General features: G+C 38.5%; 2 protein-coding genes across 2 annotated transcripts; both read left to right on the top strand.

Moving 5' to 3' along the window:
- The first annotated feature begins 19,965 nt into the window (after positions 1-19,965).
- LOC148023236 (flavone 3'-O-methyltransferase 1-like) lies at positions 19,966-23,378 on the top strand. Its single transcript, XM_087696257.1, has 4 exons — positions 19,966-20,457; positions 21,138-21,650; positions 21,859-21,923; positions 22,247-23,378. Exons 1-4 carry the CDS (start codon positions 20,130-20,132, stop codon positions 22,532-22,534), a joined length of 1,194 nt encoding a protein of 397 aa, XP_087552383.1. The 5' UTR covers positions 19,966-20,129; the 3' UTR covers positions 22,535-23,378.
- A 158-nt stretch (positions 23,379-23,536) lies between these two features.
- Positions 23,537-49,249, top strand: LOC148023237 (uncharacterized). Its single transcript, XM_087695332.1, has 4 exons — positions 23,537-23,580; positions 23,751-23,787; positions 23,950-24,004; positions 49,071-49,249. Exons 1-4 carry the CDS (start codon positions 23,537-23,539, stop codon positions 49,247-49,249), a joined length of 315 nt encoding a protein of 104 aa, XP_087551458.1.
- Positions 49,250-72,089: the final 22,840 nt, after the last annotated feature.

The raw sequence follows: 72,089 nt of genomic DNA on the forward strand, positions 1-72,089 counted from the left end.
ATGCACTTCACAAACTCCATCTTTCGAGTAGGCGAGATGAAATTTATCCTTTCCCATGACCTATTCTCGTGCAATAGTATGGGGCCTAACGTATCTCATACGAGAATCAAAGCAGGAATCTATCAATTTGAAAATACATTACTTACGACCGAAACCGCAGTTGGATTGACAGTGATGCCTTTGCTCGAAGCCTTGTTGCTGGTTGCAGGATTGTCATCCGTACGCGACATTCTTCGCTTGGAGGTCATCATCCGTAAGTAGACTCAAGAGATTAAGAAGGTGGAATAGATTCAAGATGGGAGAGCGTAAGAGAAGATGGTTAAGTCGAGGATCGAGATAGAGGAAATTGAGCTAATTCTATTCCTTGCAGCCTCTTGAGGTGACTCTTCTCTCTCTCTCTCTCTCTCTCTCTCTCTCTCTCTCTCTCTCTCTCTCTCTCTCTCTCTCTCTCTCTCTCTCTCTCTCTCTCTCTCTCTCTCTCTCTCTCTCAAGCTCTCTTTCAAGCTCTTCCTCACAATCTCTTGGAGGGGTATCCTTCTCTCTACCTCTCTCTTGCAACCTCTCAGGGTCTCCTTATGCTTTTTTATGCCTCTCCCATGCCTCATATTTATAGTGAATTAGAGAAGAGGGCTTGTGGTTGAGAAGTGAAGCTCTTTGTGGAGGGGGATCTTGGAAAGATTAGTGATCTGATGCTCAGATCATAAATCTGATGGTTCCATTGGCTCCGAAAGGGGGGTAAAACTCCAAGACACTTGATTAGAAAGCTCTCAGCTCACGCCTTCTTCTTTTCTCTGTTCGAAGTGCTGTCCACTGCCTGTGTACTGCGATCGCGGCGCGCGCGATTTCGCAAATCCTTTCTTTTTTTTTTCTTTTTATAAAATCTCCAAACTAACTAAAATATCACTTGTCTTTTCTTTTAAATGACATCCAGTTCTAAAAATCTCCATATCTTTTTTTAGGATAATATCTAAAATATCTAAAATATACTAGTTTTGCCCAAATTCTAATATTTTTGGACCATCCAAACTATACACATTGACCTAGTGATTAATATAACTCATGTCTCGTTTACGTTGTAATTTACGTGAATGGTGGCTACTGTCCTTGCCAATCCGAGAAAAATATCAAATTTACGACTCTTGATTTTTTTGAAATAAATTATTTTAAATTAAATAAAAATTATTAATAATTAATGTTAGTTAGTTTTTACCTTAGTTAGTCTTTAGTTAGTAATCTTACTAACTTATTAATTGATTAACTGACTTTCGAACTAACCAACTAACTTTTATTGTGCGGAGATATTGCAGTTCTGGTGCAACATGCGTTTATGCATAGAGAACTATATTTGAAACTTGGAAGTTCAAATCTTCCAATGCATAAATCAAATTGTAAGGATTTAATTCTTAAAGTTTTTTTTTTCCTGAACTTGGTTTAAGATTTTCCATTATATTTGTTCATTTGTCTTGTAGATGTCTATCCCTCTAATCTTGAGGAATGGCAACCGATCGAGTCTATTGTTGATGTGATTGATGTGATGTATGGCTTGATTGGAGAAGAGATGTACAAAGGTAGAAAGAAGATAGAGCTTGCAGAGAATGGAATATTCTTCTATGATCATTCTTATATTGTCCCCATGCAGCACAGCCAATGGGGATCAATATTCCCCATTCCTTTGCCAAACTTTTCAAGCTTTGAGTGGCCTTTAGATGTAAAATATTTTCTGAGATACGGAAAGCATTAAAACCTAGTATCTCAAGTTATCTAAGCAAAGTTACTTTGTTCATGCCTATTAATATATTTATTGACTTCTTTTTTAATGCTGAGATAAGAAAATCAAAGGATATGCTTTCAGTGAAGAGACTAACATATGATCATGTTATACAATTTGTTGATGAGGAATGGGATACTAGGACATAAGGAAAAATAATATGTAAGATAGATCAAGACTCTATAGCTTGTAAATATATGACTGCCACTCAAAATTTCATCCTTAGATTTTATTATAGTAGATGGTATTATGTTGGCGGTAGTCTGGTCACTTTAGACTAAAATCTTGATAACACAGTGAACAAGATGGTAGGTGATCTACGACGATGACATGGAGGAAATCAATTGGCAAATGAGGTATAGGCAAGTGGTATTTAAGGGTCAAGCGACAAGCGGTAGTAGACATGTGGTAGCCAAGAGGCAAGCCAAGAGGCAAGCAATGGTAGACAAGGCAAAGTGCAACAACATCCTGTAGACTGGGTGAGGTACGGACTTGGCCGAGGGAAGAAGAGAGAGATGGTTAGGGGAGATAGGGACATAAAGGTTTTTTTCTAAAAAGGGTTTTTAAATTAATTTTTGTATTATTCTCCTCCTCCTCTTCTTTTATTCCTTATTCTTCTTTCTTTCCTTCCACTTCTTTCCTCCTTGTTTTTCACTTCTTTCTTTTCTTCTTCTTCTTCTTCTTCTCCCCACTTCTTTCTTTTCTTCTTCTTCTTCTTCTCCCCACTTCTTTATTTTCTTCCTCTTCTTCTCCTCCACTATTTATTCCTCTTTTTTAAATTTTATTTTCATTTCTTATTCTTCTTCTTTTCCTCTTTTCCCTCCTTTTATCCTTCTCTTCTTATCTTCTTTTTCCTTCTTTTTTTCCCCTCCTTGTCTTCTTCAACTTAACAACAAACAACACCACAAAATGCCTAATGATGCGAGATCACCCCCTTAAGCAAGATCTATAATTTTTTTGGTGAATAAATAAATTATTTATAAAATAATAATAACAATCAAGTCAATGGTCAAACATAGTCATTAACTTGTTGACATCACCTTTAAACAATAAACCAAAACAAATTCCAATTACAAAATGAAATCTAACTAATCACACGTATTTTGGAGTGGATGTCCCCACACCCCTCCTATTCCATAATGTATGGCATCCGAGCAACTTTGCAGTCAATGTGTCCTTGGTCTCAGCAACAAAACCAAAATGTTGGGCAATACACACTCAACATCTTGGGACTATTGTATACACTTCTATTATTGCAAGAGCTTCAATGCACGAAATCCTTGGGCTAGCTCTCACCTAACCACTTGCACGTGGATTGAAACCTAATTATTGTGAGTTTTACACAGTATACCACCAACCATGATGGATGCACATGTAAGCTCCACAACCCAAGTGAGTGCTCCTTCATCCCACAACCCTCTACAGCTTCCACATGTGAAAGAGTAGCATGGGCATGGTAAGAGAGAGTGTTTGGAGAGAAGAATATGAGAGCTTCGCCCTCTTAGCCCCTCACCCTCACTCTTTCACTCCTTTGCTCTCAATCACTCACTCACCCTCACTCTCTCACACACAAAGAAAGCAAGTGCACAAAGTTTGCACACACATGAATAGCTTGTTCCATTTATTCCCATCCTTTTTACACTTTTTTAGGGTTAAGCTTTCCCCATCCCTCTTGGACATCTAGCCCACTTTTTGAGCCTCAAGGCTAGTCATCTCTTATTGCATGATTTTCATATGGTGAGAATGAACTAGAACCTTTGCGGTTTTTTCCTCGAGAGCCTACTCTAATATTACGAATAGTATGGGGTCAACCCGGCATCTTGTGGATTTACATGATAAATTAATACAATTCTTGTAACCTTTGACAATTCAAATATGCAAGTTCTTCATGAACATTATGTGATGGCTAATAATCTAAAAACTAGGCTCCTTCTTTATGCTTTCTTGCATATTGCAAGCTTCTTACTTCTTGCAGTTAACATGTATACATAGGATGACAAGAAATGGAGGTCATAGGTTTTTGGGATTCCAAGGCATAGAATATTCTGAGATGATGTTTGTAAAATCTTTGTCAATCTTGAGAGAGAGAGAGAGAGAGAGAGAGAGAGAGAGAGAGAGAGAGAGAGAGAGAGAGAGAGAGAGAGAGAGAGAGAGAATGTTGCCCTCCTTTTGAGCTACAGTATTACTGGTCTACATGGTTAAGCCAATAAAATGATGAGTATGATGATGAAATGGTGATTATTGTCATGTTTCTCAACTTTATTAAGTGTTATTTCATTGATATAGACTTGAAGTACATTGTTTATAAAGTAGGATTAAAACATATTCTAATATATTTCTTAGATTACAAGTACAAATCCCTCACATTGTATCCAATGAACATGTGTACAAACACATGCCATTGCATGCAACATAGTTATCCCTTGGCCTTCACAAAAGCTATTTTGGGCTTTGCAAATATTAAGTAGAAAGGAAGGCTTTGAAAAACTCATTTTATCAAATACATGTCACGTCTACATTGATACAAACTATTTGTCAATCAAAGTCTCTTTATTTATTTTCATGGATATGGCAATTGGTGGGAGTAGTAGTAAAGAGAATATTGTCCAAGTAGCACATCCTAAAAGCAAGGACTATAACATCTGGCCTCTTTAGAGGAAGATTAGGGAATTAGGACATGATTTATTCCAATAGTGCCTTAAGAAGGCAACATAGTGTCTCTATCTCAATGTATTTAGAGAGCGATGCATCTCTTCATTCATCATCTCCATCCAACCTTCTTTGCTCAATCTCTTTCATCCTATTAGCACGATAAGGAATGAAAATGGAGCATTTGGCTAATTGTATACATTGGATGACAAGAAATGGAGGTCAAAGGTTTGTGGAATTCCAAGGCATTGAATATTCCCAAAATGATGGTCATACGGGCTTTGTTAATGTTGAGAGAGAGAGAGAGAGAGAGAGAGAGCGAGAGAGAGAGAGAGAGAGAGAGAGAGAGAGAGAGAGAGAGAGAGAGAGAGAGAGAGAGAGAGAGAGAGAGAGAGAGAGAGAGAGAGAGAGAGAGAGAGAGTGTGTGTGTGTGTGTGTGTGTGTGTGTGTGTGTGTGTGTGTGTTGCCATACTTTTGAGCCACATTATTGATGGCCTACATGGTAATGCCAAGAGAATGATGACTATGATGATGAAATGGTGATCATTATCATGTTTCTTGACTTTATTAAGTGTTATTTTATTGGTATAGACTTGAAATGCATTGTTTATAAAGCACGATTAGAACATGCTTTAACATATTGCTTAGAGTACAAGTACGAATCCCTCCGAGTACATCCAATGAATGTGTATACAAACACATGCAATTGCATGGAACTTAGTTATCCATTGGTCTTCACAAAATGTGTTTTGAACTTTTAGATATGAAGAAGAGGGGAGGGCTTGGAAAAACTCTTTTTATCAATACATGTTGCATATGCATTGGTATAAAATATATGTCAACCAAATTCTATTTATTGGTTTTCATGGGTATGATAGTTGAAATAATTCAAAATGTACAAGCTACCTCTACCAAGCCTAATGTACTATAATATTTTAAATAAGAGGAAGATAGAACTACCATATCATTTTATCCTACCTTCTTTTAAAATTGTAATGAATAACCCCCTTAAGCATGTGTGTACAAGTGTGCATGTGTGTGTGTCTATATACATATTATACATACACACATATAGTGTACACAAAAAAGATGCAATGTTCTTCTCTCTGTGTGTGTGTGTGTGTGTGTGTGTGTGTGTGTGTGTGTGTGTGTGTGTGTGTGTGTGTGTGTGTGTGTGTGTGTGTGTGTGTGTGTGTGTGTGTGTGTGTGTGTGTGTGTGTGTGTGTGTGTGTGTGTGTGTGTGTGTGTGTGTGTGTGTGTGTGTGTGTGTGTGTGTGTGTGTGTGTGTGTGTGTGTGTGTGTGTGTTGTCACCCCTAAAACTCTTACATGTCTTAATGTCCCCCTTTCCCTAGTGACCAAAGTCTTAAGGATTCCCAAAACCTATGTTGTAACCCTTGGGATCCCCAAGGCACTAATGTCATTTTGCAATGCTTAACAATACTCCTATTAATATTAAACTCCTCCAAACTAAGCCCCCCACCCAACAAACAGTAGAACTCCCTCTCCCAAGAAGCCTTAATTGTCTCTTTTTGAACATCCTAATCAACCTCCATTTCCAAACCCAAACCTCAGTTGTGCCCAAGATTATGATTAGCTTATCACCACAAGTACACTAATCTTGCATCACCCCTTAAGTCCTAACCAACCATTGTCACCCAACACTTTGAAACCTGAAAGAATTGAAAGACCCCTCCAAAAGCTTAACTTGCCCCCTTGAGGGCCCAAAACCTTAATGGGATCACCATCCCAAACACCATAATCCTACAACCCTAAATGATTGCCCCCAATATCAAAATGCTACCCCTGCCCCCTTGCTTGCACCCCAAAAACCTCCACCCACTTGGCCCCCTCAAAATGTGTATATTATAGCCATTTGATATGAGGCTACATTTGAAATTGTTATATATTCACATGTGTTGAAAATTATATTAGCAAGGATCCTTGGCTATTGTGGTAGTATGGTCAATAAGGCATGGGTTTTATGATGTTTCTACATGAAATTGTGTCTTTCGAAATAAGCAAGCTTGAATCATGTGTGCTCATTAACAATTGTCTTCTGTAATTATAAGTATTAAGAATTACATATTTTATAATATAATTGTTTTACTTTGAAAGTGAGATTAACACGAGCCAATACAGTCACTACAAGGGCATTGTGGGTGAGATCTTACTCATGGAGTGAAAAAGTATATTGACATATGATTAACTTCAAGCCACCTCTTCAATAGCCATATCAAGTTTTGTATCTATGATTCTAAATATGATGCTCTCTCTCTCTCTCTCTCTCTCTCTCTCTCTCTCTCTCTCTCTCTCTCTCTCTCTCTCTCTCTCTCTCTCTCTCTCTCTCTCTCTCTCTCTCTTGTGGGTAGAGGAGGGATGTGCTCGATCATCTTTGGTAGGGTGTGCAATAGCTTTTAGTCATGCATGTGTGAGGTTGTAGCTAAGATGTGTGGAGGGTGGCAATGATGGGCTCCATGGAGATCCATCCTCTCACTATCTCATTATATTATTGGATCGCAACAACAATAGTAGTATTTGTGGCACCACTCTCTCTATCAAACAATAATTACTTTTAAGGACTAGGTGCAATGGCTAAGCATTTAGGGGGGTGTGTGTGTGTGTGTGTGTGTGTGTGTGTGTGTGTGTGTGTGTGTGCGTGCGTGCGTGCGTGCGTGCGTGCGTGCGTGCGTGCGTGTGTGTGTGTGTGTGTGTGTGTGTGTGTGTGTGTGTGTGTGTGTGTGTGTGTGTGTGTGTGGAAGGCTACTCTAACTAAGAGCTAATCTATAATTGATTGTTCCTAAAAAATAGGAAATCGCACAAGGAAATGTCAGCCAAGTCATGGATAATGTTTCATTAATCCTCTATAGCACCATGTAGCTATATTTGCTTTAAGAAAATACATGGAAAGAGAATGCTAGTACTAAGTTCAGCTAGAAACTTTGTATTTGTCCAATGATCAAAAGGTGTTTCACATGTTACACCTCCAACCTTTTATGCGACCTCCTATCCTATCCTTTTACTTTATTACAAGGTCAAAATTTCCTCCATTACAATCCATCCCTATTGGACAAGTTTTGTTCGCAACTAAAAATTACAAAGGGTACAAGGATGAGTCATATGGAGAATATCTCAATAAAGAAGTGATAATGTTTAAGGTACTTCACAAGGCTCAAAAGAAGGTTCTTCATGTAAGGAATCTCATCTTAATCTGGAAAGTGCGATAAACTTGCATGCCATTCTATGTAGGGTAGTTGTAGAAAACCATAACTTTGGATGGAGATGTTCAATTGAGGCATACAAGGTATACAAATAAAGTAGACAGTTATAAGCTATCAATCATGACATAAAAGTCAAATTGTGATGAAGATATGCCAATTACTTTTAGCACATAAAATTATTTTAAGTTATACCCTATGCCATGATGCCATGAATCATCCAAAAGATCCACTTAGATTGAAAGGGATGTCATCATAAAAGCCATCACTCATCCAAGGATTGCCATCCTCACCTAGATTGAAATGTATCCCAACCTACTAATAGCTATCAAAGATGAGAAAACAATTACCAATCATATCCTCCTAGCCACTCGAATCAAACATGTATAAGGAATTATCCCCATAATCCCCCAAACAAAAAGAAACACAATGCCACCATCATCTTCATATGCATCCACATCATATGCATCCCCATAATCATAATACCCATGGTCATAAAACTCATGATCATATGCATCCGAGGAAGTGTAAAGTTCTTGTCTTGGTTGAACATAAATTTATGCATATCCTCAATAAGCTCATCATGTGAATGCCCAAAGTCTTCAAGGCCTTCATGATCAACATAACCATCTACAATCATAAGTGACTCATGTGGTTCTTCACCTATTATGTCATCCTCTTAGTTATTGGTTCCTCATCTTCTTCTTCCTTTTGTTCAACATCCTCTTTTTTTTTTCATATCACCCTTCTATATGTTTCTCTTCTTCATCTTCCTCATCTTCACTACCCACATCAACAAGTACAGTGTTCACCATTGCATTTTTTTGTCCCATATAAACATGTTCAAACTCATTGGGGTGTGGCTCAAAGAAATTTGCATGATCACCATTGAGATACGACTGTCCATAGCAACAAGCATAATTAGTCTCTTGATGCTTGTCAAAAGTAAATGAAATCTCATAAGCATAATCAATATCATGCTATCCATCGGATGTAGCACTATGTGGTTGCTGCACATAATAGTGATGCTCGATGGATAGCACTATGTGGTTGTTGCACATAATAGTGATGTTGGTAGTCATGGGTTGAGAATTTAATGGGGGTTGGATTAGAGGCATGAGGAACTAATGTACGAATATATTTTCACTAAATACGGCAGTTAATTTGTCAATCTTAGACTCCATCATATGTCCAAACTAAACAATGCCAATTAATTTGTCAAACTTGGACTCCATGTATGACCAAACTGATCAATCCCTTCCTTTAGTTGCATTTAAAAAACCCCTTACATTCTTGTCAACCATGTTGTTTCAAAGATCCATAATCACTTTAAGTTTTCTTCTCCTATCTAGAGCCATAGTTTATACTAAGTGAAGCCAAGCAATAATCTTATCTTGGTGCAATCTTCAATTTTCAAGAGGGTACAATTGGTACTATCTTATAGCAATATTAGAGGATGGTCTTGCAAAGTTATTTATGCATTTTTTTGAGAAGGATGGGCTATGCTGGTGGTTGTTTGATTTTGAGACAAAGGATCAAATATGTGTTCTTGGAATAGAATAGCTAAGTCTGGTACTGAATCATCAATCTCAAAGATGTCAAGTCCAAGTGCATTTGCAATACATTGACTTACTAGCAACCAATTCCACTTCAAAATTAACACTAGGAGCACCTTCCTATTTCTTAGCTTCTAATATGCTTGTCAGGAATCAAAGGAGACATACCTTTACAATAGGCTTAACACTTTAATAGAAGGTTTCAAATCATTGTTGCTACTTCAGATACTTGATCATCATATTAATTGTTTTGACTTTCATCCATCATGTCAATCACAATTCACAACTCACCCAATCTACGAAAAACACCATCAAGCTTGTGATTTGCAAGTTTCAATATCTTATAAACCACAAAGCTTGTGATAGAGACAAGGTCATGCTCTCTAAAATCCTTTACTTATTGAACTATGGTACACGCATTTGATTAGGTCCAAGGACAAATTCAAGCTCAAACTTGCCAAAAATAACTCTACGCTTCTATGACCAATATTGAGGTGGTACTAACTTCAAAACATCTAGAGTTGTGTACAACAGCTACATCATCAAATCAATTTCAATTAAGATTCATCAAAGTTTGCCATCTATAGACCAAGAACATTGACAATGCACATGGATGTGCCAGAACCATGGCTTGTAGAGCTTGTTCTAGTAGTCTATGATCTTGGTAACATTGTGCTTGAGAAACTTGAGGAACCCAATGACATGCATTCAATGTTTGAGCTAGAAGTTGATTACAATTCTTATGTTGGAGCAAATGCGCACAGTGCTACTTGCTTATGAGGACACAAATGACTTTAGGTAGCATAGTGGTTTGTTTGCAAACTACATGCAAGGTTTGTGCCATCGATGTCACGTTATATTTGACTTAAGATATATACCATCAATGGAAAACATGGAGTCCTCAACAATTCATTGCCCCAAGAGTCCTATGAAGAGATGTGGCTCAATATGCAAAGGTTGCATAGATTGTTGGATGTCTTTGTCCTATTCAAGTGGGGCCTTCCTTTACAACTTCAAGTTGCCATAGTCTATATCCCTTTGTACAAATAATGTGCCAATATCTGTGGTATTTTGTTTTCTCAATGACTTAGAGGTCAATTTGTAGAGGCTGCTCTAAAACTATAAGAAGGTATGCATATATTTTGTGACAAGATTTCAAGAGTTTGAGCAATAGGACAATGTAACGAGCACAATACATGGGAACTAGGGGTTAAATACCCAGTCACACTAATCAGGGTATATAAGGTGTAAGAGACCTAGTTTAGGACATCCAGATATTACCAAGAACTGACTCTTCACCTTCATCTCTAGCTTCCATGACTTCCTCCTTTCTCCTCTCTTCCCTATCTTTCTCTCTTCTCTTCTAGTCTTTTTTCTTACTCTTCTTTCTCTCTTTCTCTCTCTTCAAGTCACTCTCCTCTCTCCTCTCAACTCCATTCATTCAAGTGGTATCAAAGCATTATGATTTGGTCCTTTTCTCCTTTCCTCTTTCTCTATCTAGTTCCCTTTTCAAATCTGAAACCCTAGTTACTTAGGTCATAGGTACATGTATAGCAAAGCACTACATTTAATTTCAATTTTCTTGGAGTAAGCGAGGAGTAAGCAAGAGCTATGGTTGGAACTCCTGACATATCTGGAGGTAAAATGGTTAACTTAGTAGGTTGTCACTCCTTTTCATGCAACTTTTAGATGTTCCATGACCAAAGTTGAAGACTCAGGAGTTAGAAGAGGGCAAAAATCTCAGTTACTTTTTGTTCCATCCCCCCTTCTCTCTCTTCTCTTTGCAAGCTTCCATGGCTGCCAACCCAAGAAGCTCCAAGATCTTGCTCCAGCTTGTCCCAAGTCATTAACCAGCACTGAAACTTTACTCCTTGCACCCTGGGCTTGAGATTAAGCGATGCATTGGCTAGTGGCTACCCCTTGTGGCCTGCAGGACAACCCCTACAAATTGCAGTGCAATTTGCACTGGCTGCTCCTACTCCCTTCAGCTCTCCTACTACTCTTCTACTACTCACCCAAGCTCTGCCAAACCCTAGGCACTCATTCAACACTCCTTTCCCCCTTTTGGCACTTCTAACCCTTGAGCAAACCATCAAAGGATAGTAGCTACACAGTTTGGGCAACCATGGATTCTTCATCTAAAGATATCTCAAACATTAAAGCTTAGCTCAAGCTTTCCCACCTCTGAAATCTCAACCTTTAGGAGCTCCTTCAGCCATTCTTGACCTCACTTACCTAAATTGAAGACATGGAGCTCAACATGCAAGGATTTCTTATGGGCAGCCATGAAAGCTCCATTTGAAGCTTTCCATTCTTAAAGATAAAGCTCGGGAACAAGCGCAAGAGTCCCTACCATCAGAGGAAGCATCAAATCTTTGAAGGATTCATCCATTGGAGTGCTCTAATCAATTGAGCTTACTTGATGGAGAAATTCACATCATGGTGGATCATGCTTCATCCATCTACTCCAAACACTGAAGAAATATATCAATCTAATCTTAATCTCTCATTTTAATCCACTTTGTGAGCTCAATCCCTTTTGTTGGAGAGATTACAATTGCATATGCCCTCTTAGTTGAATCTTTCATTGTATGCATGTTATCCACCCGAAATCAATGACCCATTTGCCTTCCAATGCATAGTGATTAACTCTCCATCATTTGTTCTTGCTGGCATTAACTCTTATTTGATCATGTATGTCTAGGATTAATCCCGAGTTAGTAGCCGCCAATGAGTCACTGGACTATCAAGGTAAAAGGGTTAGTAGCCGCCAATGAGTCACTGGATTATCAAGGTAAACCCTACCCAAGCTCTTGTTTAATTTATGTATCTCATGAAAAGATCCAATGCTTACTTTCCAATGCACCTCATGCTAGTTGCTTGATTAAAAATGTCTTCCATGTATACTCCGGCTAAGGAAAAAGGCCGATGCTAGTAGGCGAGGTGGCAAGCCAAAAGAGAGATGACTCTCCCTTACCACTTTAAGACCCTGAAGGGGTGCACAACATAGCCCAAGGGGAACTTTGCTCAGCTTTCGGTGATCCAAAGCCCAATACTTGTATGTAGGTGCAAGTACACTCCATGGTCATCCCATTTCAAATGAAATATTCCATTTGGACACCCCTTCAATGATCATGGTACCCATGTATGACACTTGACATGTATGCGGTCAGAGATATATGACACTAAGATCCACTTATGTAGTGATGGTAGAGCAAATGGATATATAAATGTACTTGGGATTATGCCTAGGATGTTGCTTATGATGATGCTCATGCTCCTTAGCTCACAAGACATTCATATAATGCAATTTGGAATTGGGAGAAATAGTGTTTGTCACGGTCACTTAGGGACACTCACAGAAATCCAATTACAGAAAATTCTATATTACACAAATGAGTAAACCCCATAGCTCCTCTCCACGAGGGATTTGTCACCTCCAATTTGAATAAAAAATCTCCCCAATTGAGGCTACAGTCTTAAAGTTATGGCCATTCTTGTGCAGTGAGGTCATAGTGGATAGGGTGCAAACCACTCCAGAACATGCGCAGAAATCCATTTGCAAAATTCTCTGATCATTTTATGTCACAAAGCTCAATACCTCATCTTGAAGAGGAATTCCTCCTCTTCTATTTGAATAAAAACTCTCACCAATCAGAGTCTCCTACTAAAAGTTATGCCTCATTTACTAATAGTGGGTCCTATAAGTGGACTGCATCTAAGTGACTGGTCAAAAAGGCAAAAGTAAGGCCCATGAGGAGGTCCAGAGGGAGATTAGGGACTCCAAGACCTCAATGAATGGTGAACCTAGCTCAACACAAGATTCTCATGGTGATATGCATAAGAAAGTGCCCAATATGGATCCATATAGTCTACTCAATCACACTCTATGTTGGCATAAGTTTCGTCACATGGAGAGGGATACTGACATAGTTGCCCACCATCACTAGATGCTTGTCTAAAATTGATGTGGCAATTGAGCAAATGGCCCTCTTAAACTCTTGGACTCTACAAACCTCAGAGCAACTCACCACTCTTATAACCCAATTAGCTACCACTCCCGCCACCCAAGAAAAGGTGAACGAGTCCAAGCGCGAGTCTTGAAGTAGATAGCACAAACTCATGGAGGAGAAACTTTTACAAGAAGCTCCAAGATATCCATGGTTTGAAGAAGAGAAACATGTTTAGTCACAGTTAATTATAGAAGTCTTATGTCACAATAACCAAGAATTGTAAATCTAGTTACTCTGCACAAACTAATGTAGCCATATCTAACCTTGAAAATGATAGGACAGTTGGATCTAAACTTGCTATGATACCAATGTAATAAAGGCTACTCTTATAAAGAATTAATCTAATTGATTATTCCTAGAAAATAGAAAATTGCACAAGGAAATGGAAAATCATGGCCTAATCTTTTATTAATCCAATGCACTAGGTAGCCATAGCTACTACAAGAAAATACATAGAAGTGAATGCTAGCCCTGAGCTAAGCTAGGCTTGAAACTTTGAATTTGTCCTACGATCAAAAGGTACTTCACATGTCACATCTCCAACCTTTTATACTTCCTCCTATCCTATGATTTTACTTTATTACAAGGTCAAAATACACACACACACACACACACAAACTCTCTCTCTCTCTCTCTCTCTCTCTCTCTCTCTCTCTCTCTCTCTCTCTCTCTTGCAGAGATCATGAAGAACATTGTTCCTTGATAGCATATATGAGAGGGCAGAGGTGGGACAAAGGCAAAGATAAAGGTATCAAGATACCTAAGGAGTGGTGTAACGTGTGAGGAGTTGAAATGCCATTTTTGTGAGCAAGCAACAAGCAACTTGACTAAGATGGAAACAATAGGACATTGATGCATACTTGCACGCATGCACATGCACGTGCATGTAGATAAAAAAGTTTGAGTGAGAAATTCACAAGAAAAGGTAAGAAAGAGAGAGATGGGAGATTAAAAGAAGAGATGGAGAGACAAGTGATGGGGGAGAGAAAATTTTAATGTTCCCTGGCTTCAATGCATGGGGGAAGAAGTGAGGGAAACAATCATATGACACCTTTTCCCTTGCAATGTTTCTGCATAGCAACATTGTGTGATAAGAGGCCTAGCATTCCTTGTGCGCTTCAAGGAACTCTAGTTGAGGGATGCATCCACCTTGTTAGGGGAGGTGATGTGTTTGTGAGCTTACCTTTCAAGTTAATGAATGCCCTAATTGAGATGTGACTAGTCATTTAAAAATACCTTGGAATAGAATATGTGGGTGATGCTCATATTACATCTTGTAATGTAGTCATCATGTTCATATTTATGATTAACTATATATATTGTAGCTGTAAGTTATATGCACAAGAAACATCGATTAATGTAAAGTTGAAAAGCATGCCATGCACTTTAGTAATCTTTGTCATGTACTTATACTGGTTATAATGTAGTTTTTAAGTGGATCAAACGTTTGTAATCTATTCCATAGAGCGTCATTTGGACTCCTCATAGTCCCATATATCAGCCCAAGTGGCTAGGCCTTTTTCATGGATAGATCTAGCAAGCTCAAGATTTCTATGAATTGGAGGGTGCTCCGGATCAAAAGCATAAGGAGAGAACCAGATGTTATGGCTCAAAGATGAATCCCCTTGCCTTGCACCTCTGGAGGACCAGGAAGAAGATGAGAGTATTTTCTGCCAATTTGTGACCAAGGCCTGCACAAATTTCGAATGCAAAAATTTAATGGTAAGATACAGGCAAGTGATGACATCTTGCCAGTTGAGATTATTCCATTGCATCCCCTTGACTTTGGTGGTGGAGGTCCAATGCCGAAGGATAATCATCCATGGTTGTTTACCTTCCAACCTTTTAAGCAAGGCCATGCTCAATCCAAAAACAGCCTTAACTGACAGGCTTTCCAAACCAGCACCACCAAAATTCCTATCTTCAGAAATGACCTCCTATCTAACTTGAACAAAACTCTTCTTATCCTTGCAGCTCCAAAGGAAATCCCTGAGTGCCTCTTCCAGAGATTTCCATGCTATTAGGCTGAATGGCAGTAAAGAGCCCACATGTACTATGGCTAAAGCAAGAAAGGTCTTGATAATCGCGAGCTTTCCAGCAAACGAAATGGGGGCAGCAATCCACGACTTCATTTTCTCCTGAAATTTGTTAAGAAACCATTTAAACCTTTTGGCTAGGGTTATCCCCACACCAATTGGAACACCTAAATGCCTTACCAATCCACCAGGTTTAACGACCTTAAAGTCAAGCTGTATTGGCCACTAGTTGGGCTCTCCCCAAGAGAGAAAGAGCAGTTCTGACTTAGATTGATTGACTTTGGATGCTGATAGCTCTGAAAATTCGCTGTAAACCTGTAAAAGGTTGGCCACTGTTTCCTTCTCAGCTTGGATTCCTGAATATGCTTATCAATCCTTCGAAGAAAGGGATTAGAGATTACGGTAAAAGGCAAGGGAGCCTAAGGGTACCCCTGACTTATTGAATTTTCAAGGCAAAGGGATATGTGAAAGATCCATTTATGTTGATGGCAGCAAAAGCATCTTTGAACAGTACAGAAACCATGTTTACAAAAGTTGGGCCAGATTTCATTGCTGAGAGCACAACCATAATGAATCCCCAACTTATTCTAACAAAGGCCTTGTCCCAATCCATATTGATGAGGATGAGGTTGGCGTGTAAGCTCAAGGCATAATCCATAGAGAGGATGATATTTAAGATAGCATCATGGATGCGCCGGACCATGAACAGATCCAAATTGACTCTTGTGGATGAGCTTGGAAAATAGGAGTTTGACTCTCTCGGCCAGGGCCTTGGCAAGTACCTTGTAGGCAAAATTTAGCATAGTAAGAGGTATCCAATTGGGGGCCTTTGAGCGATCCTGGGTCTTGGGAACCAGCTTAATGATCCCCTGGTTCATGTAGGGGGGGGGGGGCATGAAACCTGTCCGTCTGATGTAGTTTACGAATGAGACTCTGTAGCATCCACAGTAACCTTATTTGGACAATTATGGGCAAAGGGTCCATTCCCCTTGCAATGGTAACAGGCATCAGGGAATGTGGAGAATCGAATGCTGAGGAAGATCTCCATTCCCCTGGGGTCAAGGAGTTGCAGGAGCTCAGGCGGCTCATTGCGCATACCCCACAATATACAGGCCTAGCTGCCAAGATCTAATCGCCCTCTACCTTGGAACCAAGAAAAGCCAAGTAGAAGCCCTTGCCAATAAAGTTAAATTGAACCAGATCGGCCTTACCTTGATACGTTGATTCGAACCATCTGCAAAAGTAATCCTCAAGCGGTGGATGCCCCAAGAAATATAGGTAGACCCCTGTTGTGGGCAATGAAGCATCTCGTTGTCGAACACGATCCACAGACAGAGCAACAGGAGCTTTACAGACACTTGCACCTTCTTGGGCTTTTGTTCTGCATGCAGCATTGTATTGTTCTTCAAGGACTTGTCGACGTCTGCCATATCCACTGCATTGTTTGTGGACTTGCGAAGGAGACGATTGCTCAGAGAGCATCTCAAAGGTGGACTGCCGTTGGCCTGAGAACTAGACCAGTCACCACATGCATCCCGTATCACCACGCAGCGCAGGTAAGGATCCTGAGTGCTCTGCAGGCGCCACATCAGGCCATGAATGGGTTGGCTGGGTGGGTGGGTGGGTGATCAGTGAATCAAAGCCACGCTTCAGGAAACATTAGAAACAGAGATAAAAGGGTGTCCCGCAGCCCGCTCCTTGCTTGGTCTCGAGAGGGTCTGTCTCAATACCACTCTCCATAGAATAACGATGTTGTGTGCTAAGGTTTATGGCTTTGCCTTTTCCAAGCTCATGCCCTTATTACATATTCTAAGGTAGTCGTCATCTTTGCATTATTGTTATCTAGATATTTTATAGTTGCAACTTGCCCACACAAGAAACATTGATTATTGTCAAAATGAAAAAGATTTCCCACATCTCTTTGTCATGTACTTCAATGGGTTATAACATAGCTTCTAAGTGGATCACATGCAAAGGTTTTCTCAAGCTTTAATCCCTTTGTCATGCATGTACTTCAATAGGTCACAACATAGCTTCTAAGTGGATCACATGCAAAGGTTTTCTCAAGCTTTAATCTCTGTGTGCGCATGTGCATGCATTTTGTGACATAAGAGAAAGGGTCCCAAACACTCCACGCATGCGTGGTCCAAAATGCTACAAAAGATTCAAACTACATGAACTATGTATAATTGGATACTTAAAACATAAGATAGTGTGCAAGTGCTATGGTTTTGAAGTTTGTCATACTTGTTTCAAATTATCCAATGAGTAGGAGAGAATTCGATAGATGCATCCACCTAATTAAGGAAGGTGGCATGTTTTTTTTTTTTAAAGTTGACCTTTGAAGTCAATGAAGGGCTTAATTGAGATGTCATTAGCCAATTTTAAAAATATCTTATTTATGGAATAGAATATGTGGGTGATGCTCTTATTACATCTTAGAATGTAGACGTCATGTTTATAGTAATATTTTATAGTTGCAAGTTATAAGCACAAGAAACCTTGATTGATGTAAAGAAAAAAAAAACATGCCACACACATTAGTGGTCTCTTTGTCATGTATTTTTACAAGTTATAATGTAGCTTCTAAGTGGATCAAATGCAAAGGTTTTCAAAGTGTGGAAGTGTGCATTTAATTTGCAACATGAGAGAGAGGATCTCAAATGTATTAGGTGATAGCCCCAAAAGAGCTAATCAAAAAATTATTGAGCCCTCTTACATAGTAAGTATGTAGGCTATGTGGAACTTAAAAGACATTGGCTATTCTTTCCTTAGTTGGAAAGCTTCTTGCTGCCACTCTCCATTGAATGAAACTAGCGTTCCTTGCAGGCTTTGCACTTGCAGAATGCTATGCCAAAAAATTTAGATTAGCAAATGATGTTGTGTGCTGAAGGTCCATACCTTGCCTTTTCCAAGTTGATGCCCTTATTACATATTGTAATGTAGTCACCATGTCTGCATCTATTATTATCCAGATATTTTCTAGTCACAACTTGCACACATTAGAAACGTTGATTATTGTAAACATGAAAAGGATGTCACACATCTTTTTGTCATGTACTTCAATAGGTTATAATTGCACTTGTACATGCGTCCCATGCAAATCTCTTCTCACGCTTTAATATCTGTGTGCGCATGTGCATGTATTTGTGACATAAGAGAAAGGGTCCCTTGTTCAATTTACACCAACTATGCATTATTGGATACTTAAAATATAAGATAGTGTGCAACATGCTATTGTTTTGAAGTTTGCCATAATTGTTTCAAAGTATCCAATGAGAGAGAGAGAGAGAGAGAGAGAGAGAGAGAGAGAGAGAGAGAGAGAGAGAGAGAGAGAGAGAGAGAGAGAGAGAGAGAGAGAGAGAGAGAGAGAGAGAGAAGCAAATTTTCATCTCTTTAGCATAATCCTTTTGTTTCAACTTTTGATTCATGTTCAAGTAAGTTCCTCAATAGGCATGCTACATTAGTGCTAATGGTTTAATTTCCTTTTAGTTTGCCATGCTCTCCATTTTGCACTTGTATTAGTAAAATAAAGCAATAGAATTTACCCAAGTAGTTACATCACCATGTCTTAGCATGGGCACTAAACCTTCTTGAGGGCTATAACAAAACTTCAAAGATTTGGGAGCATTGCATCGCCCTTTAAAGGCACTAAACCATGAATGTGAAAAAGTATAAAAGTATCACGTAAAAGATTACAAAAAAGCACGGAGTTTAAAAAGAGAGGCTTTTTTAGATGCATTTAAGAAAGGATTATAGTATAGATAAGAGAGGTTCTTTTATCCAAAAATTAGTCAAAAAGGTTAAATAGAAGACATTAGAATCTAGAAATGAGTTAAATTAGCTCTTAACAAGCCTAAAGCCAGGCTACTTTACCCAAGGTAAGCAAGGGCAAATTTTCAAAGAAGCATCTCCTTATCACTATATCATTGCAACATCATACGCCCTTCAATTCAACTAAAGATTAAGGAAAGGCTACAAAAGAGAGATTCTTATATCTAGAAACCCGAAATTAGTCAAAAGATTCGGGTAAGGGGGTAAATTGTAAGGGGGCAATTTGTGAAACCAATGCCACAAATGAAACACCTTGGGGCTAGTCATGTAACAAAAAACGGAATATGTGGAGAATCTTACTTAAGTGTCACTCATTGATTTGCTAAAAAGTGTCGTAGTACTAGTTCACAAGTTTCAAAGATTCTAAAAGTTAAAAATTTAGTAAATGACTCACTCAGTTCCTCTTGATGTCACATACAACCTCGTTTATTCGAATCTCTATAATAGTGCAAAATGTGAAAAGATTCTAAAAGAATTTTTTTTGGGTAAACAACGTATTCGATTCCTCTTGATGTCACATACAGTCTCATTTCTTCGAGTCTCTATAATAGTGCAAAGTGTGAAATCCTCCCCAAAAATATAGCATTTTAATTCTAAAGATGCAATCTTAGAATCTTTCTAAAAAGGCGCAATTTAAAACTATATTCAATTCAAAAAAAAAGAAAAAGAAAAAAAACAAGAAAGAAAGAGAGGAAAGGCTAAAAAGGTATTTGCAATGGGGACCATTAGCTGGTATATGTTGAGAATCGAAACCGCTACTACTTGCAAATTGTCGACTGCACTGATAACAAGAGGCAAAGTATGAAATCGATGGCTTTGGCAACAAGAGCCGGAAATCGATGGCCTGGTATTGTTGGGGTGGGAGGGCATATAAACAAAAGCATGAAGTGGGGGCATAATCTGTGGGCTGAGGGCCTATTAAGGGAAGAGAGGTTCTTGGAGGGATGCCAAAACATCCAGATTGTATCCCAAAAGAAATCTGACAAAAAGATCAAAAGAAAGGGTTAGAGTCTAGTCAAGAGCCTAGTTAGAGACTTTTATAAGGGTAGTAGTAGCCATGGGTTCCTCATTACATAACCAGAGTCACCCTCACCTTGCATGCTCAGACGACCAGGCATGGCTGGGTCTCCTCAGATATTGCAGCTTCCTGGCCCTCCCCATCGCCCTCGACGCCGCCCTGAAGCTCGACGTCTTCGAGATCCTCTCCGCCGCTCACAAGGACGGCCATGGCTCCCTCTCCGCTCACGACATCGTTACGCTCCTTCCTGCAAAAGTCACCAACCCAGACGCCGCTGCCATTCTCGAACGCGTCCTGTTCCTCCTGTCCACAGACGCAGAATCCCCCTCCCACGCTCTGTTACAGGCAACAACATTGGATGATGATGGTAATCTTGATGCCTTTATGGCCGTTTGTTTGAGAATGATCATGATTTAGATCAGAGGAAGATGATTTGATGCTAAGAATGATGCAGATCAGAAGTGGTAAGGAAAAAAGAAGACGATATGATGGCGTTTTGTTCGATGTGAGAATGATGATGCGGATAACAACCGCCTGCTGCGCTCAAGACAGAAGATTGTATGATGGTGTTGTTGTGAATGATGAGAATGATAATGCAGATACGGACAAGAATGATGATGGTGCAGAATAAGACGATGATGTGATTCTGTGAAACGGATGTTGAGACGATTTTATTGATGTTAGAATGATGATGCAGATAAGAAGAGCAGCACGATTTTATCAGAAAAGAGGATTATATGATGGTGTTCTTGTGGAAGATGATAAAGATAAGGAAAAAAGCATGATGCAATGAAAAAATTATGTGGTTGATGAAATGTGAGGATTATGCTGACAAAAGGAACTGATGATGTTGTTGTTGATGACAATGCAGATCAGAACATGATGCTGATAATGAAACCTTTAAGTCAATACTGCTGTTATTTTAGTTTATTCTCTATGGTGTAGTAGGGATTGATGAAAACACTAAGCGGCACGATGAAAACAATAAGAGGATTATGCTGATGATAGAAAAAATTGATGGTGTTGTTGGTGTTAATGTTACTGCAGATCAGAAGAACTTGATGCTGAAAAAGAAAGGAAAAGAGGATGACCATGATGCTGCAGAGGGTCAAGAAAGCCCTGACACCAAGGGCAAAGCACGCAAGTACTCTCTCCTTCCCGCTGCCAAGTACCTTCTCCGCGATGCCTCGGGGGTCTCTGTCGGCCAGTGGTTCATGACATCAACCATCAACAGGATTCCTGCTTTCACCCTTCTTGACAAGGTCATTCTAGAAGGGGGCTGTGGATATGAGAGATCCGTTGGCAAGAAGGTATCTGAGCATGTTGCCCTGCGCGCTCATGAGCTCAGCCCTGCCATGGCCAGCCTCACCACCATGTTTATGTCACAGTTCTTGGAAGTATATCAGGGCTTTAAGGATTTGGATAATGATGGGGCATGCATGGTGGATGTGGGTGGCTGTTTAGGGGATTCCTTGAAGCACATTCTTGACAAGTATCCGCACATCCATGGCATAAATTATGATCAGCCCCATATTGTGGCCTTAGCTCCACCCCATCCAAGTAAGTTACCTGACTTACAAATATGATTTGTGTGTTTTGAGAGAGAGAGAGAGAGAGAGATCATTTACCAAATTATTGAAAATTAACCATGAAGGGCTCATGAATGTTGCATTTGTGTTGTAGCTTATAGGTATAGATGATCGAAAAGTTATTTTGGAGAGAATTTGGAATTTTATGTATAACACTTACTATATGATGATTGTGGTAGGAATTCAACATATTGGAGGAGACATGTTGGAGGATGTTCCATTAGGTGATGCAATTTTTATAAAGGTATGCTTTCATAATTTTGCAAGTCTTAGGAATAACTTTATGCACATACTATGGTGGTTCACATTTGTAAAAATAGTGTGCAACGGATTCATTTGTTTAGTGTTGTAGTCAAAATGTTAGTGAAAGGTCTAGTCCAAATGTCCATAAGGAGCTTAAAATTATCATATTAAACTCAAATGAGATTGATGAAAACAATAGTATCAAGCAATAAACATAAAGGTAGAAGGGATTTTGTTGTCTTGTAGAAACTTTGAAGTCATTATTGGTGGTATTTGGGTTTATTTTATCGAGTAGCATCAACAAACTTTTTTTGTAAACTGCAGCTTGTATTGCATGATTGGGAGGATGATGATTGCATAAAGATTCTAAGGAATTGCCATAAATCACTCAAGTCCGAGCATGGGAAAGTCATAGCAGCAGAGCGTCCAATAGTAGATACTTTGAGAGATCATGCATTGGCTCATCCATTCGATCTCTTGATGATTAGCTCACATGGAAGTAAGGCACGTACTGTTGACGACTATAAGCGATTAGGAATAGCTTCTGGTTTCAAGAAGGTGCAAGTTGCATGTTTGATAAATGAATATGTTGTGTTTGAGTTTCTTAAATAGTTTGATGTAACCTTGACATATGCCCATGTGCCTTCATATGGGGTTTTGTAAAAGCTTTTAAGCTCTAATAACCTCATACTAGCTTTGACCATGGAACGAATGAATCGTTCGTAGGGTTTACTAAGTAAAATATCTCCTTTACTTAATCTTTGTATGGAATGTTTCTTGATAATGTTCATACTGACATTGTAATGGGATTGGAAATTAGATGTTGCAAGGAATGCCTTGTGTGTAATTTTTTGTGGATGTTACAACAAATCATGTGAAGTTAAAATGTGCAATAACAAAATATTTATTCTCTTTGATTGTTGTTCATCTTTTGAAAGTTTGAATAATGTCAACCACTTTTGAAAGATATCTTTAATTGTCATCTAGCTTTTGGAAGCTTGAATAGCATTAACCACTTCAAAAGGAATTCTTGTGAATCCTCTAAACTTTTGTTGCTTCAACGACACAATGAGAGAACTTGAACGATATTAAGTTTTGGTTCTTAAATTTTGAAAAAGGTTATAATGTATTTATAACTTAAGATTAGTAATTAGGATTTCCTAAAAAGGGCATTAACTATATATGGATGAAAGGTATTCTTGAAATTTATGGTACATTATTAAACATTGTGAAAGATACTTGTACAAGGTGTGTCATGCACAAATGCAAAAAGAGATCCCCTTTGGCTTCAAGTTATATATTATTTTAAGTGATAAATGAAATGTGCTTTCAAACAAGCTCAATAGATACCTTTTTGTTTTAAATTGAAGAAGTGCCATGTTGGCACATGTATAAATTTACGAATGAAGAATCATTTATTGTGTATGCTTTCATATTATTTTTAATTTTCTAGTTACGAATACTTGCATGATGTCTAGACATAATCATACCAACTAGATATGTTGTATATATAAATGGTTTTATATCCTATACTTCATTATTGATTGTGATGCCATTGAAAGGGGGGGGAGTTGAAGTTGGAGGGGGAAGGTCGTATATACAAAAGACTTCAACATGGCCTTGATTGACTTCATTGTTTATATTTATAGTTGTAAGAGGTATAAGAAGGTAGACCAATCAAAATATTTGTATTTCTTTTTGTTAAAAAAATATTTTTAAATTACGTATAAATGGCAAAATGAACACACTACACAAGCACTCAAGAAGTTGGCAAAAGTTGATTACAGAAAGTGACTGCCAACAAGACATCTATGAGGCTAATATAAAGCAAAAGTTCCTTTGGACCACCATCACCAGATTCAAGGGTAAGCCAATGCAATATGCTCTCTCTCTCTCTCTCTCTCTCTCTCTCTCTCTCTCTCTCTCTCCCCCCCCAAAACAAAAGTTTGTAGACATGCTTTTGGTTGAGCTTGAATAGATGTTGATTATGGAGATGGCTACTACTAATACTTGGATTGAAAATAAAGGACAAAAATAGTGCAACATGTGGAAATCAAACAAGGGATGGAGATCATAAACAAGGTACAAACACCATTTTTTGACCTTCATAGTGAGTAGCATGTCAAAATAAGTAGTGAAAACCAAGGTAAAAGTATAAAATTTTATAAATGGTTTTTAGTGTTACTTCAGAATCTATTGTTGGTAAAAATGAGTTTTATAATTAATAATTATGTTTTATGAACTCTACCTACAACTCAAAGAATCATGTGGTATATAGATAATATTCAATGCAAAATTAGAGCACCAAGCTCACTCACATGCAATTTGGATAAATATTTAGATAAAAATTACTCTCATGTGCAAATAGAGGTCATGTAGGGTAAGTTTATAAACATGGATCTAGTCATATTATTTATATCTAAGTCTTAGGGATAAGCTACAAAAACCTATGGGTGTTGTAAAGAGAGGACTAAGGATGCTCATCACATAAACCTATGTAGTTAAAGCTAAAAAATGAATTAAGAGCTTATTCTTGGTTGTGTAAACTTTGTAAGCTTCTAATTGCTTATCTTTTTCTCCTTCTTCCTCCTCCATAGAGAGAGAGAGAGAGAGAGAGAGAGAGAGAGAGAGAGAGAGAGTTTTATTCTAGCTTTCCTCTTATTTTTCTTGTGCTTTTACTAGTGAGAGAATAGAAGAATAGATAATAGCAAGATAAGATTCCATGTATTGCCTTCCTTGAATCAAGTGAGCATTTAGGCTTCACCTTGGGAATCCAAACATGGATTGAATATTTTACATGATCATTAAAGAATTTTGCATGATCACACAACATTTATTAATGTTAACAACTATTGAAACTTGATTCTTCTAAAAATGTTATCTACCAATGTTTTTTATAAGTTAAAATGAATTAAATTTTATATATTAACAAGAATTCTACATTATCAATAAAATGTTCTCTTTGATCTCATTTTGTGTGATTACAGGACTTTCTTGTGAATCCAAACCACAACAAAGAAGAAGCATGAGCATTTCCTATGTTCTTTTATTTCCTTTACTTGTTTGCTTGTATTCATGTGAGTATAACTATGCAAGAGGTAGAGCATAAAAGAAAACCCTTACACACAATCATGAATGCATACATCCCTACTTCTTAATCAACCAAAACAGAAACTCAAACAAACCCATGAGATCTAGAATTTGATGACCTATCATACACATCCATTATGACCATATGATTGGGCTTAAAATTTAAATAAAAACAACAACAATAAAACCCCATCCATTCCCATTATGGTTGTTTTGTTTTCTTTGTACATTTTTCTTAGCTATTGGTATTTTTCCTCTTATCCAGGTTGTCGACTTTCTATTAGTTGATAGGTTGTCCTTCTATTCGTGGTGTTTTTATTCTTGCCAAGGATCCCTCGGATTCGTGCTTTATTTTTTGAATTTTCCAACAGAATGCACCATAACACACATGGTAATGGTATATAAAATCAATATGACTATTGCACACACCAAATTAACAGAATGCACCCCATTAAAATTTCAATTATAATTAACCGATTGTTAATTCATAAAAAGAATCCCACTATTGCACATGCACCTTGCACAATTACCCACTTATTTTTGTAAATTAAAATTAACCCCAGTTGTTCATAGTGCACACACACATGCTACAGTAGACACATTTAAATTGTAACTAAAAACGAACCCCCACTATCACTCATACATGCGCTTTGCACCAAATACCATCTAATTTGTAACTAGGAAGTGGATTTGTAGAGACCATCATCTAGTCGAGTCTAGTCTACATGGGTTTTGGGTTGCAAAATACGACTCATTGTGCATTAAGGGCATAACTTAACAATGAATTATTACTAATATCATCTTCTAAAAGGAATCCATGCAGTTTTCATTTGTCCACATCACCACACTATAGGTTGACGAATTGCGTGGGGATGGGATTTATCCATCATACGTTGATCTTATCAGTTCTTGTTAGTTCTAGGTATTAATCAGTAGTTCTATTATGAGTTCATTTCGATATGTTTGGTCTAGTTAGTGTCAAGGATGTGGCATGATTGTGCTTATATTTGATCCGATTGCTTGATACAGGGGATTAGGGTGCCTGTTTGTTTGCATATCACCAAGCTATCAGTCATATGTGCACATAGGTTGTGTTGAGATTTTTTCATAGGCTGTGGTATGCTTAGGGAAGTCTAGTCCAGTTCCATCTATCCTCTATTTTTTTAAACGATATTCATCTTAGTGGTGGTCTATTTGATTTGTGTAGGAATTTTTCATTTTTCCTGGTTTTCATGTGTGTATTTTATCCCATGTGGTCTGAATGGCATCCTCTCCCAAACCACCGATAGTAATTCAACATGTCCCACTACTCCCTCTTGTTGGATGCTGATTATATCCATCAAGTTGGCCTTCATTAGTTTGTTTCCCTCAAGTTCATGCCCGTTGATGAGAAGATTTGCTATCCTTTCCTACCATCCTATAAAAACCATTCTAGCTTGGTGTATGACCACAATTTCTGCTTATCTTTCACCAATGTTAGTGAGGCGTTGTTATTACCCCTTTCAGCGTCCTTTGTGCCTAGTGGCAATCAAGTGTTAACAACATACAAGTTCATTGCCCTTCTACAGAAAGAGACTTCTTTCCCCTTGGTACCAACTAAAGTTATCAGCAGTTCAAGAGTGTCAGTGCCTCACATTTCTTCTCTTGCTTGGAAGCACTTATGTCAATTCCTACAGGATCATTTCATGTCGAATAAGCCTACATCCAAGTGCTTGTCCAAGGGACTATTCACTACATCTATCAAAATCCTTGAGGGGGTTAAGTTTAATTGGGCAATATTTCTGTTGGCTAAAATGAATCAACACTTTCAACGTGTTAGGAAGGGTCACCTTATCAATGTGTCATATGGAGCTTTTCTTTAAAAGATTATTACTCTTCCACCTCCTCAAGAGGTGGAGTACCAATACTTGATCCTGCTTCTCTTCCAAAACAACCTCCACCTCTGTCTCCCTCTCCACCTCCTATGTAAGCCAACTCTGATGATGATGATGATGAGCATCCTACTCGGTTCCATCCAAAGAGACGTTTATATACAAAGCATTCTTCCAATCCTCCTTCTATTTTAGATCCTCTTGCACAGACATCTACTCCTGTTGTTTTTGGTAGCTCCCTTTCCTCATCATTTTCTGCACGAATCTATTTGTATCCCAAAGGGAAGGTCAGTTGGATTCGCAGATTCCTTCCTCCTTACAGACCATGTTAACTAGACCCATGCTTTCCCAGTTGATTTTTAGTGTCCAACCTACTATGGAAACCTTGATTACCTCTTGTCTTCAAACCATCTATAAAGGACTTTACACTTCTTTGCAAGATAAGGTGGACTCTTTAACCAATTAGCTTAGCAAGGCTTTGGAGGAATTAGCCTTTGAGAAGTCTACATTGAGTGACATCTAGAAATAGATGACTGCAATTATAGCCTCAATGGATTCACAAAAAGCCACAATTAAAGAGCTTGAGACCAAGATCACTACTTTAGAAGAGGAGAATGCGTTAGTGATAAAGACAAAAACTCTGCTCTCTTGAGGAGATGGTAACATTAGTCGGTAAGCTTGTTGGTAAATGTGAGGGTTAGTTACAATACTCTTAGGAAACTGTAGAGTCACAAAAGAAGCTAATTGCAGAACTCTACAATAAAGTAGTTATCCTTTTTGTTTCTAATGTAGCTCTTATGGTATCTTCTTTGCTGTCTTCTAAAGAGGAGCTTGACCACTTGTGATAGAAGGCTAAATTATGTGATGGTTTTTCTACTAAGGTAGAATGCCTTCAATAGTGTATGACTTGTATCTAAGAAGATTTTGCTTGCTATGCTAAATTGGTGTCTCCTTCGCTCTCTTTCTAGATTAAGTATAATCAACAACACTTTGCTTTGCATATTTCCTTGAGTAATGTGGTTTAGAACCTCCAAAAGATGGGTGGATGAACCTATGGTCTATAGATTTGCTAAAAACCATATTTGATAGATTTGTGGATGAGCTGAATTCTCATGCGGCCCAGTTACTTTCTTTCATGTATCTCAAAGAAGATTTGCGTATTCTTGATAAAGGACATGAATCTCTATGTGGGTGATGTGATCTTATAGACTGTCATATATATATATATATATATATATATATATATATATATATGCATACATTTAGTTGAGATGCTTTTAGCAGATGGCCTAAAAAATTATCATCAGTAGTCTTCTTGGTGTAGAGGACATGCTTGGCATCCTCCTTTGGAGGATCGTATCATGGACTCATGCCATTGACAGAGTGTTTTTCATAAGTCTGATATCTAGTCGTTACATTCTCCGTAACCCATGTGGCAGATAATCCCTTGTTCACAACTGAATTCTTCCAAAATTTCAAATTGTGTTGTTTACTTGCCCATATGATCTCAACTATTCCCTGATTTCTTATCACCTACCTTTGTACATTTCTATTCTCACTTCTAACCTAGTTACCATTTCCATCTTATCCTTCACTCCTACTAACTCCCCTCAAATTTCTATTTTCATGAGTTATCCATTCATTGTTGATCCTATTTTTTGTAATTTTTTGAATTTTAATGGAAATTTTATGGTTTTTTAATTTTGTATTTGTATTTTTGTATTTTTGTTGTGTTTTTTGTTTTTTATTTGGGATTTTCAAAAAATGTTTTGAATGTTTTTAGCAATTGAAAAATTGCAGGGATGTATGTACCCAGGGTTTGGTGTGTATTGAGCTAATGTGTGTAAATAACAACATGTGAACAACAACAAGTCCACCATAGGAGAAGACTACACATACGTCCTTGCACGGAAACAGGGGCATAGATGGCACACAAGCACGAACACGACAAACCATGAAGGCATAGCACATGAGCAACCACTAAAAAAAACATGTAGGAAATTCGTGGCAAGACTTGCATGCGAATGACAACAGCTAGTGAGGGGGCAGGGTGTGCTTAGGAGGGGTTGAAGGGAAAGGGGGGAAACCAAGAGGGTGGGGTTGGGGGTGTGAGGGGGATCGGTTGGTGTAAGGGGGGGTTTGGGGGGGATCTAGTTGGGAGGGAATCGGGGGTGGGTGGTTAGAAGGGTATGGGTAGGATAGGGGGAGAAAGGTGGGTGGGAAGGGTATGGGTAGGATAGGGGGAGAAAGGTGGGTGGGTATGGGTAGGATAGGGGGAGAAAGGTGGGAAGGGGGGTCCAAGGGGGAGGGTCGGGTAGGGGAGTAATGAATGAGGTTGATGGGGGGGGGGGGGGGGGGGGGGGGGGGGGGGAGAGCGGACCAAGACAACGATGGTGTGAGGGTAGCCATTGGCGAGGGGACCGGGGACAATGGTGGTAGGTTTGTGGGGGTGAGGAGGACCTGAGGCTGTAAGGGGGTAGTTAGGCAAGGTAGTGTTTGGGACGACGGCCGTAGGGGGTGGCCAGGTGAGGTGGCATGTGGGATAGTGGCTAGGTGAGGGTGGCCAAGCACAGAGGGAGAGGATGGGCGGCAGGGAGAGAGGGAGGGGGGAAGGACAAAGAAGAAAGAGAGAAAAAAAGACAGAGAGAGAGAGAGAGAGAGAGAGAGAGAGAGAGAGAGAGAGAGAGAGAGAGAGAGGTTTGGAAAGGGGTGAGGGGAGGGATCACACATAGACACACGCACATGCACGCATGCGCGCACGCACACACACCACCACACACACACACAGGGGCTACTCCCCTCGTCCGCCACTGCACCATCATAGGGTGGAGATAAAAAATTTGCTACGAGAGGGACACCGGTGGCATGGTAGGAGAATGGGCAAGTTATTAATGATGTAGTAGCCGGATGACACACAATACAAGATGAAAACCAAGCACGCACGTGGACGTGTAGACGTAATAATACCAAAATTCACAGAAAAATTGTTTCTCATAGATCTAGGCCTCGGAATGACATGCAATGAAACGGAAAAATGGGCAGGGCAATAGAGGAAACAACATGGAAGATATGCATGCGATTTTCAGCAAGAAAAGTAGATGTTCACATGGAAAAAATGAAAAAAATGCATAAAAAATGAAATTAAAAAATAATAATGGAAAATCCATTGATTGAAACGGAGTGCAACAAAAAGGAAAAATGTGTGGGTGGGGAAAACGAATAGGGCCATCAAGTCAGAACATGGATCCGATGAGAAACATGGATGTTCACATGGAAAAAAAGATAAAAATACACACAAAAATCAAAACATAAATTAATTCGAGGAAATCCATTAGGTGAAATAAGGGGCAACAAAAAGAAAAAATGTTAGGGGAGTAGTGGTTGATAGGGCTATTAGGTCAAACCATGGTTCTAATGGAAGAAAGGCATGTGCACATGGAAAACAATAAAAAATGTGTAGAAAAACACTATGAAAAATTAATAATACAAAATTTGTGGGTGCTTCTTCATAATTAGTGGTCCAAGTAAACTCTACATCTTTTCTTAGGAGCTTATGCACAGGGGATGCCTTTGTTGTAAAATGTGTGGGAAACCTCCTATAGTAGCCCACATGGCCAAGGAATCCCCTCAACTATTTGAGCTTGGTTGGTGCTGTTGATGGAGGATCATAGTGTGAGCAAACCTGGAGCGAGTAACTTAAGAAACTGAGCATGAATTGACCAATCATGCACATGAATTATTGCAAGATAAACTATCCTTACATCACACTTTTTCAAGAACAACACACTTACTTTTCTATACATGCCAAAAGCATACATGTCTGCCAAAAGAAGATTTATAGCTCTATATATTTTCATTAATAAGAATGCATTCTTAACCTCACATAAGTGAACATGTAAGCCTACGATAACCAATATATGTATGGGCTAAACACAATAAGGCACAAAAAAATTTAGTGTATGCCTTCCCTTCTAAGAAGTTTAGTGTATGCTTTACCTCCAAAACCCATCAACAAGCCCAACTAGACCAAAATGTGGAATACATTGCATTCTTACTACATTTCTCTTACAATCAGTAAGCCCAACTAGAAGGACATTGTGATGCCCCGATATAGTGCTTAAGTGATCTCCAGCTTTGTCAGGTTGCTTGATGCATAAATTTATAAACTAAGGGATCTAGTCCAAGAACCCTAATGAGCACAAAATATAGATGCACACAAGGCATGTAGGGCTTCTTCTTTGACTCTTGTAGAGAAAATTCAGGACATGAGCATCTTGGAAAACTCACATAGGGTCACAACATAGGAAATCCTTGTCTTCTTTGATTCCACTATTGAAACCTAGAAAATGTGGGACTCATCAAGGACAATTGTAGTCGTGTGGATAATCTCCCCTTGCAATAGAAGAGCATGGTTAATGCACTCATTATTATCGTTTCTCAATTTCTCTCTGCATCTAATTCCACCTCTTCCATAATGAAAAAAGGCTACACATCAGTTTGTTTTGCCTTGCAACACACCCTAGCATGTAGATTGACAATTTGCTGGTGTTCAATGAATCTCCCACTCTTTCACATCCACATCAGTTTCTTTAGGAATGCCTCCAATGAGTGTTGGCCCTTCCCTTGTTCTTGGAAGATAAATAGTGACATTCTCATACTCTGGCCTATGACTGCCAATGTCCAATACAATGCTTGCATGGACATTTCTTCTCTTTTGCATAAGAAATCGCAGCTCAACACCACTTTGCAGATTAGTTGTAGCTTGCTGCTCCTCCAACACAATTGATGTTAGATCACCAAATTCTTTCTTGGTAGCATTCCTTCTTCCCCTACCATAAATGTATTATGTATATTTCTAAGGCGTGGTCCAAAGGTCCTTTGTATCCTATGAAGACACAAAATGTTAGATTGACATTTAATTCCATGATGAATGACAATGCCTACAAAAAATGCTCACCTTTTATGTTAGACAAGAGGAGTGACTCTCTCCAATAGAATCTCAACACCATGTTCACCCTCAACCTCATTGTCCCCCCCCTCCCCCCTTAAAAAAAAAAACATTTCCATCACCAAGTCCCTTGCAACAAATTTCTCCACCTTTTTTCACTTTGCATCAAGATCTAGAATGGCTTTGTCATTCACCAAGGCTTCCACAATTGCTATATTCTTAATATAAACCCCATTAGAGATGAGGTGATTATGATATCCCATGTGTATGGCACACCTAGTCGTATTGCCTCTATTGGTAGGATAGTAGTAGTATATGCAACATTCACAAACATCAAGACACTCTGGGGTGGTGGAACAGTGACGGCATGCTAGTATCCCATTCAATTGTGTCTAAATAACAATAGAGGGCACTTAGTGTAACTTGACCTTCCATTGTGTTTGATTGTATTTCTTAGTGCATCCATAATATGGGCATTGTAAATTAAAACATCTCAAGTGTCCTGTATAGGAGCTACATCGAAACATATCTTCAAAACTATATTTGGTGCAAGTTTTATGCTCCACCCAAACATGACCATCATGTCTTTGCTCCATTCCTAACATTGGCTTGCCCTTTAGGGATGCATGTAGCTCAAAGACAATGTCTTCATCATATTGAGAAGGGAATTCATCAACTTGCATAATAGCCAAGGCATTCATCACTACAACAAGAAACGAGTCATTCAAAGGCAACCTTTTGAGGAGACAAAATATACTATTCTACTTGCCCTCCATAGAGGATGGCATGGTGGGTCTCACAAATGAAAGTTGGGAGGTAGACATGTGCAACACTATCCACATCTATGGATCAGTAGGGATGGAGAGAATACAATCCCTTTCCACGGAAGCAATTAATTGAAATGCAAACTCATCGAAACTTAGGGACTGTTTCACAATAGGATTGTAAAGACAAGTGTTTAGCACTGAGCTCAAAATATTCATGGAGCTGCTTCTCTGTTAACATTATCTTAGTTGACTTAAACAGAAAGGAGAACTTGAACAGACGTATCACTCCCAATGTCTATTTTTGCACCATTTCTAGTATTTGGATATGGCTCACAAGGTATGAGATGACAAGAACATATATAGCAAAACAATCCTATGTGGTATAAGAGGACCCAATATATTGAACTAGAGAACAACAAATTTCTTCAACAAAAACGTAAATTTGAAAGTATCCAAGCAATCATGCACCAATAAATGTGTACACGTTTTACACACTGCAACATGCATAATTGCCAATAAAGAGGAATAATGTCTCCACCCTCTACTAACCATTTTGAAGTTATGAGCCTAGACACACTTTTACCATGTGCACACACCCTCTACCCATTAATAGAGCTCAGAGAAGATGTTGGGCTAGATCTCAACATGTGCGAGGACTCCCCAAAGGCTCGCTTTTCTCATTTTCCCCTCTTGAACCGCTTTTGCACACTTTCTCCTTCACCACTCTCCCAACTTGTACTTGCATTGCCCATCATCCATCTCACCAGTATGCAAAGGCAAGGTCAACCACCATTAGATAGAATGCTCGGTATTTGTTGACTAGTCTCTAACATTATATTGGCACACTCTGTCCCACATAGCATTGACAGAGTTCTTCTTGCCAAGACAGAAAATCTTCTAGAGTATCTCGAAATAATGTGTGGATTGGAGAGTGTGTGGGTGCAGTAGAGTGTGCAGCTAAATTATGCCAATGATGTATGTGTGTGTGTGGTGTTTAGTGCATGCATGGGAATGATGTCTGTGTGTGTGTGCATATGCATGGTTTATGTGCATGTGTATGGTGATCAACATGAGCATGGGAATAGTGTTGCTATGTTGTGTGTAGTATTTACTCTGCGCATGGCTCTAGTTCAGGAAGCTTGCCTACACGTGCATGAATGGTCAGATGACCGCTTGCAATGCCCAAGCACCAGTGCATGGCCTCAAAATGCTCATGCACTAGCGCTTGGACTCATCGAAGGGAAGCCAATCAAGCTTAGATCATTGCTTCAATTCTGATGCATGGCATTGGCGCTTGGGTCTGAATGGCTATTCCCATCGCTTGACTGCTTACACCACTGATGAGGACCTTGCTAGATACCTCGCAAAGTATGCGTGCACGTTCAGGACTTGAGGCTTAGGTGTGCCCTATGGAATTGCCCAAGTGTCACCGTGTGTTCTATAGAACTCTGCTAGAGTTCTCTCCTTGTTGTCAAGAGATTTGTGTTGTGCAAAGTAGGCCATGGTTGTCATATGGAGTGCATAAGATGCATGCTACAAGCCCCAACATAGTAGCATGGATTACATGAGCATAAGATAGGTCACAGACTCACAAGCCAGGTCATGGATAAGACATGTCTCTTGAATGAATTCAAGAAAGTGAAGGCAACATCTAGTTGATTTTCACATGTGGTGCAAACATGCATGAAGGAATGTTTTTTAAAAATGAGGTTTTAAAAAAACCCGAGAGGCAGGGTGGCCTATTCTATTGGTTCAAGAGAGGCTAAATAGGGACTAGAAGTTGATAGTGGGTGGCAGGAGGAGATGTAGACAAAATCTTAGAAGGATTAATACCAGTACTCGAAACAACCATCCTAGGCAAGTTCTTTCAGTTGTCTCACCATAGGATGGAAGCAACAGGAACTTCCAAAGGTAGCATGCAAGATCTTGATCTCCTTTTCACGTGGTAAAATGGTGGACTTACAAGGATCCTATAACCAACATGTCACTATGCAACTCCAACAGCCTCATCACAAGAAGGAAGTGGACTAAACATCATAGGACCTCGAGTTTTCAAGAAGAAAGGAATGATGGCACATGGGTCAACATAGTAGGGGTGACCTAGGCAAGCTAGTTGATGGTTTGAGAGAGACCCAAGCCTATGATGTTGTTGAGACTTCAAGCTTCATTATCTTGTGTGTGACCGACAGTATCTTAGTTGTGTCCAATTGTACATGTGTGGGACATTTAATAAGTTGGGTTAGTCGGTGTGACCTAACCAAAGTTAGTCATGGTTAGTGAAACCTAGTGTATGACTTACTCTTTAGTAAGTGCAGAATAACAATGGAATAATGGAATAAGAATAAGAGCATGACTTAGCTCTGTGTTGCTCTCCTCTATATGTGTCTCATTTTGAACATGGTATCAGAGCCTCATCCATGAGGCTATGGGAGATGGAGAATGACTATTTCGCACAATGAAAAGGAAAAAGCCTGACCTGAAGAAGAAGATGATGACGTGCAAGTGAAGTCACATCTCTTCATTTGGTCTTTGTAGAGTGTTGAGCCTATTGAGGCTTGGTCCTTGGTTTATTTAGCATATGAAGAAGCTTCTAAGGTTGAAGCATTGACACAAAATTGTGAGTTACTTGAGGACGTGTTGACAGATGGATTACTCTTGTTTCTTTCGCTATTGAAAATGAGGGAATAATGGTGATTTTCATGAGCTATATTTGAAGCTCATTGGGTGAATTTGCATTTAGTGTGAATGCTCATGTATGAGCTATGAAGACTAGCAGCATGAAAAAGCATGAGACAGGAAGAAAACATCAAATAAAATGCGCTTGTTTGCAGCCTTTGTGATGCTTGATAAGAAGCATATTGCCTATGCCAATAAAATACCATATGATGAAGCATATAATCAGTAACATCTAGGCCTGAATGTACATAAGCATCTTCATCATTACCTTCAGCATCAATACTACAGAGTGGCCTGTTCAAAAACCTTGAGAATTGCAAATGTTGCCTGATTGACAGGCTGAATGCCTGGTTGAAATCTTGGGGTTGGATGACTACTATGTGGTTTAATGCTTGATAAAGCATCCTTGGAATGCTATTGAAGACCCTGGAGCTCTAATGCTTGCCTGGGAGCTCAGTTATGAATTGTGGGATAGTTGTACAGAACTGAAATAAGGTCAAATCTGTTGTTAATACTAATAGGGCAACATGTATTTGGACATGCTTGAAGCATTGAGGGTATATGACATGCATTCTTGGCTCCATTGAAGCATACATAAGTCCTAGAAGACATGTGCATTAACTTTCATGCCTTTGAGTTGAGATTTTGTAATCCAAATATTCAGATTTGGAAGTTCTTAATAGGATGGTTACAAACAATAAATGCACTTTGTGACATTGGCTCTTGAAGATAGAGTATCTATGGATGTCGGAATTGTCATGTATTGACCCCTACACATAGTAGTATATGTATGAAGTGGTTTGAGGACCTTTTGAGCTGGAAGAAACCTTAGTTGATCTGTGCATTGGTTGATTGCAACCTGCAAGTAGGACATTTGACACTTGTACTTGTTGTACATGAACTGAACTGTGCCCATATGATTATGTATGGACTCCTGCATGTAATAGTAGATGTCTTGGATGTTTTGGAGCATGTATGACATGTATACATCTTTGTTTTGGTTGTGAAAGAGCTATTGGTCATTTACAGCTTGCAGATTTCAGACTGCATGTATATCTATTGGCAGTGAGGTTGAATGTCATAGAGTTTACAATAGCTACATGATCTATGTATTGAATGATGTACCTATATCCTATGTCGCTTGTTTGTGGATCTCCTTGACATGTTTATGGATTGAAATACATTGATTTGAACAGAGGGTTGCTGCTAAAAATTGTCATTAAATTGGAAGGCTAAAATTGATCAGTTAAGAGACCTTGGTTTGCAGGAAGTCAGGCAGTGTTCGCAACATGGCAAATGCAAACAGAACACATGACATAACCTAGATAGTGGGTGAGAAACTTGACACCAACAACTTGTTGAGATATCGAGCTCCACTCGTGATATGCCAGGGTGACCCTTGTGCATTTATGTCACCGACTTGTCAGTTGCAGATGCGGTTGGTACACCGCCCATGAATAATAGCTAGATGACAGCTGTCCTTATCTACTCTAGTTCGTGGCTCAGTTAGTATGCCACCTTAGTTAGTTGAGTTTGGTTTGAGACCCATATATAGGGTTCTTCTATTTCTATGTACTAGAGTTCTTTTTGGCTTACACAACTAAGAAGAGGAAAACTATTTTCAGCCTCCACCTTTGTGTGTATTCCCCCATTATGCAAGCAAGAAAGCTACGAGTGAGACTCCTTCCTTCTCTCCCACAATCTTGACGTGGTATCAGAGCTTTATTCGTGGTAAGGAGCTCAAGAAAGCAAACCAAGTTCGCGGTGTTTTGGTAAGAGGACCAATGTTACTTTCATTTTTCTGTTTTGGGAGCAAGTCTCTGCAGCAGGTAGCATAGTCGGAAAGTGCAAGAGTGCATTGTCTCAGATTGAGACGCCCTTCGCGGTGTAGCAAGAGGGCAGTATATGCTGCGGGAGAGGCCTTTAGCCCTTGGTTGCTCTGTTTTTTTTATTTGAGGCCATTTTGAGGCCTATTTTGGAGGGGGAAGTTTTTTGCACGCACTCAAGAAAAGGCCCTGTTTTATGCTGTGCGACCATTGTTCTACAGGTCGGTGAAAAGTTACTGTAGAAATTGCATCGTATGCTTGTGCGCAGAGACATTGGGAGTTACAGAATCATCCTTGTTGCCTATTGATGCAAAATCATCACTAGGAAGTGACTGTGTGGTCAAATACCACTTTCGTCAGTTTTGCAGATTTGCCCTTGTGAGGCTGAAGATGTGTTCTTTGCAGTGACAGAATTTTTTGCAATGTTTTGTAATGGCATCTGATTCTCTTTCACAGATTGTCACTGAAAAGCTTGACAAGAACAACTTCCAAGCATGGAAGTTTAGAATGATGAATTTCCTTATGGGAAAAGGATATTGGGAATTCGTTGTAGGAAATGAAGAAGAACCAGTTCTTCCTGATGTTCCCAATCAACTGCCAGGCATTTAAAGCATGGCATGAGAGAGCCAGGAAAGTTATGTACTGGCTGTCTATCAACATTTCAGACTCTATGATTGTGCATATTCAAGATGCAAGTACGCCAAAGGAGGCATGGGATACTTTGTCAAAAATGTATAGCATAAATACGCAAGCCAGGAAAATGCAGCTCAAGCAAGAGTTGCACAATGTGCAAAGAGAAAGTATGAGCATCAATGACTACCACATGAAGGTGAAGAAGATTGCAGATGCACTTGCTTCCATTGGGTCGCCAGTGGAAGATGATGATTTAGTTTCTGTGACCTTGAATGGTCTAGGAAAGGATTATGCACAGTTTCGAACATCCATTTCCGTCCGTGAAAGATTTCCTGATTTTGAGGAGTTGATTGCTCTTCTAATTTCTGAGGAGCAGAGAAATGTTGGTGCATCTTCTTCAGGAGGAACTTCAAAAGAAGCTGTCTTCTACTCAAATGTCGGAAGAGGTAGAGGCAGAGGTAGAGGAGGCCGATCTAGAGGCCGTGGTAGAAATCAGAATATGCAGCAAACTCAAGAAAATTAGTCCTATGGAGGAGGACGTGGTAACTCTAGAGGCAGGGGGAGCCAAAGAGGTCATGGTGGATGGCAAAGAGGCCAAAATGCAAACAGCAATGTTGAATGCTACTACTGTGGTAAAATGGGTCATATGGCTAAAGACTGCTATAAAAAGCAGAATGACATCATGAATGAAAAATTGCAACAAGGGAACTATGCATCTTCTAGTAGATAGGGTGATGACAGAAATGAGCATTTGTTTATGGTGCAGCACATGACCAATTCTGTGACAAGTGTAGAAGAAAGCAACGATGTGTGGTATGTTGACTCAGGTGCATCAAACCACTTGACAGGTCATGCAGAATGGATGCAGGATGCAAGAAAAATGGAAAAACCAGGATTTGTGGAGACTGGTGATGATACTGCATATTCTATTGTGCAGATTGGAAAAATTCCTTTGTCTATGCAGGATGGGAAAAAGAAATACTTGTCGGATGTATTTCATGTCCCAAATATCACCAAGAACTTGGTTTCTATCGGTCAAATGGTTGAGCAGGGCTTGGAGGTCAGATTTAATTCTCATGGATGCTTTGTTGAGGATGTGAAAAATAAAGGTCGCTTGATAGCAAAAGGAAAGAAGAAGGGCAGAATGTTTACGTTGGATCCAGACATGCCTGAATTGAGTACATCAATGTTCGCACATGGGACCGGTGTAGTTGCAGATATTGATATCTGGCATAAATGCATTGGTCATGTTAATGTACAGCGACTTAAATCAATGCAAGCCCAAAATATTGTTGCAGGGTTGCCTAAATTCAAGGTTGCAGAAATGCATAAGGTATGTGAAGCCTGTCAATTTGGAAAATAGGCAAGGAAACCATTTCCTAGACATGTTCAAGAGAGTAAGAAGCCATTGGAATTAATCCACTCTGATGTGTGGACTACTAAAGCTGCATCTCTTGGAGGCTGTCATTATTTTGTCACTTTTATTGATGACTATAGCAGAAAAGTTTGGGTGTATTTTATAAAAAAGAAAAGTGAAGTTTTTGGGCATTTCAAAACTCTTAAAGCTATGGTTGAAAAAGAAACAGGCCTGCAAATAAAATGCCTAAGGTCAGATGGAGGGGGAGAGTACCTCTCAAATGAATTTGCAAGGTTCCTGCAGGAGCATGGCATAAAGCAACAATATTCATGCAGTCATATCCCACAACAAAATGGAATTGCAGAAAGGAAAAACATGCATATTGGAGAGGTATCTTGTGCCATGCTCAACGAAAAAGACTTGCCAGATTTTTGCTGGGCTGAAGCAGTTGCTACAGCAGTCTACATAATGAACAGGACTCCCACTACAGCAATACATGGGATGACTCTAGAGGAGAGGTATATTGGTAGGAAACCAGATATTTCTCATTTGAAGATTTTTGGTTGCATTGCCTATGTTCATGTGCCAGATGAGTTGAGATCCAAGTTGGATCCAAAAGCTGAGAAGTGCATCTTTATTGGTTACTCTCTACAGCAAAAAGGGTATAGATGCTATAACCCTTCTACTCGTAAGTTTACAGTGAGCAGAGATGTTGTTTTTTATGAGATGAGTAGCTGGTATAAACTAGTAAATGTGATTGATAATGTAGATGCACAAAATGGTAATGCTGCACAGATTTCACAGCAGCAGTCACAAGATATTAGTGAACTTGGAGCGTCCTCTAGCAGTGGTTCAAATTCTTCGCCATGGACAGGCAGATTGAGATAAGGAGAATCTTCTCAAAGCAATGCAGATAGTGGTATGCAGGTATCACGAAAAGGAAAAGAGAAGGTAGATGAGCCCATGTTTGATGTGAATGCAGGTCACTCTTATGTGGATGGTGAATCCAGTGGCTCAGAACAGAGCATTGATGATGAGTTGGGTATTCCTTATATTGTTACACTTGGAGTAAGAAAGACTAGGGATGTTTTGAGAGCACCTTGGAGTGAACCTACTTTGCGCAGGTCTACCAGAGCTAGGTATCCTGTGGATAGGCTGAAATATGATGGATTTACAGAGCCATTCACTATGCCTATATGGTCAAAGTGACACAAGAACCAGAACCCACTTCTTTTGAGCAAGCCATGGGAAAAGAAAAATGGGAGAAAGCCATGGATGAAGAAATGGATGCCTTGGAAGCAAATGCTACATGGGAATTGGTACCTTTGCCTAAAGATAAGAATGCAATTGGTTGTAAGTGGGTTTATAAGGTGAAGCACAATGCAGATGGTTCTGTGAACAGATACAAGGCAAGATTAGTAGTCAAGGGGTATGCACAAACATATGGCATTGATTATGAGGAAACATTCAGTCTGGTTGCAAGGATGGAAACCGTAAGAGCAGTCATTGCTATGGCTACATCAAAGGAATGGTCTTTACATCAGATGGATGTAAAGAATGCCTTCTTGCATGGTGATTTGCAAGAAGAGGTATATATGGAGCAACCACCAGGTTATGTACATGCTGTTCATCTTGAGTTTGTTTGCAGGTTGAAGAAAGCCTTGTATGGTTTGAAGCAAGCACCTAGAGCATGGTATGACAAGATAGGACAGTATCTTGTCACTATTGGCTTTCAGTTTTCCAAGGCAGATTTCTCATTTTATGTGAGAAAAACAGAGAAAGGTATTATGCTACTTGTCATTTATGTTGATGATTTGATTATGACAGGTGACAATGATGAAGATATCCTTCATGTCAAAATACTATTGAAGCAGAAGTTTGAGATGAAGGATTTGGGAGAGCTGCGTTATTTCTTGGGCATTGAGGTGATTAGATCACCAAGTGGGATACGGCTCTTGCAAAGGTAGTATGGATTGGACATGCTGTCCAAATATGGGATGACAGGCTGTAAGCCTATTTCAGTTCCTTTGGAGCAGAATGTGAAGCTGAGCGCAGATGCAGGTGAGCTTCTGGAAGACCCTACTATGTACAGACGCATAGTAGGAAGTTTGATTTATATGACTATTACCAAGCCAGATTTGAGCTATGCTGTTGGATTGGTAAGTTAGTTTATGCAGGCTCCAAGGAAATCGCATTTGGATGTGGCTAGACGCATACTCATGTATGTGAAGTCCACATTGTAGTATGGACTACTTTATGAGACTAGGGTTCAGATACAGTTGTATGGATACACTGATGCTGATTGGGTGGTAGTATTTCTAATAGACGATCTACCAATGGATATGTGTTGTCTTTTGGGACTGCTGCAGTCACTTAGAGCAGCAAGAAACAGCCTATAGTTTCCTTGTCGAGCACAGAGGCTGAGTACAGGGGCGCAGCAATGGCAGCATGTGAGGTAGCTTGGTTGGATAAGCTACTTTATGATATGCATCAGCCTACAGATGGGCCAGTTGTCATTTATTGTGACAACATAAGTAGTATACACTTGGCAAATAACCTAGTCTATCATGCTAGAACAAAGCACATTGAGGTGCATTATCACTATGTGTGGGAGAGGGTTTTACTAGGTCTTATTGATCTAGTTTATGTTAGCACAGAGGATCAGGTAGCTGACATATTCACGAAGGCATTGGGCGTAGATAAGTTGCGCAAGTTCAGAGACTTGCTTGGTGTGCAGGAATTGGGATTGAGCTCGAGGGGGAGTATTGAGATATCGAGCTCCACTCGTGATATGCCAGGGTGACCGTTGTGCATTTATGTCACCGACTTGTCAGTTGTTTGCAGATGCTGTTGGTACACCGCCCATGAATAATAGCTAGATGACAGCAGCTGTCCTTATCTACTCTAGTTCATGGCTCAGTTAGTATACCACCTTAGTTAGTTGAGTTTGGTTTGAGACCCATATATAGGGTTCTTCTATTTCTATGTACTAGAGTTCTTTTTGGCTTACACAACTAAGAAGAGGAAAATTGTTTTCAGCTTCCACCTTTGTGTGTATTCCCCCATTGTGCAAGCAAGAAAGCTACAAGTGAGACTCCTTCCTTCTCTCCCACAATCTTGACACAACTATACCATATGGAAGTTCTACATGGAGAATTTCCTGATAGGAAAAGGATATTGGGATTTGGTAACGGGTATTGAAGCTGAACCCGAGCTCCCAGAGGGGAATTCTACAACTGATCAGAGATGGGCACACTGAGCTTGGATGGAAAGAGCTCAAAGGGTGTTACATTGGTTATCTTTGTGTATCTTAGATGCAATGATGATGCAGATAATGAACTCAAGTCACCAACAGATGTTTGGAACATTTTGGTGTGCTATTATGGTATGACGACTAGTGCTCATAAGATACAACTAAAGCAGAAATTCAATAATATGGACAAAAAGGGTAGGTCTATTCAAGACTATATCACTGAAATCAAGACCATTACGGACCAAATAGCGTCCATTGGCACACATGTGGAGGATGAAGATATGGTTGCAATTGCATTAAATGGCTTGGGTCCTGAAAGGGCAATCAAAAGGGCAAGTAGCATGGACATTATGCATCGTCCAACCATACAGAGGATGATTCCACGGATTGGTTGTTTGCCATGACTTACATGCAGAACAGGGCTGCTAAGAAGATGAATGTAGTTGATGTTTGGTATATTGATTCGGGAGCATCGAATCATATGACACATCATGGTGATTGGTTCACAGATATGGTGCATGATAAGAATGGCTATGTATGCATAGGCGATGATACGCAACATAGCATTGAGAATAAAGGCATAGTACCTCTGGTGATTCATGATGGAAAGAAGAAAAAATCTACATGATGTGTTGCATGTTTCATCTATTACAAAGAATTTGCTGTTTGTGGGTCAAATGATCGAGTAGAATTTGCAGGTCCGTTTTAACAAGCATGGTTACTTCATTGAAGAGTTCTTGATAATGGCTGCAAATTGATTGCTCGTGGTCATAGACATGGCAAAATGTTTACATTAGATGCCACTTTACCATAGCTGAAATGAGTAATTCTTGCTCATGCTTCAGGCATAATCAAGGACCTAGAAATATGGCATAAGAGAGTGGGGCATGTAACTATTTAGTGGTGGCTACAATTGATGCAGAAGAGACAGCTTGTTATTGGCTTATTGAAGTTTACCTACATTGATCTTGTTCATGTATGTGGTGCTTGTCAATTTGGTAAATGGTCACGATTGCCTTTTGTCACAGGCATGTACACAACAACACAAGACCCTTGCAGTTGATCCATTCTGATGTGTGGGGGCTAGCCCATAATGCATCCATGGAAGGATTTAAATACTGTTCGACCTTCATAGATGACTTTAGCCACTATACTTGGGTTTATATACTGAAAGAAAAGGATGAGGTGTTTGTTGTTTTTCAGTAGTTCAAGAAGCCAAGGGCTTAATGCCATTGAAGCTTGGAAAAAGTCAAGGCCTTGGTCATTATATTGGTAGCTTAAATAATCAAATAGTTGCAATTTATCATAGCAAATTGTTAAGCTCTCCAAGCTTACCAATAATGGATTTGAAAGTTATTTCCAAAGTGATTGGATCCCAAGCTTTCAATAGAGGTATAGACAAGATAATTTTGGTGGAGAAGGAAGAAGCTGTAAGAGTTTTTGGCTTCATGCCTGGATACAGTGGATCTAGGGCAGGATAGTTTGGAGTTCTCACCTCTTATTTGCTCTCCCATGTAGGAGATGCCAAGAATTTGAAGCTCCTTTCAGGCTATAGAAAACAAGAGTTCCTAAAATGTAGAGGTCTCATCGAGTTAGACGAAACAAAACATTTCCTTAGAGGACCCAGTGAATTTTCAGAAACTAAAGACTCTTCTGCAAAACAAAGTCAGACTAAAAGATGTTAAGGGTTTCTTGAAACCCAACTTTTTCCATCTCTTTGTCTAGTTTGTAACCATTTAGAATATATTTGCTTTGCACAAGAGTTTAAATATCCCTCTTTTTTTCTTTGGGTAATAGTGGATATAGTCCTTGCCAAAGATGATGTATTACATTATGCGATTGTGCCTTTGAGCTTGAATTTGTGACAAATTTGTTTGTAGAACCATTGAAAGACCTCTAATAAATTGTTTGCTTTGTATCTTCCACCTCCATGTCTTGTGTGTCTAAAGTATTTTGTTCTTGCTTGATAATGTGATTTTTTCATACCTTTGGGTTGGCCAAATAGATAGAGATCCATATTTCTTGATAAATATGGAGCATGATTGTATAAAGTATGCTGCATAGTTAACAAATAAAGAAATTCAATTAGAAAACCCTATATGAGTCAGACAATAAAGAGACATACATATGTAAAATTCTTACCATATAATGAGTGAAGTGTTGATTATCCCAAGCTTCTGTCATTGCCTTTTTAAAAAGGTTCAATTGGTTTTTGAAGTCTTTGAGATCATCATCATTTCACTCTATTTTATCACAATAAAAGAATAATTTTTCTAGTGTTTCCCAAACATTGACTTGTCTATTCCGAGCTTGTCCATTATCAGCATGATCCTTAACTGCATCATGTAGGCACTTCCATTGATTGTATCTAATAGTTGAGCCACCATTCCTAGAGTTTATCTTACCAAGTCTCCCATGAAAGTCTATGAAACTTCTAGTCTTCACTCCACCAATAGATGACTTTTTGGGGACACAATTGCCATCCTTAAACTTTTGAAGATTTGGTTCAATAATAACATTACCACCATACAAACCAATTGCATATAAGACTTTTTCAATCTTTGTTATAGCATTTTTTCTAGCTGATAATGGCTTCAGCTTCCATGCGAATCTTATATTAAAATGAACAAGCTTTTCAATTATCCTACAAAGCGCATGAAGTGTACATATATAGGCATTTACTAAAGGAATATCTAGGACTGGCTTAAACTATGGATCCTTGTTGTGCCTAGAGGAAGCTCTATTGTAATTGCTGGAGTTCAACTCGTTGGCTGGGGACATGCAATATAGGTAAGGAGATCTAGATTTGGCTGGGGACATGCAATATAGGTAAGGAGTTCAACTCTTTAGCTGGGGACACGCAATATAGGTAAGGAGATCTAGATTTGGCTTCCTTTGATACATTGTATATACATTTAAGTGTCTTTAAATCACCAGCTATGTGCCACTCAATCTTATAGTTCCCAAATCCTTCAACAAATAGCTCTTCTTCTGCTTGTTGTCTCTTAATAACATCAGGTATTGGTGTTCGATGAAAAACCGAATACAATATATCAGAATCCTTTATATCTACTTCGAATGCTCCTAGCCACCAGATGTTGTATTCTGATTATTGAACACTCAATGACATTGAGTGATTGTAATGATCTGATAAAAGTGCTCTATTCATCAAGGTAATAGAGACCCTCTCTAGTTTCGTACATTTTAGAATCTCACTTTCATCAAGTTTAACCACAAATCTAGCCACTCCTTGTGCATCTTCTAGTGACAAGTCATAGAATCTAATCATTAAGCATTGTAGGGTGGGCAAGTCAAGGAAAATATTATTAAATTTATTAAATACAACTTCTTTTTTCTTGCCCTTGAAACTAGCCTTGATATGGAAAGGCTCACCCAAAATCTCCATTACCTTGTTATTCACTCTCTGTCTAATAGTTCTAATCACATATGGCCTTGGAAGTATGCAATTACGTACTTGTCCTTGCTTCATATTTGATTGTAAAAGTTGTGTATAAGCATCTCGACTGATACCAATATTATCTAGTGTCTTCTGCACAAACTCAGTATCCAAAGAGAGATCCTTTATAAAAGACTCCAAGCATTGTTTCTTTGCCTTTTTAAATTTCTTCTTCTCCAAAATATCTTTTGAAACTATTGAAGGAAGAAGATGATAATAAAACTGAGATGCTTTGAAAGAATCTCTTTCACTTGCATTCATTAGGATGAGTAAGATCTTGGTTATGACAATCGTTGTCACCTTTATGGTGACCTAGATTTCTAGGTTTGATGTGACCACAAGAATATCACGACAATGACTTGTTAACAATTTTTGATATATTTACTTATCAAAATATAAAAGTTTTTAAAAATAAAAAATAATTTTCTTTTCCAAAATATTTTCTCTCTCTAGGATCACTTACATGGTATTTTCGAGACCTCAAAACTCCCCTAATGACTCACTTAGGTCATGGAGTATGCACATGCATTCATCATGGTTGGTGGTATGCTACATAATGCTCACTACAATCAACTTTCAATCCATGTGTAAGTGGCTAGGTAAGACTTCATGTATTGAAGCTCTTGAAATAATAGGAGTGCATCCAATGGTCCCAAGATGTTGAGTGAGTGTTGCCCAACAATACAATTTGCCAAATGTTCTATTTTTATACATTTTCATTCTAATAGAACAAAAGGGACTCATTTAAAAAGGGATGGGTAGAGATTAGGAATGAAGAGTTGCATCATGATAAATACATTCAGGTAGAGACATGTTATAGTTTAAAGACAATATAATGGATTCTAAAGGTATTTTTTAGAATAAAGCATATCCTAATACCCTAATTTATCTCTAAAGACGCCAAATGTTATAATTCTCACTTATAGGATGTGCTACTTGGATGACATCCCCTTTGCTACTACTCCAATCAATTGTCATATCCATGGAAATGAATAAAGAGAATTTGGTTGGCAAATAGTTTGTACCAATGCACATATAACATGCATTTGAAAAAAAAAGTATTTTCAAGGAAAATATCCACACACGTTACACGGTAGGTGGCAGGCGCCCATCATTGTCACTTCCTTCTTTATTATTTCAATGATATTTGAATAAATGAAAGGTCGATCACACATTGTGATTGTTGGAGTTCCCACATCTTGTGTCTTTCTCTATCTTACTATTGCTCCTTCCACCATAGCTCTTGCTTTTGCTTGCATGCTTCCACTCCGCGCTCACTCCCTTCAATTGGTATCAGAGACAACCATTCAAGGAGCTTTTTCATCCTTTGCTTCAGCTTGGATTCAAAGCTTCAACTCAAGGTTTCATGGCAGCCATTGTTTCTTTCTCTTGAGGTATGCATTGAGTCTTTCCTTCTTCGACTTGTTCCAACTTTGTTCGCACTTATTGAGGAGCTTCCGAAGGCTTAGCTAAGCCTTGTTGAGTGCTTATTGAGTTTAGAAGTAGCTAGCTTATCCATTTTGGAGTGGATATAGAGCATGCTATAGAAGTCATGGATAGATATGGCAACTTGACAGCATTGTCGTATTTTGGCCATGACTTTTGCATACGGTATCAGATTTAGGCATTCTATAGCCAAAAACAAAAAGTGCAACAAGAGCTACAAATTTGGGCACTCACAGAGTTGATTCTGTACAATTTTTTGTTATTTGTTTCATATAGAATAAAATTGTTCAAGTTTAGACAACAAACAATAAATTGCAAAATGTATGTTTGATGCTTCGAGGATCCTATTTTGGTGCCTGGATGGTATGGTTATGCTTTTGGGATTGATTTGAGCTTGAAATAGCTCAAATCACTATCATTTCAATGCTATAATAATAAGGTAACAAGTATTTATTAGTGAAAAGATTGTGCCTAATGCTCATTGATGATTTAGGAATACTCAATGGATGTACCGCTACTTTGATTGTTATGTATACTTTCTGATATGCTATGGCATGCCTTTGAGCTAAAATTTGAGCTTCATTACATTGATATTAGTTGTGATTATATGCCTTGGTTACTTCAATCACTTATGTAGTTATGGGCTTGAAGAATATATTGGATTTTATGCTTTCAAATGTATACTCTATGGATCTTGGATATTTGGATGTCATTCACATGATGTTTTGAGCTTTGCTTACTCATTTGGCATTCAACTTTTGCTTTAGTGGGAGCTACTCAGCTTTGTGAATTGAGCCACATTGGCACTTGGATGTATTATGGAGCATTTGGAGCTTGCGCTTATTACGATGAGATAGTGGGACTCATTGTGGCATGCACACACTCTCTTGATATTTATTAGATGCAGTCATTAGGAGAGTTTTGAGGTCTCGAAAATGCATTTCAGGAGATAGAAGAGAGTGCTCTAGACCAATAGGAGCAAAGCCTCCGTAACGGAAGTTCTATTTTAAAAAATGTAAAAAAATACAAAAAGATATATATATATATATATATATTAGAAAATTGTATTATCAATATCTATTTTTAGCCTCTTATATTCGTAATTATGATATTCTTTGCATTAATAATATACAATCTCGGCCACTTTTATTTAGTGATATGTCTGGATTAATGATAATGACAAGTTTACTCTAAATTTAAATTTGTAAAATGCTTGGCACATATTTTTTCCATCCTTTCTTTTGTCCCTCTCATGTTTTTCCCTACTTTGTGGTAGCCTAGTCTTGTCTCTCTCTCTCTCTCTCTCTCTCTCTCTCTCTCTCTCTCTCTCTCTCTCTCTCTCTCTCTCTCTCTCTCTCTCTCTCTCTCTCTCTCTCTCTCTCTCTCTCTCTCTCTGTGCTATGGATACAGACATTTGATCTTCAATAAGGCATCCAAGCTCCCAAATCACATCCATATCAATGTTTAACTCATTCCAAAAAGATAAAAGATGGATTCTTACAATCATTAGCAAAAGTAGTTGGATCACCATGCAACAGGCAAAATGTGAAAAAAGGTGAAGATACGAGAGCTCGTTCATTTCTGGCAATATGTGTTTATGCATAGAGAGCTATATTTGGAACCTAAAACTTCAAATATTCCAATATACAGACCAAATTGTAAGAATTTAATTTTTAAAGCCTTTATTTTTTTGAACTTGGTTTAAGGTTTTCCATTGTAACATTTATTTGTTTGTCTGTAGATGCCTATCCCTGTGATCTTGAGGAATGGCAACCGATTGAGTCTATTGTTTTCCATTATAACATTTGTTTGTTTGTCTTGTAGATGTCTATCCCTCTGATCTTGAGAAATGGAAACCGGTCGAGTCTATTGTTGATGTTATTGATGTGATGCATGGTTTGATTGGAGAAGAAATGTACAAATGCGGAGAGAAGATAGAACTTTCAGAGAATGGAATGTTCTTTTATTATCATTCCTATATTGTCCCCATACAGTGCAGCTAATGGGGATCAATATCCCGCCTTTCTTTGCCCGTTTTGTCAAGCTTTGAGTGCTTTCATATGATCATGTCATACAATTTGTTGATGAGCGATGGGACACTAGGACAGAAGGAAAATTTATATGTAAGATAGATCAAGACTCTATAGCTTGTAAAAATATGATTACTACTCAAAATTTCATCCTTTGCTTTTATTATAATAGATGGCATTATGTTGGTGGTAGTCTGGTTACTTTAGACCAAAATCTTGATAATTTTAGCAAAGATCCTATAGTGGATCTTGATGTTTGGTTCAATGAGGACATTATTGCAATCCTAAAGGTTAGATCATCCTGTACGCTACATTATGTGAGGATGGATTTACAAAATTAAGATATTGAACTACTATGATCATTTGTGTTTCAACTTAATAACAAACGAGTAAGTTTTTATATCATATTATATCCACTTAGGTGTATATCTGATTCCACTTCCTGATTATTAAACATTTGCAATATATTTTTTCCATATATCAACAAGGAGAGAGAAGAATATACAATGCAAGGATATTGAAGAAAAGATCTCTTTACTATCAATATAAAATACATGTATAAATTTTGTGGCAAATTTTTATTAGCCATCTCCATGACTTATACACACATGGGCTTACAAGCAATGAGGCAAAGCTACTTCTTTTTTTGAGAGCTTTGCTTAGGAGAAGGGACATCCTTTTTAGGAGTCATTTTGCCTTTCTTTGATGCTTTGGTTGCCTTGGGTGTCGAAGGCATAGCTTCACATGCTACAACTACATGCACCTCCTCTCCTTCAATGTCCAAGCGCACACTATTGTCCATTCTTGTCGGTTGCATACAATTGCCCATTATGTACTTCATGACCTTTGCTCTTATATACCAAACATGCTCACTTTATAGCAATCCCTTGTAAACTGTCATACATTTGTAAGAAATGATTTTTAGTTCATTGTTATTTTTTGCAATGGACTATATTATTATCATCAATGGACTATTTTGCAACAAACCTCAATCCTAAAGTTTAGTATCTTTCACATTACCTTTATAAGTTTATCTTCAATGAGATAAATAAACCTAACCAGTCTTCTAGCATTTACAATTACTCTCCAACCCACAAGAGTGACTATCATCCTAATGAGAACACTACAATCAACAATATAAAGTAAAACTATAAAACTTGTTTATGGTATTTTATAGAATAAATTTTCTTATTATGTTCCAATCATTCAAATCAAGACCTTATAGCATCTTGTCTATATTGCATTGTTGCAAGTAAATCAGAAGGCATGGGAGGCTTTTTCTCTAGCACTTCAATCAATCTTTTTGTAGCTCTGTATTAGAAAGACAATAAAATTTAGAGTAATTGCAAAAAGAAAGATCAATATATCAATGAGACCTTGGATTATATAACTTACAACTTGACGTTTCCATGGCTTCCTTTCTTAGAATTGATGAGGAAACATTGCCTCTCCACACAATCTATTCCAATTAGGCTCCAATTAGTACTAAAAATAAAAACATTTAAATAATCTAGCAAAACAAGATATCATAAAATCTAACAAAATATCAAATTATTTACTTTTCATTGTATGGAATTAGAAGAAGCTCCAAAGTTTCAAAGTCAATTGAATTGAACCACTGGTCAAATGCACTTGCATCAAGCTCACTCCTCATATAGTATGAGATAGATAGATCAAGAACCTCAACTTTTTGTTGTATATCAAAGGAAAGCTCATGCATTACAAACCTAGCAAAGAAATTGATATCATAGTAAGAGTCAACATGAAAGCCTATTGCTAGAAAAATATAGTGAGTAAAAACAAGTTTTGATATATTATACCTCATCCCAGCAAGAAGAATAGAGTCATGTACTTCTCTCATTTTATTCTTGAGGATTTGAATATAGTCAGAGTAAAAAAATATCATATCAGATATTTTGTTAATATTAATTGGTAAAAAGCAACAGACATTGAATCCCTTAGGGTCAACCCTTTCAAGAAAGGTAGATAGCTCTTTTTCAAAAGATAGGAGCTGCTCTAATTTTTCTTCTTCTTCTTTCTTTTATACTCCCTCCATTTATTTACTTGCTCTTCTATGGCCTTTTCATCTTTCTCATGTAGTCTTGTGTCTTTTTCATGTGTGATATCTTCAATCTTAGGACCTGGATCACCTTTTTTTTTCTATATGGAGGCACATTTAAAATATTGAAAGCCTTTGCATCAGAAAGGGGGACTAACTCAAGGACCTTTGAAAACCTATATCTCAACCTCCTAAGAATTATCATGTCTTTGTCCATAAGTGTAAGCCTATGTGCATGAGCAGCACATATATAGGAATCTTGGAAAAACCCGATCAAAAATTCTTCTACATCCTCTTGAATGCAATTGAGAGCTACCCTTGTTCATCTAAAACAATCAAGTCTATACTTGTCACAAATTTCCCTGACAAGCCTATGAAAAGACAGTTTTGGAATTGCATTATTCGGAGCCTTCATTGCACTTCTAATCTCCTTTAGACATCTAACATAATGTGAAAAATTTCTAATTGGCTTTGATTTCCTTGTAAGTTTGGAAGGCTTGTAGGATTGAAGCAAGACCTCTAAGATCAACTTTCTGCTTTCTTGCAGTAGCCTTAGTTCTAGCCATTTGACATATTCGGATAAAATAAAAAAAACTCAAAATTAGGATAGACCCCCAAAATATAATATAATTTCATTTGCAATTACTTAGTGGTAAACAAATACTACTCAAATATTTTCAATCCCAAGCCAATCATATATTTACACTTTGAAAATGACTTATTTTATCAAATGATAAAATTAAGCTTTAATAATTCATCAAAGTTCTGTTAACCTTCCAACTTGACCTTCTATTGAACACTTATGAAATGCGACCTGGGACTTCTAAGCAAGGGAGACATATGCTTTTTCGTGTTTCATACATCACCTTTTTTTGTGAAAATTTTGGTCAAATTCGAAAACAATTTGGCATTAGCTTGTGGATTGGTTATGTGAAAGTTGTAGCAAAGCACTGTATTGTGAAATCACACATTGTTTGGAAAAAGAGAGCCTATTTCTGCATAGTGCACTTGAATTCACTCAAATAGAAGTTGAAACTATGAACATGGAGCCTTTGTTTGAAGAAGACAACTAGAAACTATTGGCCAAACCTTAAAAAATAGGATGGGGAAATAAAAAACAGAGAAGGAAACCAATAGAGTAAGAAAATCTGACACCTAAACCAAATGACATAGAGAACACCACTATCCATGTCCTTGTAAATTAGGTCATTTAACTAGTCAACCTAGAGACCATGAGTGGTGTAGTTAGATGATGGAAAGAAGAGAAAACTTGGGAGGAGTCTTAGATGACTTATAGGACACCATTGACACCTTTCGGCATATTGCTAACTTTGACATCTCAAGCATGACACTTGAGACCATGGAATGGAAGCTCGTAGAACTCCAAGGCCAAGGGACAAACCATCTTAACTAATTGTTGGACATCGACAACAATACTAGATTATAGTTTGCAACCATCCAAGAAAAAATGGAGAGCATCCTAAGGATGTTATTGAATGTTGGAGCCATGCATTCATTGTTGCTAGATTCATTATCAAATCTTGTACATTGATGCATGGTTTACCGCATTGACATGTTGCAAATAGGAACTCACATTGCTCAAACTTTTTTAATCGGAATGGGTGACATGCCATGAAATAATGATCAAGAAAACATCCCAATAGTCACCAAGTAGCCAGACAAGTATTGGGTATGGACAACCCTTATAGCTTCATTGAATAATTTGAACAAGTTTGTGAAGCGATAAATCTTATGGGTGCCACTAAGCAAATAGATGAATTTGGGTTGTGCCTTGGAGAAAAGGGATAAACCTAGCTCATAGGATTTGATGATGTTGAAAAGGTCTCATTTCTATTGTTCAAAGTTCTCTTTATCAAACACTACAGAGGTTGGTTATGGTGATAATCTCATCATTTGGCTAGTAAATGTTAAGCAATAAGAAGAGAAGAGCATAAAAGACTATGTCTCAAAAGTGGAGCATTTTAAAACGTACTCCATTTGTTGCAAAAAGATCCACTACCAAATCCACGACAAGCTTTCATCATGGGCATGTGTGGTGAAAGGATCTATGAGACCATGGCAAGAAGCTTGGTGAAAGGCTCTATGAGACCATGGCAAGAAACTTGAGTTTTAATTTCTCCAATAGTAATGTTGTACTCGGCAAGACCCCCACAATCGAGCCGCATAGATGCTGGGGCAAATGACACACAAGACCTTATGATTGATGCTAAGAAACAACAAAAATATCCCTTAAACATGGTAGAAACCTTGAAGTTGTCCCTACTTTATGCTAGAGTATACAATGCATCCATTGTAGTGGGGAGACCACCTTTCTTCGAAATGCTCAAGGCTACCATGCACTTGCATTAATTGTGGACATATTGGGCATGAAATTGTTTATTGTAGAGATCCTTCAAGACTTCTAGGACCTAACCCAAATTTTAGCTATGCGTAATTCAACCATGGGCTCAGTTATCAAAGATAGGCACAATTAGTGCCACCATTAGCCTTAACAACTTCTAAGGAGTAGAGACAAATAGAGCAAAGAGCTGAAATATGAGGGATCTCTAGACCACTTGATTTGATAATTACTCACCCTCCTAGAGAAGCACTTGTACATAAGGTTGAAGAACAAGGGGAGAATGAGTACATGAACCCCTTTGTTTGTTATAACAAAGAGGGTTATCCCATCCTCATGGATTATAGAATAGTATTAATCATGATGTTAGGAGAGATGACATGTAATGATCTAGACTTGAGAGACAATAACTTACTGGAATTGTGAGAAAATAAGCAACGTATGCTTGCACTATCCTCAAAGACAAAAATAGCTTAAAGAAAATGAAGTAGAAGAATAGTGCCCTAAGTGTGGAATCACTCGTATGTATTAGGATTTCTATAGACATAAAGCTAGTAGTAGCAAGGTAATCATACCCTCAGTGCCCTTGGGTCTCTTCACTTTTGAGATTATTAAAGAAAAAGATGTCATTCTCTATTCCAGTCAATGGCATCACTCAAGCACAAAGCATGAGGATTGAGGGGCCAACCACAATAAATGGATCAATGGTAGGAAATAAGAATGTGAAGAAAAGAAAGAAGCATGCTAAAATTAAGTTGGAATCTTCAAGCTTAACCAACCTTCAAGGTAATGCACTTGTTCCAAGTGTAGAAAGTGCAACAATAGCACCCCAAACTAAGAAAGCTACTATTGTGAAAGTTTGAAAAGAGTATCTTGAGCTTGAGCAATAGTTGGCCACCATAGATAAAGTCAAGTATGGTATAAGGTAGTGTAGGAGGAACTATCTATAAAGATAGCCATGGAGACTAGCAATCTTCCCATTCTCTTTGATGCAACACACATGCTAGAGGTAGCCATGGAGACTATAAGTCTTCCTAGTCTCTCTCGTGTGATGCACATGCCTACCCCTACTCACGCTTGCTCACCCCCCAAACCCTAGAGACTCCACTATCAGGGTCACAATACTTTGGCCAAGACATGTAAGAGCAAGAGCATGTGAGCAGGGTTCTACCATTCTAAGTATTGAGAGATAGGACCTAGTATTATTTCAATTCCCATATCTACAAATGTCTCAATTCCTCTAGTAGTCTTGATGAAAGGAAACCCAATCATATGTTACATGTTCAAAAATTGGATGGATAGAACAAAACTCATGTGATCACCATGTGGCCCAAAGATGCCTCTCAAGCTCTCCAACTTTAAGAGACTTCGGGGTTAAAACCTTTTGGAGAGGAGCAAAGGATCATGTGTCCTCTCAAGCTCTCCACCTTTAAGATACTTGGGGGTTAAAACATTTTGGGGAGGAGCAAAGGATCATGTGTCCTCTTAGCAGAAGCCCGTGGTGCTTGATTTGAAGCATTAGAACATTTGCAATTTTAGTATTTCTCTCTCCTCCTCTACACACAAAGCTAATTTCTAAGAGAGGGTGAGAATTGGAATGGTAGTGATATATTAGATCATATTGAAGGCTTCTCAAATGTGTTGTAGCTATTTGTAGCATTACTAGCCTTGGAGAGTCATGATCTATATAGGCATATTATGACATTTGTAGTTTTTTCACGTAAGGGCTTATGGTTTATGCAAGTTTTTTTATGTAATGATTTGTTGTATTTCAATGGAATGAATATGGTTTTCTCTATTTTAATAGCAATGTTTGATTAGTTCTAATAAATATGGTTTTTCATGAGAAAATTGATTTAAAATATTTTTTAAAAGATAAAAATATAGTAAAATATAAATAAATCTTAAAATTTTAGGAGAGTATCATTGATCACTAAACATGTCCTATTTCATTCACAAAACTCAAACATGTGAAAAAAATCTTAAGTTATAGTGGGCAATAATGGTTCAATAGCATAATATATAGCTTGGCTTTCTTTTACACTATCCCTATCAAAGCAAAAGTATTTGTAAATGGATCGTATGTATGCAAGATGTAACATATAATGCACAAAGAATATGCCACATGATCAAAAAATGTGCTTAGAAATTACCATGCATCTATGAAGACAAACCTTTTACTTTTCTTGTGTGCAAATACAATATAAATAGATGCACACAAGAAAAGTAAAAGGTTTGTCTTCATAGATGCATGGTAATTTCTAAGCACATTTTTTGATCATGTGGCATATTCTTTGTGCATTATATGTTACATCTTGCATACATCGATGCATTGCAAATTGTTTTCTTTTGATTGGGTGTATGTGAGGAAAGCCAAGCTATATATATGTTTGTGGGTGTCAAGAAGGTTAAGTAAGAAAGAGTGGAAGCTATTTTACAAAATAAAAAATGGGACCTAATGGGAATAACCTCTAATTAGTTTGAGAATTTCCATAATAGAGACCATAACACTTAGTTGGAGGAGCCTACATTTATGTTACTAGGGGTGTTTGGGATGCTCATTGCTTGGAGTTCCAAATGAGGCAATTAAGTATTGGACTACAAAATGCAACATTTTAGAGTAGTGTGAGTTTCTCTAATGAGTCTTCCAATTGCTCATGGTTGGAGGGCCATAAGGGCTTAGATTGTGAGGATCCAAGAGTATGATTTAAGTGTGAGCAAAAGCCCACCCTAGGTCTCAACAAATGGTGCATTTGACAGGAGTCCATTAGGATGCTCAATAGAACCTAAACTTAGTTCTTATGTGAGTGCCCCTTTTTTGACAACAAGCGGAGAGAGTTACATAGACAAGAGCGAGAGCGAAAGCTAGAGATATCTCATATTCAATGAGAGAATCGTGAAGAATGATTAAGGAGTCCAAATGCAAGCTAAATCCATTCATGCAAATTCAAGAATTAATGGCAGCAGAAGCACCAGCAAAGCAGCACACTTCATCTTCTTGTTTCCTCCTCCTCCTCCTCCTCCTCCTTCCAACCCCATAGCCTACACATCGTCAGTGACACACCAGCCAGTGGAAAAAGATTCCTTGTACGTTACTACATTTAAAAACTCATTGCCAAGAATAAGAGCATACTATTGATAGCAAGCACATGAGTAGCTGCAACTAGACTTTGTAGCCTATCCACCACGGTTCACTACCAGTACACGTGCATAGCAATATCTAGTACAATTGCAAGAGATGGACGAATGCTACATTGCAATAAGAGAAGATGATGTAATCATCATTGATGAGATGTCCATGTTAACAAGGATAACATTCGATATAATAGTGCATCAGATATAGTGAGTGTCTACCAAGGCTCATTATTCAATCCATTGAGCACAAGAAGCTCATGATACTATTTGGCGATCTTGCACAGTTATAACCTATTTGCAACCATCAAACCGAGTTTTGCAAACAATGTCACATCATGTCCTCCTTGTATTGGGCACATGAAAAGCAACACACTCTCCAAACCTCAGATTGACAAGCACATGGCTTGTCATTCCTATAGTTCCTATAAGTGATCAGGCATCGTTGTCCAACAAAGTGAGAGATACATGAATGCTTACATTAGTGCATGATCGATGAGAAGGACATCCTAGATTTTGTCGACCAAAAAACAACAATCATATGCACACACAAGGAAGATGTTCACAAGTACAAAAAGCACATTCTACACAAATACTACACAACTAAACAGGTCCATACAAACAAATGCAAACGATGAGCCAACATTGCAAACCTAGCTACATGACAAGAACTTCTATGAGATAGATGAGATAGCAGTTGGGGTGACTACAATGATAACTAAGAACATTGACCTCACCATAGGTGCATCAAATGGTGAGATGTGTAAGATCAACCATATCAACACAACAAATGAAAAAATGATATCAGGAATCCAAGTCGCAGTCCTTTCAACAAACCAACAACTCACCTGGCGGCGCAGCAAGAACCAATGCAGGGCACTGAATAGAAAGTGGTACCATAAATCCACATTCTCTTTGACCCTCACATACACGATCATTGGTCACAAATCACAAGGAGCCACTGTGAACCAAAAAGCACTTCTATACATTAGAAGCATTTAGGTGCCAGGACTAGTGTGAGTAATGCTCTCTCGCATAATCGAAAGAAGAAATTTACGTATCGTCAATCTTCTAGATCCATTTGCCTTTGCTTCAACACCTTTCTTAATACCATGACTCAAGTGAAGAAACAAAATAGCTCAAACCAAAAGAAAAAGATTAAACACAATACATTCTATCACCACACAACAATCTCATACGCTTCTTGTAGCAAGTAATAAATCAAACTTCTATACCTTCTTTCAAACGTTGTTTGCCAATAGACCAATGTGTTCTCCAAATTCTCATATCTAACTAATAGATTTATTAACAAACAAATGTGATTTCCTCATTTTCTCCTTTACAGATATGACTCCATATGAGGTACACACAAATCAAACGATAACTACTATGCATTTAAAAACTAATAGATTACTTTACCTAACCACATTCATCTATGCATGCAAATGTTCTAGCTATACATTCAAAACCACAAGAACACCCAATGCCCTATCGACCACCGTCTTGCATATACATAGAATTGCAGGTACGTAATGACAAACCAGATGAGAATGGCAAACATCACTGGGCAAAAGCCATCAACATATATTAACAGCTTCACAATGTACAATGACCTCCAAAAATTGATGGCCACATGCACTCAAATTCTCAAAAATGAATGGCATCTTGCATCAAATGACAAGCTCGCAACTGGTACACAAGCTCCTAAAACTTCGCAACCTTAATCTTTACTACAAACAACAATGCTAACTCGCATGCACTTAGCATGTAGGATTCCTCAAGTACATACTTGATAGACTCAAACTTGAGTACAAAGACACAGTTGGCAATCCACTATGAACAAGCATTGCCCAAGTGCTATTGGACACAAGAACAAATAGGACCGGAACGTACCCAATTGAGTTGCTGCATTACAGATTTAACATCTCGCTCAACCAATTGGTAGAAGTCACGAAAAAAGAAGGCAAGGACACGCTAGAAGATTACATGAGAAATAACCATTACAATCATGGTCATGACAATCATGCAATAACGATTGAGAAGGTCACATATCTATAGAGCAGAGAGGTCTACACCCAGAAAAACGGTTCCAATTGCAATCCATTCAATGACATAACCTATGTAACAGGCAAGCTCACAAACATGACTTCTTCTAAAACTTGTTTTAAAAAAACTAACAATATCAACTTTTCTTGCAGAAATGCAGACACAAACAAATTAGAAGAAACCAAACTTCTGCCAGTGCCAAACGTCCAGTCTCAATCACTGTAAGTCCTGCCACTAGCTCAAGTACTTCCATATCATTTGGTGTTGTTCGCAACCAAGACCCACAAGCCAGTCCAGAAGTGCCAATGCAGAGATAAAAAAGCAAGTACTTCATCTACATGATAAAATGTAAGAAAAATAGAAAGGAGTACGTAGGATGACATATCACAGACATCAAGGAAAGAATCCAACAAAACTAAAGAAATCCCATCAAGAAAATGAAAAAAGACATGTAAACATTCCAACCATTCGAGGATAACTTCGAGGTTAACATAGAAGCAACAGTTGATAGCATAAATAAAGCTAGGAATTTTGAGCATGCCACCATCCGTAAGAAAAATGCAATCGTGACAAGGTACAACAACCTATACGGACACCCAATAAGATGTAAAAAGTATTATTTTTTGAAGAGAAGAAACCTCATTTAACATACCAAAAGAAATGTAAACGTTCAAAATCACGATCGGTGACTCGAACTACATATGCATACATATTCTCCTTTTGGAATCCTCCATGTATTTAAACAACACAAAAACTTACCTACAAATGTACTTTGCTTCAAAACACGACGCATGTCTAAACACCATTAGTAAAATTGCAACATAACAAACATGCAAGAATTGCATATAGAACTTCATACTCCTTTACTACTGAGCTGCACTTGTTAACCTAGTTCTTTAAAGAGGCTAGATGTTATAGTCCTTGCTTATAGGATGTGCTATTTGGACTACATCCTCTTAGCTACTTCTCCCACCAATTGTCATACCCGTAAAAATAAATAAAGTGAATTTGGTTGAATATAGTTTCTGCCAATGCATATGTAACATGCATTTGATAAAAAGATTTCTTACTTCAATTTATGAAAAGGAATCTCTCTCTCTCTCTCTCTCTCTCTCTCTCTCTCTCTCTCTCTCTCTCTTTCTCTCTCTCTCTCCATCTATCTATCTATGAGTCATGCCATGCCTAGGTCTCAAGAGTTAGGCGAGTCCAAAAAGTTTAAATTTATGCTCGTGGAAGCTATACTTGAAATGTCTAAGCACCTTGGCCCACCTATCAGTCTTTATTGTGATACTTCACCCAATCCTTGTAGTTCTCCATTTTTAAAGGGACTATAAGTACTCCCTCAAGCTTTGCCACATGGCACCACATAAATCTCTCTCTCTCTCTCTCTCTCTCTCTCTCTCTCTCTCTCTCTCTCTCCCAAAATGCTAATCTAATCAAATTTTCTTAATTTTAAACTATATACATAATTGAAATGGTGTGTTGTCATGTGGGGTCCACACAAGTCCCAACTAGCAAGCTATTCTAGTGTGGTTGTAGGCTTCTATTGTGGCAAAGCCCCTCCACGCCAAGTCCATGTACTTAAGCCTGGTGGGGCTCTATATATCCATCGATCTATTTGCTCGTGTCACACACACGCGCACATACATGTGCCAGAGTAGGCAACATCACGTGAGCAAGCTGACTGGCTAGAAGGCTCAGGGGTTTGGGGTGAGTGACAGAGCGGCTCCATCAAGCAAGCTAGTGTGCCAAGGGTTAGGAGGAAGAGAGATAACTATTATGAGAAAAGAAGAGATAATTGTCATATTAACATACACTATACGCAAATTTAAATTAGAATAGTCTAAAGTGACACTCAAAGAGAGAGAGAGAGAGAGAGAGAGAGAGAGAGAGAGAGAGAGAGAGAGAGAGAGAGAGAGAGAGAGAGAGAGAGAGAGAGAGAGAGAGAGAGAGAGAGAGAGAGAGAGAGAGAGAGAGAGAGAGAGAGAGAGAGAGAGAGAGAGAGAGCAAGCTTTACCAACTTCTTAATTGCCCTTAGTTTCAATTTGGAAGGTTTGGAAAATATTATTACTTTTTGGGAAAATCTTAGTTGGTTCAAACATTAGTGAAGCCATTATCAAAATAATCTATACTATTATTTTGCCTTGTGGCTTTCATAAACATCCGAAGCACCAAAATGATTCCGAACCCAACTCCAAAACCTAACTTAATTTCAAATTTCCTTCCCAAAAGAGAATTTCATGCATTAGAATCTAGCCTCCCTCCCTCCCTCCCTCTCTCTCTCCCTCCCTCTCTCTCTCTCGCGCGTGTGTGTGTGCATTGTTCTGTAGAGTCCCTCTCTCTCTCTCTCTCATGTGTGTGCACTGTTCTACAAAGTCCCTCTCTCTCTCTCTCATGCACATTGTTTTGCAGATTCCTCCCCTCTCTCTCTCTCTCATGTGCACATTGTTCTGCAGAGTCCTCTCTCTCTCTCTCTCTCTCTCCCCTTCAAGTGGTGGTGGTAGATCAGGAAGAGGTCATAAGACTGCAACTAGCTCTCTCTCTCTCTCTCTCTCTCAAGTGAGAAACATATGAGAGAGAGATTAATACAATAATTTTTCTTTAAAAAGATAGAAAATAGAGAAAGAGAGAGAGAATAATAAAAGTGTTTTGAGAGAGACAAATAATGGGGAGAGAGAGAGAGAGAGGAAAATGAGAAGAGATAAATAGAGAGTTTTAAAGACTTAAAATTTGAGAGAGAAAGAGAATAAAAAATTTTAGAGAGAGAAAGTAAAAAATTGGAAAGAGAATTAAAAAGATTGGGGGAGAGAGAGAGAGTGTGTGAGTGAGTGAGCTTGTGTGTGTGTGTGTAGGTGTGTGTGTGTGTGTGTGTGAGTGTGAGGAGAGAAAGATATTTAAAATTTTTGAAATTTAGAGAGACATAGAATTAAATATTTGAGAGTGAGAGAGAGAGAAAAAGAGAATGGGGGAGAGAGTGGAAGAATGAGGAGAGAGAAATAATGAGATTGAAAGAACTAAAAATTTAGAGAAAGAGAGAATTAAAAATTTTTGAGAGAGGGAGAGGGGAAAAGAAAGAGAGAATACAAAATTTTGGAGAGAGAAAAAGATAGAAATTTTAAAAATATAGAGAGAGAAAAGTGAATTTGAGAGAGAGAGAGAGAGAGAGAGAGAGAGAGAGAAGTGAGGGAGAATAAAAAGAATTGGATCGCATGAAGCTATGGTGAAACGGCCTAGCATAGCGTGTGCATGAAGTTGCAATGTGCTTCCCTCACAACATCGCTTTGTAGAGGCAGGAGTTGGGGTAGTAGGACATGCAATGACAACTCTTTTGTTGTAGGCAACATGAGCTCAAGTTATGTTCCTACGTGAAAGTAGATGGTTACCATGAGAGAGAGAGAGAGAGAGAGAGAGAGAGAGAGAGAGAGAGAGAGAGAGAGAGAGAGAGAGAGAGAGAGAGAGAGAGAGAGAGAGAGAGAGAGAGAGAGAGAGAGAGAGAGAGAGAGAGAGAGAGAGAGAGAGAGAGAGAGAGAGAGAGAGAGAGAGAGTCATGATATTACAAAAAAAAGAGCAAATCATGATCAAAAGAACCATTTAGAAAAAAAAGTGCTTATCAGAGAGAGAGAGAGAGAGAGAGAGAGAGAGAGAGAGAGAGAGAGAGAGAGAGAGAGAGAGAGAGAGAGAGAGAGAGAGAGAGAGAGAGAGAGAGAGAGAGAGAGAGAGAGATTTGAATAGTGAAAATTGAGACATGTAGAAGGAAATTTTAGGGAAAGAGAGAGAGAGATGGGGGGATTTTGGGGGGAAGAGAGGGAGGGAGGGAGGGAATGTGTGTGTGTGTGTGTGTAAGTTTTAGTGAGATGGGAGAAGAAAACTTAAAGAGACCAATTTAGAGAGTGAGAGAGGGAGGGAGATAGAAAAAAGAAAAATTGAGAGGGAGAGAGAGAGAGAGAGAGAGAGAGAGAGAGAGAGAGAGAGAGAGAGAGAGAGAGAGAGAGAGAGAGAATCTCAATGTTTAGAAAAGAAAAATAGGAGAGAGAACAGAAACAAACAAACACACACATAGAATGAGAATGTTTAAAAAATAAAAAAAGAGGGGGATGAAGAGAAAAAACATAGAGAGAGGAAGAGATAGAATCAGAATGTTTTAAAAAAGGAGAGGAAAGAGAAAATTTTGAGAGAGAGAAGGGAGAGGAGGGAAAAAATGTGAGTGTGTTAAAGAAAAAGAGAGAAAATTAGAGGGGGGAGAAGGAAGAAGAGAGAGAGAAGAGAGCAAAAAGGAGGGAGAGAGAGAAAAGAAAAAGAAGAGAGAGAGAGATGAGAAGAGAAAGAAAAGAAAAAAAAATTTGAAGGGAGAGAGAGAGACAAGTGTGAGAAAAGAGAGAAAATAAAGAAAATTTTGAAAAGAGAGGTGTGACAAGAGAGAGAAATAGAGAGGTGATAAGAGAGATGAGAGAGAGAGAGGAAGGAAATGTGAGAGAGTGAAAAATTAGAGAGAGGGAGAGAAAATTGAGAGAGGAGGGAAGAGAGAGAGAGAGAGGAAGGAAAGGAGAGAGAATTGAGAGAGGAGAGAAGAGAGACAGAGGAAGGAAAGGAGAGAAAATTAAATATTTGAGCTGATTTAGATGCACTATGCAAGTCCACTATCATTTTATCACTCTATGAATAGATCCACAATAATGTTGTTGAAGATGAAGATCAGAGAGTGCATGGAATCTATGGGAAAGAATTCAATAACTTTATGCAAAGTAGAGCCCTGCTTTCGTAGATGTATTGGCTTAAACACTTGAAGGATCTTCGCATGAAGAATCTGCTCACTTTAGCTAGTTTCATTCTATGAAGAATAAGCTTCAACAGGGTATTAAGTTTCAGAATAATCTACATCCTTTGTTTCTGTTTGGCACTCTTTAGATGTATTTTGCAATGCAATATGTACCAACAAGCTTGATGGGCTGGAATTGAAAGTTCTAGAGGGTGCTCTTTTGATTGAAGAAATTAATAGGAAAAACAATGATGCTTCTCGCAATTCACATGCTTTATCCATTAGAGGTGGAAAAAGTGGCAAGAAAGATAATGATCATCATGGGAAGGACTCTCAGAAGCCCCGGTCTAAGTCACGTGGATGCAACAAGTCCTATGGATATAAGTCTGATCTTACATGCCATTATTGTGGAAAAGAAGGACAAATACAGCCGCAATGCCATAAGATGTGCGATGACAAGTGCAAAGAAAAGGAGAAAGAGAAAGTGTAAGAGAAATCCAATGATCATAGTATTATACCTACAAAGTCCAGCGCATAAAGATTGAGGACATAAATTCATGTAACTTGAGGAGTACAATGGTGACTACATATTAGTAGCCACTTCATGTGATGCCTCTTAGCTGACCAAGGCTCAGTCTACGCATGCATAGTGTTGGCTCTTGAATTCAAGTGCGTTTTTTCATGTGACCCCCTATCGTGAGAGTATTTTCATACCTATCGTAGTGTATCTAGCTCTATGTGCATAGCTGATGATCGGTCTCTTGCTATTGTTGGCATTGATGTTGTCACTCTATAGTTTCCCTCTAGTAGCACTTTTGTTATGACTAATGTACGTCATGTACATGCATTGACTAAAAGCCTTATGTCTACTAGGCAGCTTGATGATGCAAGTTATCATATATGCATTGGTGATTCTGCATGGAAGCTAACTCGTGGCTGGCTTGTTCTTGCAAGAGGTACCAAGTTTGGCAGCCTCGACCCCTTGGTTATATCTAGTACTATTGACCATGTTTTCATAGTGGGTTCTATCCCACATGTATCTCTCTAGCATGCTCGTCTTGGGCATATGTCAATTAAGGGAATGAAAATGCTTAGCACTTTGCAATTTCTTCCGCCTTTTGACTAGCATTTTGAGTCGTTGTCGCTGCATGTAGGGTTGAAGGTCACCGCAGGAGTTTGGTAAAAAAAACTAGACAAGATTGATGGAGATGTGTCTTCAAGAGATAAGTAGATTACAGTGAATGTTTAAATGTTCAAGAGGTACTTCACAGTCAATCATGAGGGTTTAGGAGAGAAGATTGTATTGGGGTTCAAGAGCTTTGACTTCGAAGATGGTAGAGATAAGAGAAGAGTTGAAGGTTTCAAGCCAAGTCCTTGAAGATGTTAATATAGCTTCCAATTGCATGTTCTTAGCAAAGATCATAAGAGTAATACCTCATAAGTTCTAACTCAAATCAAGCTTGTTTTTCTTGATTGTAAGAGCAATCACAAATTATGAAATCAAGTACAATATGCTGTCATGTATCATAAACAACTCTGATTCCCATCGTTCATACATGAAGCCATAGCATGACTCAACTTTGCATGGTTACATTCAATCTAGACTGAAAGGGACAAAAGCTTTTGAGTCAATTACAAGGTTTTTAGGGCAAAGAGACTTGATTCAAGAGAGCTCCAAATAGAGATCCTGTTAAGGACAAGATTCCACATCCAAGAAATAAAGAGATCAAGTTCCTCTTAATTCGACTCAAATCATCTATGAATGGTCCACAAACATTGCCCTGTCATAGGGGCACATAATACTTGCATATTTTGATAAGATGTCTTTTGTAGAGCAAGAAATGAAATAAAAGAACTCTGCTGTAGCTAAATCTCTGAATATGGCTAAAGATATCAGCCCCAAATCAGCCCAAATATCTTCTTGAATTCACCTATGATGAAAGCATAAATTTCCCCTAACATGGAGTGTATAGATCAACCAAATAGAAGTGTAAATCATACCATATGAAGCAATAGAGAAGTAAAAGGAACTGTTGTCCACAAATCACTGTGAGGGCTGCCTATCTCAACCCACGTACATGGCATCTATCTCCCAAGAAGACACTTTGATGAATTACAAAAACACCCCCTTTATTCAAGAGCATGTAACAAGAAATAGGTTGCTTGAAATAAACATATAGAAATAGGAGAGAAGAAGGGGTTCCTGTTGCCCTTATCAGCCTTGTTATTGGCTACCCATATGAATCCCGATCATGTACATAGAGCAATCAAGATGCTTTTTTGCTACCCCTTCCACAATGCTTATGCAATGTCAACTTGCATCAAGCATATCAATGTTACGTAAGTCCAATAAACGATCATGAATCTTCAAGAGGAGGAAAATAAGTGTTGCTGCCCATAATTCTTTGTTTGGGCTGAAATATTCAGCCCACTTTCTTCATATAAACAAGTCAAGAAGGCTTCTTGACACCCCTCTCTTCAAGCTTCCACAATGGTAGATTGCAATAAGCTTCCAAGAGCAAGAATGAGTCCTTTGTGTCAAGATTAATCAATAAAGCAAGTAGATGAACTTCAGACCTTCAGATTATAGAATTAGAAGACCAATAACACTTTGTATTCAACTCTTAAAGGACTTGAGGGAGTGAGTTTAATATCTCTCTTGACATGGGAGATCAAACTCAGCATACACAGGTCAGAGGCCTAGTCCTTCCTCCATACTCATAATAGAGTTCTCATTTGTATGGGTTGCTACCTTTAAATACACAGTTTGGACAACCACACATACTATTCTTCCTCTACTATTGCATGAATAAAAGTGCTACTTACTTGGCAAGAGATGAAGGTTCCACCGCTCCTTTACTCCCCAAGCTTGAGTTGCATGGCAAAACTCCACTTTGTGAAGCACATACATGATTTGAATCTTACAGATTGTCTTCTCCCAGCCTGCGCCCTCATTCAGCTCCGAAAATTGTGCTGGCTCTCCCTATTCACGTCTCCACTCTCTCTTGCCAAAGTCTTGTTTCATATAAGTCACATAAGGCATATACAATGTCACATGCTCACAAACATAGTAAAATTCATGGACTTAAGTGATTCCTCTTCCTAATGCAGTTGTGAGTCATGTTTCTAGAGTAACTTCATTACTGACATATGCATTTAGGGCCTCTTCCAAGCCATATGATTGTCCATGATCACATATACCATATTATATGTAGCATAATTTACAAAACTTGTAGCAACTTCATATAAGCAATGCAAGGAAATATCCAAAATCAATCATCTTGTCAAGGACCCATGATAAATTTATTGCATTTTAAGGCAGAGAGCCCCCTCTATCTTAATTATGCCATGCCATATGCTAGTGGACTTAGGTCTTTTTATTTATTGCGCTAGACAAGTCTCTATGTAGCATGTCTAGATTACAAGTGACTAAGTGATATATGTAAAGGTTAAAATGTTTATGTTTAGACCATGGGCAAAGAATCTCATGGCATTCTCCCCGTCCTAACCTGCACATCCTCTGGCATGTGCCACTTTATGTTGCTTTAATCTTTCGTCATGTCCTTTTCTCCGTCTTTGAAGTCATCTTCTTCCTCTATGTCTTCATGCTGCTGGATTATATCCAAGTCTTATAACTCATATGTTGAACTTTCTCTTCGTTTGAAGAGCTTGATTCTTTTTCCAATTATGGGGATCTTCATGATTGTTCCATCCAATTCAGCCAATAAATATGTGGCATTGTCATGAACAACCTTTACCACATACAGGCCAACCAACGCTTTACCATCTTCCTAGAAGCATTGTATTGATTGTCTAGGCTACTGTCATAAACAAGCACCCAATCATTTTCTTGAATAGGTCTTGGACGAAGTCAATGTTGCCTATTAAATCTTCTTTTGGTCTTCAATCTTGCTGTTTTTAGCTTATCAACAGCTGCTTGAACATCTTCAGGCCTTCTTTCTAGCTGCCATATGCACAAAGTCAACAATTCTTCTCTATTGATGCCTTCCTCCTAAGGAAGAAGACTCCATGTGAGAATAGATTCTTCAATTGGCATAATTGGTTGTTGTCCATGCATAAGTTCAGCTGGCATATAGCCAGTTATGGCACTCTGAGTAGTCCGGTCAACCCATAATGCGAAAGGAAGCATTTTAGGCCAATCTTTGATCTTTCCTCTACAAGACTTTGCTAGAGCTTTGAGAATAGGTTGATGTCCTCTCTCACTTTTCCCATTGCCTTCAGGATTGTAGGCTGATGTCAAAGCCAACTTAATACCCAATTGAGCAAAGAAGTGTGCCTCATCAGCATCCAACTCTCCTCTATCTGCAGTTACTTTGCCGAGACAGCCATATCTGCAAAATACTTCTTTAATCAAAAAGTGACAAATAGCTTGAGTGGTCTTGGTTGTTAAAGCTTTACCATCAACTTGATTGGCTAGGTCTTCTCTTGCAAGCACTAAATACCGCATGTTCCATATCCCTGTAGGCATGGTTACAAGATCAATAACCCATCTATAATGTATAGACAAGGGATAAGTTGGTTGTAACCCATCTCAATGCTTAACCATAGAGTACATCTGACACACATAATAGGTTTCGAAAAAATGCTCTATGTCCCGATACATGTTTTGCCTCCAATTTTTTTTAAAACTTTACTAAAGGTTCCCCATATTTCTCTATGGCCAGCCCACAAGCTTACCTAAAACTCGGACATGTGCTCCTCTTTTCTTCTTTGCATGCTTCTATAGATGCCCATGTTTAAAAAAAAAACCATAAGCTTTCCTCTTAATATGCTTGAACTCCTCATCAATCCATGTCTCCTTCTTCTTCATTGTGCTCAAATATTGACCGATCTTCAGCCAATCTTCTTCATAATCTTCTTCAAGGAAATTAACTAGAACTTGAGCAATGCAATGAGCATGCTGGCTTCTAGTTGACCACCCTTCTCCCATGGGAAAATCTTTGATCTTTGTTGCTGTTTGCTAATTTACAGTAGTACCTTTTCCTATTCTTGTTGTACTTAATGTTGTACCATTGAAAAGTTTAGCTACACTTGTAGTTTTCAATTTTGGTTCTGGATATGCAGCAACTGAAAATGTATTTTCAGTTGTCATGGAATGAAATTCAGAAAGTATAGATTCTTCAACTTTATCTTCTTCCATCAGCTCCTCTTCATTGTCATATCTTGCATGTGACAACATGTCAGCAATTAGATTCTCCTTCCCTGCAATATGCTTTAATTCAGGGTTAAGAGATTTAATATATATACAATCCATCTTAGCATAGCAATGTCGGGGGTAGAGTAGTTGGCAATCATGCCCAAGAGTGGAAGACAATCAGTTTCTACCACTACTATGGAAGTACCTATAAAGTATTCATGATCACACTTTAATGTTGTTAAAACTCCCCACAATTCCCTTTTTACTTGTGCATACCTACTTTTGATGTTCATTGATGACCTTTGCTCCAAAATGAATTGCATACATGTTACCTTCAAGATATTCTTGGCCAACATCCCATCCTATCCCAATGGGACTTGTATCCATAGTAAGGATGATGGGTTGACATATTGTCTTTTTCTTTTGATTACATTAATAATTACATCATGAAATTCATGTTTGGCAATCCTCAGAATTTTGTCTAAGGTAAACTCAATTTTACTTCCCAGAATTCATTCTTCTAGGACTACAATTTATAGCCTGGTTGCTTGCCTTTCTTCTTTCCTTTGGCCTTCTTAGATTGTGGTGCATCTTCCATTTCTTGTTATGGGGTTGTGCTTTCAGAAAGCTTTGGTTGTTCAGGCGTTCTTCTAGTTACCCGTTTTGGAGGGCCGGAAGAGGAAGAGCCAGGTTCATATTCTCTTCTTCTCTTTTCTTCAATCAAGACCTCTTTATGATTGACGTCAACCAAATGTGCAAAAGCAAAAAAAGAATCTACCAGTTCTTTCCAACCAGTTATTCCTCGAATGCACTGACTAGAGTTAATTAAATCATCTTTGGCTCCTTTTCCGCGTTCTATTTGATCTAATGTCTGCATCCATACTTTAGATTGTACATCAGCTTTACATGCTTTCAAATTAGATTTAGTTGGTTCAATTTTGAGCCCATAGGTAGCTGCATCAATTGTTGCATAGGCATTCTTTATAGCTAAATCTTCTAATCTTTTTTTCATTCCACCATTGCCAAAATTTGGCTCCAGTGGAAGACCAGTTTCAACTGTATGAATTTTCCCATCTTTCCAAAAGACAAGCTTCTGCGCTTCAGTCTCATGGAAGGAAAAACACTCCCTCTTGTCATGTTGTTGGATGTCACACCAAATAAAATGCCTTTTATAGCCTTCTCTCATGGGTCTTTGAGTTGATGTTCATCTTGGCTCTTCAACTTTGACATCCAGTCTCTCTACTTTGGAACTAATTTCTATAAGATTCAGATGAAGGTCACACATACTTTTAATGAGTTCATCCATGACATCATTTTTAGAAGGAACAAAAAGAGTTGGTTGATTAGTCAAAGGGATAGGGGATTTTGAAGGTGGAACAGGCTCCATCAATAGAGTTGTTGAAGTTGAAGTAGAGCCCAATCTTAGTTGCATCCGCTCTCTTGGAGCAATCATGTTAACTGCATCAGTAACATTTGTCCATGCAGTCTTGACTCTTGATTCGAAGGTAGCATCCTCTAGGTGATCAGCAAGCTTCTGTTGCAGAATGGGATCTATAGCCTTAAGAAATAATTCAATCTTCTGACCTTGCATAGTTTGTTGGTCTTAAGCATCAAGTTGTCCAAATTTACTTTCAAACTCATGGTTTAAAGCTGCTACAGCTAAACCTTTGTTGGGTTTCTCAATCCAATCAGTAAAACTTTTCTTCATCATAATGCTAGAGTCTTCTAAGAAGAATTCTTTGCATAGGGCTTTTTTGAATGCAACCCAATTTGCATCTCACTAAAAAAGTCCATGGATTCTTTCTTAAAGACCATGCTTGGCCAGTTTAGCAAAATAACGGCTCCATGCATATTGCGGTACACCAAAGAAGAGCATTTTCTCAACATACAAGTGAATGAAAAAGCAAATGAAAACAGAGACATTTTGACCATTAAAATGTTTTAATTCTCGTCCAACTTCTTCTAGGGCCTTAATAGCTATGGAATCAATCTTCTCTTCGTCTTGCCTTCTTTGTTGTTGTTCTAACATTTGGACTTGTTGTAGCTGAGTCTGCTGTGGTATGCGCACCAACTGTTGTAGAGTATCTCCTGAAAAATCCCCTATCTTGGAGTTTTCTTACACCGACCTTCATGTCGGGTTCACCAATGTCGCAGCACGTAGGGTTGAAGGTCACCACAGGGGTTTGGCAAAAAAACTGGACAATATAGATGGAGATATGTCTTCAAGAGATAAGTAGATTACATTGAATGTTTAAAGGTTCACGAGGTACTTCACAATCAATCACGGGGGTTTAGGAGAAAAGATTGTATTGGGGTTCAAGAGCTTTGACTTTGGAGATGGTAGAGATAAGAGAAGAGTTGAAGGTTTCAAGCCAAGTCCTTGAAGATGTTTATAGAGCTTCCAATTGCATGTTCTTAGCAAAGTGTTGAGAATCAGAGTTTGCAGCATTAAAATGTGTGCACAAGAGGGAGAGAAGAGCTCAAAGTACAAGAATGAAATCTTGTTTACTAAGTTGCTTAGAGTACAACTTGGGTACACTCTCTCACCAGTGATAGTGACCCATAGGCTGTTTACATAGCCCTTTGCCAGCTAGGGTTAGGATTTCCCCTGCCCTTAGGGCTATTCACACCCATCTACCCTTATACTCCCTTGCTTATAGTGGGTTTCTATGCCCATCTTCTAACACCCCCCCTCAATGCCAGGGTGGCATTGGATTACAAGACATGTAAAAGATCCCCCCCTTTTTGGATGCCTTTATAAATCAGGCTTACAAGGTTGTTCTAGGTAGATGATTTAAATAGTCAAAACAGTCGATCTTCAGATGAATTGGAGACATAGTTGGCCACCAATTCTTTGGGTATTTCAGGAGTGTTGGGGCATTTACTTGTTATATGCCCTGTCTTCTTGCATTTGTTACATTTCATCTTCTCGGGATACTTCTTCTAGCAGTTGTTTACAAGATGTCCTTTTTTTCTTGCAGAAAGAACATTTAGTGAGAACTGTATGAACCAATACTTGTTCACGGGAATTTGAAGTTGCCTGACTGTTGCTGCTTTCTTTGTGGTTCCTCTTTTCTTCATCCAAACAGGATTGAATGGTACTTGCCAAAGTAGGATCTGGAATGTTGGTGAGAGTGGTTACAAGAGTAGGAAATACCTGTTTTACAGCTTTTAGGAGAATAGCAATAGCATCTTCTTCAAGTATTGGAGCTTGTACAGAAGCAAGCTGTGCCATAAGTCCCTTCATATGAGAAATGAATTTTCCCAAATCTTCTCCTGAACGATATTCCAAGCTGAAGAATT

Source organism: Lygodium microphyllum, chromosome 16, assembly GCF_053477565.2.
Source record: "Lygodium microphyllum isolate KBCC chromosome 16, Lygodium_microphyllum_v1.1.10, whole genome shotgun sequence".
Classification (NCBI taxonomy): domain Eukaryota; kingdom Viridiplantae; phylum Streptophyta; class Polypodiopsida; order Schizaeales; family Lygodiaceae; genus Lygodium; species Lygodium microphyllum.

Excerpts from the sequence above, each read along its gene's own strand:
- LOC148023236 (XM_087696257.1), top strand. The coding sequence starts at position 20,130 with ATGGGTTCCTCATTACATAACCAGAGTCACCCTCACCTTGCATGCTCA. Across the intron at positions 21,651-21,858 it reads CTTAGCTCCACCCCATCCAA|GAATTCAACATATTGGAGGA; the intron begins GTAAGTTACCTG and ends TGATTGTGGTAG. Across the intron at positions 21,924-22,246 it reads GTGATGCAATTTTTATAAAG|CTTGTATTGCATGATTGGGA; the intron begins GTATGCTTTCAT and ends TGTAAACTGCAG.
- LOC148023237 (XM_087695332.1), top strand. The coding sequence starts at position 23,537 with ATGGCCTTGATTGACTTCATTGTTTATATTTATAGTTGTAAGAG. Across the intron at positions 23,788-23,949 it reads CACCATCACCAGATTCAAGG|GACAAAAATAGTGCAACATG; the intron begins GTAAGCCAATGC and ends TTGAAAATAAAG. Across the intron at positions 24,005-49,070 it reads GGATGGAGATCATAAACAAG|ATGTCTATCCCTCTGATCTT; the intron begins GTACAAACACCA and ends TTTGTCTTGTAG.